At 27.5% G+C, this 57451-nt stretch overlaps 2 protein-coding genes and 1 long non-coding RNA gene across 3 annotated transcripts; 1 reads left to right on the forward strand and 2 right to left on the reverse strand.

Moving 5' to 3' along the window:
- Window positions 1–11379: 11379 nt before the first annotated feature.
- On the reverse strand, window positions 11380–12671 carry LOC105843860 (adenosine receptor A3). The gene has a single exon (XM_065789844.1). It carries the CDS (start codon window positions 12522–12524, stop codon window positions 11391–11393), a length of 1134 nt encoding a protein of 377 aa, XP_065645916.1. The 5' UTR covers window positions 12525–12671; the 3' UTR covers window positions 11380–11390.
- Window positions 12672–16444: 3773 nt separating this feature from the next.
- On the reverse strand, window positions 16445–44977 carry LOC100200344 (ATP-dependent DNA helicase Q1). Its single transcript, XM_065790583.1, has 10 exons — window positions 44346–44977; window positions 30495–30717; window positions 25646–25887; window positions 25321–25402; window positions 25048–25196; window positions 18542–18740; window positions 18138–18290; window positions 17161–17255; window positions 16733–16981; window positions 16445–16622 (listed from the first exon to the last, which is right to left on the reverse strand). The coding sequence occupies exons 1-10, from the start codon at window positions 44811–44813 to the stop codon at window positions 16488–16490; spliced, it is 1995 nt and encodes a 664-aa protein (XP_065646655.1). The 5' UTR covers window positions 44814–44977; the 3' UTR covers window positions 16445–16487.
- LOC136076880 (uncharacterized) lies at window positions 23595–23936 on the forward strand. The gene is made up of 2 exons (XR_010636646.1): window positions 23595–23695; window positions 23777–23936. It is a non-coding gene; the product is annotated as an uncharacterized LOC136076880 (long non-coding RNA).
- Window positions 44978–57451: the final 12474 nt, after the last annotated feature.

The raw sequence follows: 57451 nt of genomic DNA on the forward strand, positions 1-57451 counted from the left end.
TGCATGCAAACAATATTAAAATATATTAAATAGTTAAACAAGCTAATTAATTGAAATGATTATCTATTTAATCATTTCATTTAGTAATATTTCATTTTAATCATTTCATTTAGTATATTCAGCTTTGCAAATAGTTCTTTGGTATGTGTAAAACGACCTACAATAGATAATATTTTAACTGCATGCTTTTGTTTATTAAAGAGTTTTTAATTTTGTTTTGATTTTTGCTACACCAAGCAATGTTTGCGTAATTCAGATAACATTGAATAATGAAGAAATATAGCAATTTTAAACAAGTTTGATTTAATAAAGGCATTGCTTTATAAAGTAGGCCTAAATTTTTTGAAATTTTACCTTCAAGATAATGTATATGATCTGCCCAAGTTACGTTTTCGTCAAGAAGTACGCCTAGAAATTTTAATGAGTGTTTTTTTTTTTATAGCTTGTCTGCCAATAAAAAGTATTAAAAGTTTTTAGGGAGATTTTATCGCGTTTATGAAAGCGATGGAAAAAAGTATACTTTGTTTTAAATAAGCTAGTAAGTTTTAAGAGGACCATGTTAACTAAATTAAACAACATTTTTATATCATGATAAGCATGAAACAAATTTGTATCATCAGCATTCAAAATAACGTCTAGTAAATTACAAGATTTGGTTAAATCATTATTTTTTTTTTTTTTTTAGTTTACAATGTTAGTTGTGTTACATTATTCATAAGTCGTAATATATAAACATAAGTCGTAATACAATTACGTAAATGACACAATTCAGCGTACTAACAATATAAAGCTAGGTTTCCGAAAGAAGATCATAAGGATCTTATTATCGGAACCTTAAAAAGTTTGCCAATATTTTTGGAAATTTTGTGCTTACATGATCAATATGTTTTCTCCAAGTAATATTCTCATCAAGATAAACACCTTAGTATTTTATAATAGTATCTCTTTTTATTATCGTTTCATCAATATAAAATTGAGGCATAATACTTGGTAAAAAACGTTTTTTTTGCGCTGGAGTGAAAGATAATCCGTTTTGTTTTATTAATATTTAAACTTAATTTATTAGCTTTGAACCAATTAGAAATGTTATTGAGTTCTTTGTTTGTAGTTGAAAAGAGTTCATAAATGTTAGTATTGGATAAGAAAAGATTAGTATCATCAGCGAAAATTATACTTTTCAATTTGGAAGCTTTAAGTCATTTACATAGATTAAAAATAGTAGTGGTCCGAGAATAGAACCTTGTGGAACACCACAGGGTTTTTGATTTTTTAAATAGCTTTCAAACCATTTTAAGATTCTATTGTTTAAACCATAATGTTTAATTTTTTGGATTAAAATGTGATGATCAACCGTATCAAAACCTTTTGATAGATCAATAAAAGCCTATATTGAATTTTCCCAAAGAATCAGAGATGTTATGAATAAATAGAATAATGGCATATTCATTTGCACTCCCTTTTCTGAAACCATACTGATTGTTATGAAGTAAGTTGTTTAAATTAAAATAACTGTATACCCTGTTGAAGATAATTCTTTCTAAAATTTTAGAAAATATAGAAAGAACAGAGATGGGGCGGTATTACTGATATTGGATCTGTCACCTTCTTAATGGATAGGGGTAACCCTGGCGAGTTTTAAATGTTCAGGAAAAATACCTAGATGAATAGATGCTCTGAAAATTTTAAAAAGAATATTTTTCAATTGTTTGTAGCAATCTATAGCAATATTTCCGTTTATTTCATCTGCACCAGGTGCTTTATTCTTTTTTAAAGATTTGAAAGCTTTCTCAAACTCATCAAATGAAAGTTCGGCAGATAATTCTTCAGAGCAAATATCTTTATCAATAGGTTTTAAAAAAATCATAAAATGAGGTTTGGGTTTTTGGTGTTTTACTTGGCAGAGTTGATCCAATTTCAGTGAAATGTTTATTAAATTCATGAGCTGTTCTTTGTGGTTCGTACAAGCTTTTGTTATTTGTGGCAAAGAGCTTGAGCATGTTTTTTGTTTTCCAGTCATTTCTTTTAATATTTGCCAAGTGCTTTTTGAGTCATTTTTAACTTTATTAATTAATTTTGAATAGTAAGTTTTTTCGCTAGCTGGTGTTTTTGTTTTCAGATATTTTATGTATAGCTTTTGTTTAGCTTTGGATGATTTTTTTGAATCCTTTTGTAATCCAGGGATTATTAAAGTGTTTTGTTTTTAATGAAATAGTAACAATTGGGAAATTAGATTCGTAAACGGAAGTGAATGTTTCGAAGAACTTTTCATAAAGGTTGTTTGCGTTTTCATTAAAATTTAAGTGTTTCCAATGTAATAATGAGAGCTGATTTTTGAAAGACTCAATTTTTGATGGTTTAAAAAAACGTTTTCTTATAACTTTATTTAATTTTTTTTAAGGCGGTTGGTCAGTGTTCATGGTTTGAAAAATAGGAAAGTGGTCTGAAATATCTGTTTTTAAGATGCCCAATTTTATATCACTGTTGAACAAGTCTGTGTGATGACATAGGGCAATTTATCGTTCCTGTTTGTCTGTCCGTCCGCTTTTAAAAAAAGCGCGCTAAAAAATTTTTTGAATTTAAAAAAATAGTCTTTTAAAAAAAAGCTGATTCAGCATGTTCAATGACGCGTAAACAAAGATATAAATTTAAAAAATTTTTTTTACTTGTGTTATTAAATGGAAACAAAATAAACCGTTACAACAATTTGAAACAACAAAAAACGTTGCAGTGATAAAACCGTATAAACCAGACAAACCGAGAGATTACGGTGGAAATCACGATTTGCATGGAAATGTCCGTCCGCTTTTTTTAAAAGCGGACGGACAGACAAACAGGAACGATAAATTGCCTTATGTACATCACCATCTGTGGAAATAATATTATCCAGCAAAGTTGCTGAATTTTTTGTTATTCTTGTTGGCGATTTATTAAAGGAATTGCTCCAGATTCAAAAACTGCATCATAAAAATTTCTAACTTTGTTTTTGTCATTGCGATATTAAAATCACCAACTAGAAAGTTTTTTTCTTTTCGTCGTTACCTTTCGCAATAACTTTTCGCTGTAAAAACATGCTCAAGTTCTCGCTCACGCCGCACAGTGGGACGAAATCCTGATTTTGTGGCCTAAATTCCCAAATTACCTACATAAGGGTTTTCGAGGTCGCTGATTAGGAATCTGAGGTCAGATTTAAAAAATTCAAAATGGCGGCTCCAATATGGCGGCCAAAACTGTTCATACGTTGAAAATATGAAATCTCATGTAGTTTGGTTTTCAAGGTCATTGCTAATGATTCAGGAGTTAAATTAGAGCAAAAACATAGCAAAATTATTTTCAAATTTATACTATTAATAAAAAAACAGAAATTTGTAATTTTAATTTTTTTTTTTTTTTTTTTTTTTAATTGGTAAAAGATTAACTCACATATATGTAAAAAAATTGTTTCTTTAATCCTAGTAACAAAAATCACGTATGTCATATTTATCAATGTTCGAATCATTCGATTCGGAATCTGATGTTGAACCACTTGTATCTAAATTAAAATTGTTCCTTGTCTCTTGTCTGGTGACTTCAGGTTGTTTTAACAATTGCATAGCTTCTTGATGTAGAGATTTTACCGGTCTCTGGGGCAATTTCCTGATGCTCGAGAGAAATGGATCTGATGCTAATAAGAGCCTATTAAAAATGTCTCTCATATTCGATTCTCTTGAGCATTTTCTTGAATGATGTAATCTGAAGTTTTTAATGTCCTTATTGCGTGACTCTTGGGCATCTTCAGAAAGTTGTCCAATCGGTAAAAAGGCATACTTTACAATTTCTGCTCCATGGATCACTAATTTATGTACAGATCTAGGCATGTAATACCACGGATATAAAGCAACAAATAAATGGGCGGTATTTACACAATAGTCTTTGAATTTTTCATCATCTATATCAATGCCGCTCGAAATTACCTGCAAAATAACATGAAATCGGTGAATTAATTTTTCGTCGACTCCTGTTATTTCAGCAGGTATAGCAGCATTTTGAAAAAAGCGGCGCGCTGTATTTCCATCGTTTGAGCTTCCATATCCTGGCTTTGGTTGATCAACGATAAGCCCCAGTTTTATCCTAAATTGAGTCTGTATTTCTTCTATACGTACTTTCACATTCTTTTAATCTTCCTCTCGACGAGCTTGCCACTTTTCAGTTGTTAGCTTATACGACAGATGCAAACAGCATTCGAAAAAACGAATCCATGCATGCAATGTAGATATGCCAAATCTTAAATTATCTGTTGTAATGTCCATTTTTATAATGTTGTTGATGTCATTAAGTTCTTTAGAGGAAGCTTTGCACAGGAAGCAGCGTTGTGTAGAAGTGATACCAGCGGATATATATTTTGAGGCTCTTGTTGGGGTTGTTAATGTGACATCTTTAACAACTTGAGCAGCATGTACTTGACCAGAAGTCCTTAAACTCATTTGAGCAGCATATGCCAATTCTTCTGTAGAAAAAGTAGAACGTACTTCTTGAGTCTTTCGAGTCTACTCTTTGATCTTTCACTAGATGAAGCAAAGGATTGCGAAGGTCGCTCACATGTTCCTTTTTTATTATCACTCTTCACAATCTTTTCAGGTGTTGTGCATTCAGTATTGGATAATTTTGAAAACTGTACGGTGCTCTTCAACCATTCTTCATTTTTTTTAGAAAAAAATCTTCCCATCTTTCTGCTGCTCTCCATCTTGATCGAAAATTTGAAAATAACCGTGATAATGACATTTCATCCTCGCCTACTTGTATCACATGTTCCGTTTTTTTGAAAATTGCATCTGTCAAAACATCAATGATGAATTTATATTCATTTTTTAAACTGTCTTTCACCATAAAGAATATATCTTTTCTTGAAAATTCCATGTTGAAGAATTGGAAGACTCTGTACAAAAAAATACAGTAATAACTGCTGAAAGTTCTTTGAGGACTATTTTATAAAACTTTGAGATTATCATAAAACGGAATGAGAAGTAACTTTTAAAGCATATATTTAAAATAAAAAATTATTGCATTAAAATGTAATTAGTGCTATTAAATAATGTTAATTCACTAATTTCCAAGACCATTAATGCGTGGTGCGACATTAATCTATTAACATAGTTTAATGTCGCACCACGCATTCCTCATAAAAACTAGTCTCATTATTAAAATAGCACTCAATGGCAGCCAGTTTTTTAATATGTTATATTTAACACTATACACGATTAGTTCCTTATCAAAAGAAGGTGGATAACCGCGGTTAAATTTTTAAAACGACATTAGAAAATTGATTTCAGATAAAAAATTTACAATTTTTTATGTTTACTTGTTGCGCGATTTAAATATGAAAAAAATTAAAATTAGCAATAACAGTGCATAACCATATATTCTACATGCCTCTAGAAAGTGATTCCATTGTGCCGAATTCCAATTGAAACAGTTTCTTCAGTTTAACAGCACTTTAAAACAGGCAAGAATTTTTCGACGTGTCCACTTGTTTAGTGCGTACCGAACGGAGGCTAAATGTCAACTGACGCCCAGGCCACCCTAGAGCAGGTGTATACCTTCCCTGTTCGGAATTTTGTTCTAGGACTATCTGTAAACAAGATCTGAACGTAAAAAGACAAAAATATAAAACTCAACAATTTGACTTTTGGCCACGAAATCGGAATTTTGTCCCACTGTGGGACGGTTTTTTATAATTAAGTTTTTTTGTCAACGTTGATTTATCGTTGAAACAACGTTAAATAAACAACGTTTAAATCGTAACGTTGTTTAACGTTGAGACATAGTTGAACAACGCTGAAACAACGCTTCAACCAAATTTCAACGTTGAAACAACGTAGAGATGCCGGCTGGGAACGTATTTTAACGTATTTATATTCATCTCTGACGAACTTACTAATATTTTTGCAATTTTTTATTTACGGATTTGCAATATATTGCAAATTTTATTTTTTACTTATTTAGATTTCGCATCACCTATCTTGTTATGCATTTCTAAGCTCTAAATGACCGCAAAGTATTGCCTGTCTGATGATAGCCTTACTATTATGATAAATAACATTCATAAATTATAATATTCAGCCTTTTTATTTGTTCCGCTTGATTTTAATGCTGCATAGGAACTTAAGATATATATGAAAATTAACTTTAGTAACACAAACAGTTAAACATTATAATTCTTCTTAAATAAAAATGTTAATGTCTTTTATTACAATAACAGTATATTGTTATTGTAATAAAAGTTTATTGTTTATTGTTATTGTATTACAGAATTACAATAGTTGTAAATCACAAGTATTGTTATTGTTTCTAAATTAAGTTAATACAATAACAATAACTATTGTTACTGTTATTGTTTTCATTACAATTACAATAGTCCCTACGCTAGTTTTAAAGATATAAAACTAGTTAGAAAACTGGTTAACAATTTTAAGAATAATCCAAGCCTTTCACTAAGGGAACGCGCAACAATATATAGATTTTCTCATAGTTTTGTTGCAAAAGTTAGAAACAAACATGGTTTTCATTCTTTCAAAGCACAAACAGTACCCAACCGTTCGGAAACTCATCAAAAAAGTGCAAGAACCCCCTGCAGAAAGTTGTATGACAATTTTATTTCTAAAAATTTCTGTATTATTTAAGATGATTATATCAAGTACGATTATCAACAAATTCCTGGTGCTGTTTATTATATTGCCAAGTATAGAGGAAAAGCAGGTAAGAAATTTAAATCCACAAAACATGAAAAGTTCGCTAAAAAATCTTTGATTTTGCAAGCTATTTGCAGTTGTGGCAAAAATCAGCACCTTATATTTCTCAGTCCACACTTTTTGGTCAAATATATGTTAAAGAATGTTTACAAAAACGTCTTTTACCTCTCATTAAATCACACAATAATAGACCTGTGTTCTGGCCTGATTTAGCTTAAATTCATTATAGTAAATTAGCTATGGAATGGTATAAAAAGAATAATATGAAATTTGTGCCTAAAACAGAAAATCCTCCAAACTGTCCAGAATTGAGAGTTATTGAAAAGTACTGGGCTGTTATTAAACGAAAAATGAAAAAAACAAAAAAGCTGTGCAGAAACATTAAAAATATTAAAATATCATTTAAAAAAGCATCAAATAGTTTTGATTCTTATTCTGTGCGCAAGCTTATGGGTACCACTAAAGCAAAAGCTCAATATTTTATTATATTCCCACAGGAATATTTAATTTTTTTTTAATGTTTGATCTTCTTATATTATTGTATTAAAATTATTACTTGGTTCGAAATAAAATTTGAGGAGTACTTTTTTTTAGTTGTTTTTCTACTTTCACATTTATTTCGCGTACACGCTTTAGTGCCAACTTAGCACTTATTGAGATAAATTATTTTTTCTGATAAAAAATTATTTAAAACACACTAAAATTTTGCTAAATTTTAGTTGTTTCATTAGGTATTACATGTAAAATAAATTTTGCGCAATAATCTATGAAGTTAACATTCACATTTCCATAAACTGCAGTCTAAGATTGTTTCTACATACAATTATCACATCAGCACTACATATATAGCAACATTTTTTCTTATATAACGCCAACAATGACTTTATTGTATCATTTATACCTACTACCTAAACTTTGCAACGAATTTAGGTTTTTCAAACTAGTATATTTTCTGAACAAATCATGCTTTTGAAATAATTTTTTTTTTAATAAACTGGAAATTTATTTGGCTTTCAATAACAACTAACTGAAATTTATTTTGACAACATTGATTTTTGAGCAATGTCCACTGTTTAGCCCACTGTGCTATCATTATCTAATTTTTTTTTTGTTTTTTTGTTTTTTGTTTTTTATTACAATATTTATGATACAGGTACAAATAATATAAAATAAGAAAATTTAACAAGTTAAGATATCGTTAAGAAATAAAGAATAAAAATAAATATAAAGAACGCGGATACTCAAAGAAGACCATCAGGTCTTGTCCAAGACCATCAGGTCTTGTCACAGAGAAACCGCTATTGAAAAAATTAGAACTTTTTTTTTTTTTTTAATGCTTATTTCTTTTTGTTATGGTGTTTACGGCTTGCATCAATCAAATTACTGTGTCTTCCAAACAGCTGACTCATGCGAACAATAATTTCCATAATTTTCTAGATAAATCACTTGCGCACACTGAATCTAATTTGATTTTGAACACTTTTTCAAAAATGGCAAGCCTGGTAAAGAATAGTTTTATGCCTTTATGAAGTGATGGTCAAAAGAAATTTTAGCAAGAAAAGTGGATAACTTAGCATCTAAAAGAGTCGCTTCTTGTACGCCAGAAATAACTGATCGTAATTTTGAATGTGTCGCCAAGCACCTACTCCAACGACACACCAATTACCATCTTTCTCAACTACACCAGCTTCAAGTTTTGATAGGTATCAAGCATTTGTTGAGCATTGCAAAAAACAGTACCAAGATAGGTTTAAAGCAGTTTTTTCAAGCCAGAAACCAATCGCATGTTAAGAAATTGAAGCAGTACAACATATCAAAACTTGGCGGAAAATATATTACCAAACAAAAAATGTATGAAAATATATTATTAACAAAAAAAGAGCATAACAATGTTGACCTCAGCAAAACAATAATGAAGAACAAGTACCAGCAGCCAAACAATTAAAAGTTGCAAAATGTAAAAAGTGTAGAGTACAGTTATACATGTAAATGTTCCAATGCGAGAATTCGGTTTTGCAAAGAAGCATGTTTACCAAAAAAACATGTAGTTGGAACTAAATTTTTTTGTTGCAAAAAATGTAAAAACTTTAATATAGTTTCTTGAATATAAGTTGTGTTAAAAAAAATAATCAAAAAAAAGGTAATATTTAAAAAATTCAATGTTTTCTCAAGTGAGCAGTTTTATCAGAATGTCGCCTAAAACCGCACTTTTTTTTTCTTTACATTTAATATTTTCGATAATTTTATTATTATTATTTTCTAACATATGTTTATATTGTCTTATGTAGTTTTTTATTACCTATAACAGTATTTTTTAATCCTCTTTTAGAATCTGGTTTAAAAAAAATAACTGGAATTGAACTTTTTGAAAAGTTTTAATTTCAGTAAAATGACTTTTGTGGGGCATATCGCGACAACAAGTTATTTATATAGTTGATTATATTACTACCATTTTGTTTACAGTTTGATGTTTTTATTCTTAATCTAAGATATTATTTTCATTATTTAGAAAAGCCATATTAGTAATAAACTCAAAAGAAATTGTTATTTTATTAACTTAACTTCAATTATTAATAGTGTTTAATGTAAACAACGATGGTGAGAAATTATATACGAAAGATCAATCATTCAAAATAGGATGAAATATAGTTTTAGCTATGAATAAAAAAGAACTTAGAATTCCAAAAGCTGCTGGCACATATGGCATATTGACGTATGCTTTACATTAGCATATTGCTAATAAGCCAGCTCATTAAAAATGTTACCAAATAGTTTCAGGATATTTTTTGTGTGATTTATGATCCATAATACTTGTAGTTACTTATTTAATAATATATACTAGTTTTGCCCTACTTTAATTTTAGAACAATTACTAATATTTGTTTGTTTAAAAGTATTTTATAATAAAACACAAAAAAAAAAATTTATTATAGTTGTTATTTCTTTTTTGTGGTGTATGGATGTATGGGCGTGTAATTTGTATTGGTGTGTTACTTTTTTGAAATTTTAATATCTGAACATGTTTGAATGAAAAAATGCCTTCATTTTTTATCACTTTTAGAGCTTTGCAATTAGCGAATAACTGCTACTTTTTAACTGTCCCGCTTTGCCCCGCCTACTTTTTAACTGTCCCGCTTTGCCCCGCCTACTTTTTAACTGTCCCGCTTTGCCCCGCCTACTTTTTAACTGTCCCGCTTTGCCCCGCCCACTTGCAATATGTAGAAATTTTGCTAGTCTAGAGTTCCGTTACCTTGGTTGTCAAAACTTATTTTTATAATTTTTGTTTTTTTGTTTTTTCGTTATTTTATATCAATGAATAAAAAACATTGTTAACAATGATTAGTTTATGCTCAACTAGCATTTGTTTCTTAAGTGCCCCTAGGTGCCCCGCTCTACCCTAACTGTTAAAAGTTTGTATTTTCGGCTGGTTAATACAGAAAGTCGCACTTAATTGTTACGTGCAATGTAATCAACAAGGCTTTGTTGTTTTATTGAATAAATATGACAGTGAAAAAACAAACTTAATATTTAAAGTTAAATATTAAATAATTATTTTAGTATAAAACTAAAAATGTTTTTCATCAATTTATTATTTGTTAAACATATTGTGGGTAATTAAATGTTTAGTGTTATTTTTCAAAATAATTTTAGAAAATAAGCCGACAACAACTTTCAAGGCTGTACATTTTGTTGGGCCAGCGTTGAAACAACGCTGATATTAAAAAGTCTATATTCATAATAATAATAGACATCAAAAATTATGCTTTTGAAAAAAAAACGCATTAATCTTATGCAATATTTTGTTTACACATGCGAGTAAAAAAATAAAATGTCTTTTCTGATTTATTTAGGTTATTGGTTAGTCTTTTCTGATTTATTTAGATTAAATGTTGCGTGATAATGAAAAAATAGTAGATTTAAAAAAAAAAATTATATCAATAATAAACCATTAAAGTGCAAACCATATATATTTGATTAAAAAGGATTTGAGCCACTTATAAATTTGTCATTACGTATATTGTATATACATATATATTATACGTATATATATATATATATATATAAATATATATATATATATATTTATATATATATATATATATATATATATATATATATATATATATATATATATATATATATATATATATATATATATATATATATATATACATCTGGATCGGAGTCCCCCTCCCCCCAAGAAAAAAAAACAAAAAACCTACCATTAGAGTCCCTTGGTAATACAAGCAAACAAAAAAAATTCCTCAAATTTGAAAAAACCTCCTTAAATTTCCAAATGGGCCCCCTAATGTTGTTGAAATTGTGTGTGTTGGGGGAGGGGACCAGCAATTATAGGGGTTCGGGCGCCAATCAACGGCTTTGCATATATATATATATACATATATAAACACACACACACACACACACACACACACACACACACACATATATATATATATATATATTTGTATATATATCTTATATATATAATGTATATATATGTATATTATATATATATATATATATATATATATATATATATATATATATATATATATATATATATATAATGTATATATATGTATATATATATATATATATATATATATATATATATATATATATATATATATATATATATATAAATGAGCTGAGATTAGTTATTCAAAAAGGCTTATTTAAATTAACTGCCATTTCTGTAGTATTTTTCCCTTTGATGTGTTTAAAGAATATTTTGTTCAGGATAAGTTGTGCCGAGGTTCTGAATTTTTTATTGTGCATAACGTAAATAACAGGGTTTAATGCAGAATTCAGTGGTGGAAGTATTTCTCCTACAATAATAACCATAATTCGAAAAATCAATGGTTCCTTATTTTTAAATTGATATATTAAGTTTTCATTGTAAAACTTTAGAAATACGAAAACAAATGTTGGGAGCCAACATGAAACATAAACCAGAAAAACTATAAAGACAGAAGTAAATAATTTTTGTTGACGTAACTTGCGACGGCTAGTTCTTAAATTTAGCTCACCTATTTCACTTTGAGATATTTGATGAATATGCCGAAGTGTTGTTTTATAAACAAAATAATATATGTACCCCATTAAAATTGCTGGAAGACAAAAACAAACAACATAAACTGTAGTAAAATAAAATTGGTTATCTAGAATGCAAGAACCATTACGTGGGTCGTAAACAATACTTGAATAGTTAAAAATATATTTAATAATAGGAAATCTCGTTGATTTATTCCATTTAAAAATCCCAAGAAAAGACCAAAAAAATGCGTAAACCCAGACAGATAAGAGCCACTTGTAAATTGAAGCAGAAGATTCTGATAATGTAAATTGAAATGGAATCTTTAATGATAAATACCTTTCAATTGCTATTGAAAACAAATGCGTCATCGATGCAATTGACAGGAAGCATTCTATATACAAAACTGATATACATGCATACTTTGATAAACAAAATAACTTGTTATTGTAAACTCTTTTTGCGTTTATTGGTACAGTTATGCATCCCACCAAAAAATCAGCAAAAGCTAGAGAAAGAAGTACAAAATAAGTCGTATTTTTGCGAAGCTTTGGTGTAAAACCAATGACAATGACAACAAATGTATTCCCAAGGATCGTTATAGGAATCATAATCAACAAAATTACAAATACTGAAAAGTAAGTTTTCTCTGTTTTTCTGTGACAGACTTCGGTTACATAAAAAGACTTTACACTAACATTGCTACTACCAGCAAAAGCAAGAACTTTTATTAAGATGATTACCATTATTCTTTTTTCCATTTATAAATAAAACTTGAAAAAAGTTTTTATAGAAAAATAAAACTTGACAAAAACCATCAAACTGATAATGCAAAATTTATGCATGCATAATTAAAGGTAATGAATTGCGAAATTTTTAATAGATAAATCTTAAAGTTTGTTCTTATTTTTAAGTCATTAATAGTACAAAATCAGTTTAACATTAAGTAAACTAAAAATGATGAAAAATGTAAATAAATAATCGTTTAATTGCATTCCAGAACTTGTTTTGTTTTATTTTAGGTTGCTACGCATATAGAATTTTTATGTTTCAACATTAGTTGCTATGAGACAACTTTAAAAGTAGTTAGTACGACAGGTTTTGTATTATGTTGTTACAAGAAAAAGTGCTGGCGTTAAGTTTAAAGGCGTGTATGTTTCTTATTATTAGCAACTTAATGATCTTGATAATATATGAGCTTTGTGCGTTAATTCGTTCATAACGACATTTGAGTATTTATTTACTTTTTTGATTAGTTTTTCTGTTACGCAAAATTTTTCTTTAGCTTTTCATAATGCGTTTGTTAAATAAAATCTAGACACTAAGTAAATTAAAAAAATTTAATTTCATATTACTCTCATATTAAAAATACAAGTTTGTATACATTAGTTATTTTTAAAAATACAACAGGACCTGTGTCATACAAAAATTTTAACTAAATAAAAAATATACACACATGCCAATACGAAATTCCATGCCAAAAAACAAGGAGTTGCAACGTTGCAACATTTTGTTAAGAAATGATAAAACACCCTTGTTAATATAAAAATCATGGAGAATCTTTTGTATGACGAATAAATAAGAGAAAGTGCAGAATACTATTTTATTAGAGACTCGTTATAGAAATATTGTGTAACTAAAAGAAATATCATTCTTGAAAACAATAACTTTACTGTTAAACATTTTTGTTTTAAAGTGAACTGATAATAATGATAAATCGATAAATCAATAATAAGTGGACAAAATAAATATAAAACTAAATGTTTAATTATTTTTAACCTGATATACGGGATTATTTCGAAAAAAATTATAATATAGGGGAAAATGGGATAAGATAACGAATGGGCCAAGATGGCTTTTCATATGGCATACTCAACAAAAAAACTTAAAAATGGGTGCAAACGAAACTGTATTCACATCTTGTATTTTAAAACGCCAATTGGTTTTTTTTTAAATATTATTAACGCAATTTTATACGCATAAGGTTACTTTTTGCGCTCAAAAAATATACCTTTTTATAATGAGTGGTGTCCTTCGGGTGTATCTTTTTTAGAAATATTTTTTTGCAACGCTTGTTTATTTCTTTAGTTAAATTAGTTGGTAGTTTTTAGATTTTTATAAAATTGGAGTCAGAAATTGTATAATACGTCATCTTGCCCCGGTCACGTGACCAGATGACATATTAATGAACTTTTTATTTTAATATTTATTTCAATTTTTTTTTACTTGCAAACTAATAATTCATGCAGGCAATCAATCATTATGATAACATGAACATACTGACAAAGTATTACTGCTTCATGACTGATAGTTTTGCAATAACTTAGGGCTTCCAAAACGTTCGTCATCTTCCCCGCTCTCCCCTAATTTTAAAAAGACTTCAAGCATTTAAATATCTTTTCTTTTTTTTTACGCTTTATTTTAAAGATTTTGCTGTTATATGAAATTATTATTAAGATTTTTTGCTTATATTAATTTTTTCCTATTTAGTAAAAATCTCAATTTTTATTTGCCAGTAATAAAATTTTTTTAGTTTTTCAAGTTCATACGGAATTTTTACTCTTCACTTAAATATATATTTTGCGCACAGTCAATCAATACTAATGATAATTAAGTAGGGGTGTGGAGTCGTAAAAAAAAAGAACCGACTCCGACTTCGACTCCAATCGTTGAAATTTTCAGAGTACGACTCCAACTCCGACTCTAAATCCGACTCAGACTCCAACTCCGACTCCAACTTCAAAGCAAAATTTTTGAAAAATTCATTGAATTCTTTTTAAAATATTACGCGATAATTAAAAAAAAAATTTTTCCCAAATTTATGAAAAGTTCTTTGAAGTTTTAATATGAATATAAGGTTAATTGAATATCTTGTTTATGCACGTGCAATACCGAGAAGTTTTACTGTCGGAATCGCGATTTTATTTAACGACTCCGACTCGGCTAAAAATGTTGCGACTTCTCCGACTTCGACTCAACAATGCACAACAGTAATTGCAAATTAACATTGGCAATTACTATTGATAATTTTATTACTTATTATGATTTTTAATTTTTTGCCTAATAAATAAAACAAGATGTATTTTAAGTAAATATGTCTTTAAAAACACATTTTTTTAGTTTATAATAATATTTTTTCAAAATAATTATAAATGACCAATCATAAGATTACTATATAGTTTATCTAATCATAAGATTATTACATATTTAAATTTTTAGCGTGTCATTTACTTATTACTTTTTTTATATGTTAAGGTGTCATTTGCTTGTTATCATTTTTATTTTATATTTTAGAACCAATGATAAGGTTAATTTTTGATCGTTTCTAAATAAATAATATTATAATAAAAATCATACATAGTTTGAAGATTTTTTTTTGTTAATTATTTTTATTTTTTTAATCTTCTGTGTCAACTGTTAATAATATATTAAAGCATACATTTTTAAAATTGTTAAAAACTGCACTCACTTAAAAAAGGTTGTGACGTTTCAAGTTTTGGCTTTGTAGATTCATTTTTAACGGCTTCGTTATTTATGATACCTGGGTAGTTATTAGAAAACAATTGATGTAGACTGGGTCCCTAAAGTCTATCGGAAAATTTTTATGTATTTCAATGTCTATGCAACAACGAAGTTTACTGACCTTTGTAAATTTTCGATTAAGTTCTCGACGGAAATAATATTTTCAACTATGTCTATTTTTAATATATGTGTATAGCACCACATTTACACTGTATTGGGAGCAGGATTGCTTTTGAGAACTGATTTTAATTGTTTGTGCAGTGCAAGTCCTGAAGAATCCTGAACTTTTTTCAACGCTCTTTAAATTTTTTTTTCGCTTCAAAGATGTCTTTCGTTTCATGTCTTTACAACAGTGTCTATATGCGCAGCCTTTAATGAGTTTTCTAAATAAGAAAATCGCACCTTCTTTATTATCCTTTGGATTCAGACAGGCATGTTAGCTTTTATTCCTTCTCATCAACGTAAAGTCAAGCATCACTCTATCCCTTGGTTTTCTCCTTTATTTCTTTCATCTTTTTTACAAAAACAATCTGGAAAACAAACCTTGTTTTATTATTACAAGAAATCGATGAAAAACAATAATATATGACGTTAAGGTCCATTGTTTTCAGATTACTAAAACCCGTATTTTATCTCTGTTAATCAGGTTCTAGAAACCTTTGGAAAATTTTTAACAATGACATTAACAAAGGCAAGTTAAGCATTCCATATCTTATACATGGATTTGACTTTATTAGCTTTTTAAGCTTAAAAATTCTCTCCCAAGGATAAAGCACTACTGACAAATAACTTTTCCACAAATTTATCTCTAAAAATCTAATGCTTAGTTTCTCTAAATTGACACGAAGAGTGCTTCTTGCCATTCCAGTTAAACAGGTAAACCCATTGTTAGACATTCAAATTCCTACTTCATCCAAATCATCCACACACCAATCCAGGCTTCATATAATAAAATTTTTAAACCCTTCTACACGACCTACTTTATTAGTTTAAGTCAATATACTTATACTAACGAAAAGTAATTAATATAGAGATGTGATCAGTTTTACCATTTTTAGACAAGTCTAGACGAACCTACCCTACTTTTCTTACTTCTAACATACTTAGTGGTTGCTTGCAACCTTGCCAGAAGTAAATTTGTTAAAAATTAATACTTAAATGCAAACAGTTTTTTATAAACAAAAACAACAACAACAAAAATGTCAAGAAGACAGTTCGTTTTCTGAATCGTTTATTAAAACTAAACAATCACTACTTTCTGTCTCGGTTATTTTCGATTTCTTCGAAGATTTTTCGGGTTTTGCAATCGACTTTCTCTTACTCGTGTATGCTAACTTCTAATAAATTAACGTTATAAATTAATAGATAACATAAATAAACTTTACGCATATTTTAAAATTCAAGAAAAGAAATTGAAAGTGAAATTTAAAAAATTTAATTATCTTACATCTGATTGGATATCATTAGGTATCAGAATGTCGTGATGAATTGAGATTATATTTTGTATTAGATGTTCGGAATGTTGGCCAGGCACTAGGTATGTTATAGTGCTGTAAGGTGTAAAATGAAATTCCTCGCGCACAACACGTTCGAGTAGAAGTTTCGATAAAACAAACTCACATTCTTCACGCGAAAGTGTACAAACTGAAATCGGCCTTAAAGAACTTTTCCCCTTTCCGAGCCATATATCAATGAGCTAAACAAGATTGATTAAATTATACCAGATGCATATTTTATACCAGATCCATAAATTATACCAGATACTTAGCTATAAAATAAATTTTATCAGAGACTTTGCTATCAAAAAATTACAACATAAACTGCAAGACTAAAAAATAAAGAAACAACAAGCAAACCATATTTTTAAAAAATTACTTTAAGTGGAGTGAGCTTTTCATCCACTGCAGCCGCAGATTTCAGGATGGAAACCACTGTAATACCGTATTGCCTGATGTCACGTGTTTCAAGCCCTAAATATATTTAAAAATCTATATGTTAGTTATATAAAATATTAACTTTAATTGAAATTATGGCTAATTTATTATTTAAAAATATATATTATAAAAATATAATATATAGAATCATTGAATAATTTGACGATAGCTACAAAATGCGCCAAATCAAAAAAAAAAAAAGTTGATAACAGTATATTTAAAAGGAAGCACTGCAGAGGCCATCTTAGAATTTTAACGTAATGTCACAATAACAGAAAATATTTCAAATATGCACAATATGGTAAAAACGCAGTTCAAAAGATTTGTTGGGTTTTAAATTGGCTGTCATCTGATCAAAAATATTTTCAAATGCTTATATTTTGGGGCTTGTTAGGATCGCTTTAACCAAAATAAAATGGATTTTAAGAATGATTTCATCACTGTTAATGAAACATTCACCCCTAAGCACAAGAAGAAAAGCAATTAAAACAATGAGTTTTACTTATGTTGCGCTATTTATAATTTACATTATATTTAATTATTTATAATTTAATTATATGTAACTATTTCATATATAACACAATTACAACAGTTGACAACAAAACTTATTGAGCTTTAGATGTTTTTTAGTAGAACAAACAACTTTTTTTATTGACAGACTTGCCTTTTTAAATGACAAAAAAATGACTTTCCTTTTTTAATGACAAAAAAATCAGTTATTTTTTCATGACGTGATATATTTGTGACATACAGATTATGTATGCAGTTTTTTATTATGCGCCCTGGGTATGATACGTTCTATGACCTTACAAGTTACAACTTGGTCAATAGATATATTGTGTTATGGGTGGTGGGTGGAAAAGAAAAATATCTTCAACTTAAAAATAAAATTTTAAATAAAAAACAAAATTAATATACTTGATTTTTCAATAAAACAGTTATCACACATTTTACAAGAATCACTTGTTTTCCAAGCTTCTTCAAAGTCTAAACTTATAATTTTGCGCCGACACTGTTTTTTTTCAATGCAGTACCTTAACATTTGATACACCTTTTCTAATCCTGTTTTCTCTAACAAAAAAAAGATACAATGCTATTAAACATTTTTTTCGACAATCTATATTCATAAACAAAATTATTTATTATTTATCGATTATTATTAAATATACTATTATTATTAAATACTATTATTATTAAATATTATATAGTAAACTAGTTTTCTTAACAAAAGCAGGTTTTAACATTTTAAAGGAATCATATTTTAGAGTTAGACATCAAATTATTAGAATCAATTAAAAAAAATAATGCTAAAGTCTTTGTACCAGAAAAAACCATTGACATTTGGCGGAAAATATCTTGAAATCTGAAATAAAGAATGCAATATGCATTAAGACCATCTCTCCCTGCTCTTCCACTCTCCTGGTAGTAATTTTCAATAGATTTACTCAATGAATAATGAATCACAAATCGAACATTTGGTTTATCGATTCCCATTCCAAAAGCAATTGTTGCTACTATAACCTGTCGACAAATAAGTTAAATATTATTATGTCAAAAATAAATTAAATATTATTATATCTAATATATTACATATAATATTATTATCATATATAATTTTTGTTGAGGCACCATCATATTATTTTTTTAAAAGAGTTTTTAAATATTTCAATTTTTGCTGGCAAAGGTTTTAATTCTTCATAAAAATATCTTTAAGAAAATTTATAAAAGTTATCAAAGTGATACAGGAAAATGTAAAACCATTTTATGAAACTTTCATTTAATTTTTTTATTCATAGAAAATTTATATTGCAATAACAATATTACATTTAGAGATAGATCTACTTTTATTATATATATACTTTTTATGCTTGAAACAAAGCTGATTTAAGTGTAAAATGGAAATTAGTAGCATAGTAACAATGTTACTACGCTACTTCATGCAGTCCTAGTGTGTCAGCTGTACATGAAATGCAAAGTTGTTAAGCAAAATACAATGAATGTAATTATATATATATGAATAAATTGATAACAACATGAATAAAAACTAATAAAATAAAAATTAATTTTTTAATAAAATAATAAAATATTTTATTTTATTTGGTGTACTTTTATTAATATTTATAATAATTTTATTATTTGGCACAAAATTGATTGCACCCAATCAAGTTGCATTTTTAAGTAACATGATTTGAATGACATAATATGAAACCACCACGGTATAAAAAATATATATTATTATAGCAAAAGTTATGCATTAAAAAATGAAACCAGATAGAACATTTGAGAAATTTTACAGATAATCATCTAAATATTAATACGCTAATGAATAGTGCGCATAGTTATGCCTAATGTTCATGTTGTTAATGACGGTTCTGTATTCTGTAAAATACACCATTTCTTAGTTTTTAAGTAGTTCTGTAAAATATACCATTTCTTAGTTTTTAGTTTCTAGACTTTTGAATGCGTGGTTATATATTCCATGCGGTCTTTCGAGTAAGGTCAGCAAGCAAATTAGAGCTGATATATTATTATTTTCGAAAAGAATTGATGTTGTTCATTGTTTAAAATAGAAAATTTAAATTATCGTTTGTTTGTTGTTGGTTGTTTTTATTTTTCTAATTTTTATAGCCTGTTTTCATTTTTTAGAAGAAGTTAGAAATAAAATGTCTGGTAAAATAGTTTTTTTAGTACTATCTAAACATGAATGCTGTAATTTATCTAATCTTCTAAACATGAATACTGTAATTTATCTAATCTTCTAAACATGAATACTGTAATTTAATAGTGTTAGTGTCGTTTCACTTTCTTTTTTAATAAAGAACTTTCTAGGCTTTTCTAAAAGCAGTTCTTTACTCCACGCGGTCTTTCAAGCAAGGTCTTCCAGCCGATTAGAGCTGATAAATTTTTAGTTTCAAGAGGAACTGATGTTGTTCATTGTTTAAAAACTAAAATTTGTTTGTTGTTCGTTGTTTTTATTTTTCTGTTTTTTTTTTAGAAGAAGTTAAAACCAAAATGACTGGTAAAAAAATTTTTTTTAGTGCAATGTTTCTTTTTTAGTAAAGTGTTTCAGTTTTGTCTTCAGTCTTTTTAGATCAATTTAAGCAAGTATTTTTCATTTTTTAGAGCAGTTAAAAGGAGCTGAAGGCCTTTTTAGTAAGTATATAGTGTATAGTACTTTACTTATAGTTTATATTAGTAACATAGTTATATTAGTTTATTTATAGTTTATATTAGTTTATATAGTATATAGTAGTTTATTTATAGTTTATATTAGTTCAAGTTTATTTATCGTTTATATTAGTAAGTTTATTTATAGATTATAGATTAGGATTAATGAGAATACCAATTTTTTTTTAGACAAGCTAGCTGACAGCGACTTAAGTAAGTTTTATCATTTAGATTTTATTTTAGTACAAATGTAGCATTAGCAATTTTATTGTATATAATTTTATCTCAATTTTTATTTTTAGACAGACAGGTAGAACTCAGTAAGGACTTTGATTTTGTAGATTTAAAAACTTCTTTTGAATATTCTTTTAAAGCATTGAATATGTTTTAAATATTTTAATAAATTTTGTCATTTAGGTGTGGTAGCATCATCAGTTGGTGCAAATAGTAATGTCTTTTATTTTATTTTACATATTTATTTGATAATTTATTTTAGTTGCTTCTGGATCAACTTTAAATAATGGTAACTCATTAATTCATATTTTATTATAGATAAATGTATATAAAAAAATGTAAGTTGGAAATTTTTGTAGATTTAAAAGCAGTAAACTTTTTTCTAAAGGTTCTTTCTATTTTTGGATTAAATCCACTATCACTACATTTGTTCTATGTTTATATAATGTACTTTAATAATTTTTGTCATTTGAAAAAATATATCTATGTTAAATTGCGGCTGTGGCCCAGTGGTTAGCGGCCGTGGCGCAGTGGTTAGAACGCTTGCTTTAGAAGCAGGAGATCCAGGTTCGAAACGAGCTCTGGACATATTTTCGCGTCAAGGTAAGGAAGGAGGCGTGAACTTCCTGGTTAAATGCATTTTCGCGGTGCTCTGTGACAAGACCGTTAGGACTTCTTGGGGCACCTAAAATAAAAAATTAAAAAAAAAATTACACCAGGTAGTAGAAAAAAGTTATAGTTTAATGATAAGGTTGTAGACTGTTAGAGCAGATTATAGATCTTTGATCTATTTAATCTATTTAATAACCTACTACCAAAGGGAAAATTTACTATCAGTTGTTTGTTTGTTTTTCTGTTTAGTTGACAACAATGAAGAGAGAGGTAGTACGTTTAAAAGGATTTTAATTTTTTTATAAAGTAACTAAAATGTTTTTTAAAATATTGTTGTTGACTTAAAAGTAAAACAGTAGGTTTTTATAATTTTATACAATAAGCCCAAGAACTTAAATAATACTTAAAATTATATTGTCAATAATAGAGAAGAATTTAAAATTCTCAGTAAGACAGCTTCTTATTATTTTATATCAAGTTAGTTTAATTAAAATTTATTTTCTTTAGTTGATCAAGAGAGAGCTAATAAAGGTATTAGTTATATTAGTTTATTGAATTTATTTTTAAAAAGTTAAGTAGATATTTTAACGTCTATACATTTAAGTGGTTTTATTGTTTAGACACAGAATTGAAGACTGAAATAAGTCAGTGTTTTTGCTATTAGATAATTGTTAATAGGAATTTGTTTATTTGTACTGTAACTGGAATTTTAAAACTTCAAGTACTTAAGCTTTATTTTCTTTTTTCTTTTAGGAGAGTTGGAAAAAAAACTAAGTATAAATTATGTGATAGTTGAATAAAGCATTTATATCTGTACACTCAGTAGTCCAAGTTAGTTATCACATTTTAGAAATTGTCCAGGAGAGAGTAAATAGTAAAATAATTAGTCTTTATTGGCGATGGTTAAATTTATGTTTTATTTAATTTGTCTTATTTAATTTGTCTTGAGGCACATGAAATATAATTTTGACAAAAATAAAAAGTTAAATAAAAAAAGTGAAAAGTCATTTCTGAACTACAGACGTTTTTCCTTTGAACATTGTGGGGACACCAGACCCTTTATATTGACCAAAGTTTGTTTCACATTGTTGCAGGAAAACAGTCTTTATACCTATGTAGATACTGAAAAACTAAAAAGGTCTCATACATAACTCATTTTCACAAAAAACTGGATAACCAACCTTTGTCTTCTGAGGTACAGATATTAAAATTTAAAGTTTATTTTAGTTTTTTGGTTTAGTTTATAGTTAATTTTAGTTTAGTTTTTATTAGTTTTAGCTTCAGTTATCTTTTTTCTTACTTTAGACAACTTCATGGAAGAAATGAGGGGAATAGGTAAAAAAAATTATAGTTATATATTTATTTATATATAAATATAATTCTATCAATTATTATGAGGTATATTTTGTCTTTAGTGTCTGGTAGAAGCATAACTGGTAGGGCTGTGTTTTAAATTTTATATATTTTTTACGAAGAAATATGTGCAATAGGTGAAAGAATTATTTAATATAAATATGACATTTTTAAACTGTTTGCATTTTACTCATATTTTTATTAAAATTAAATTTCTCACAAGTTTAACTCTTTTTAATTTACTTTTTTTTAATTTATTTTTAGCATCCTCTTCATCTTGTGAAAATGGTGAGGTTATGCTTTATATTTTGATTAAAAAAAATTGTAAATATTTTTAAATTTTATTATATCCTTCTATTTGTAATTTTAGAGTCATTAACATTTGAGGAATACCAAAGATATTGCTCCCAACACCCAGGGCTCGGAGAGGTCCTTCAATAAGTGGCAAAGTAATGGCGGTATGGATGAGCCATCCTTCAAATGGAGGGCTCATCCATACCTGAGTGTTGGGAGACACCGAAGAAAAAACAGCAACCAAAAGGTTGTAAATGTCTTCTATCAGTGAAGATATTTATAACTTTTTTGTTGCCGTTTTTTCTTCGGTGACTTATTTTTATTTTTTTAATTTTGTAATTTTTTTTTTTTAATTTGTAATTTCTTTTTATAATATATTGTTGTATATTTGGTTTGTTTTTTTCTTTTTTAATTGAAATTTTATTTGTTTTTCACCAATTAAACTTAAATATAGTTAAATTGATTCACTACCCAATCATCATAATATGATGCTACATTCTATTTGTTAAAAATAATTAATTGGTAGTTTAATTTATTGAAAACACTGCTTTAAAATTTACTATAAGCCAAGACTATTTAGCTATATAAATGCAATTTATTTATATCTATTTGATTTTTTATTTTTAATGTTTTTAGTTTGGCTCTTTGAAGCATTTGTTTTTTTGCTTTTTAATTAAAATATTTTAAATCTATTGTTGTCTTTTAAATTTAACTAAAGTTTACTAAAAGCCAACGTGAAATAACGTCGTAAAACAACACCGACAAGTTGCATCATGACAGCAGTTTAAGTATGACAACAGGCTACCGAAAAGCAGGTAAATTGTAATCCAGTTGTTTTTTTTGTTTTGTTTTGTTTTTCTTTTATGTCTACTTATCTGTTACAATTTTTATTTTAGGTTTGTCATACGACGCATTAATGAAATATAAAAGATCAAAGTTTACATATTTTTTACAATTTGTTATACACATGTTTGATTGTAAATCAACTTTTTTTTGTTTGAAACGTATTTGTACTCAATTGCTTAGTTATTTATAATAAATTTATTTAGTTGTGTGCATTTATCATTTTAAAGACAATTTCCTTTTTTAAAGTAAAATGTATCAAGGGGATACCAAAAAATTAATAACTCATAAATAATTTACGTTCACTTCATATTAATCTTATTAATTAAAGTTCATGTTATAAAAAATATAACAAGATATTTAGCTTTAATCTTTCGTCAATTTAAGGCATGATGAAGTGTTATTATTTTGTGTCAGTAACTAAAAACGTATTGTGTTGAACTTAGTAATGTCTAGGAAAATGGTTCTGCTATACACTGATATGACCTATGTCAGTTGTAAATTACTCAAATAACATTAAATAATTGGTAAATTATTTTATTTTTATTTTACAGATGGTTTAATTTTTTAACTTGAAGGCATTTTTCTTACAGGGTATTAGTTAAGGTTTCGCAACTTTAAATTGTGGAAAACAGTCAATATAAATTAAGTAACAGACCGACCGTAACCCGTATTACGGGTTGCTTTCTGCTAGTATATTATTATTTATTGAAAACCAACCAACTTGGTCAGAGGTGGCCAGAGGTGGATCCAGCCTTAAATTACAAGGTAATTTGAAAAGAACTTTGTTCTCATTATCTACATTATAAACCATTCTTATTTACAACTTTTATGTTCTCAATTACATCTTACACTTTCTTATTCACAACACTCATTTTTTCAATTAAATTTTAATTACAATTTTTATATCATTTTTTTAACATTTTAACTTTCATGTTCTCAATTAGAAAATGTTCTTATGTTTTTGATATCTTTTTTTTTGTTTCTTAATTATATCTTTTGTGTTCTTAATAACATCTTGAAAAGACAAAATAACAAACAAAATAATATACTCTAAAGTAAAAGTTCAATAAAGTAAAAAAGTCATGAAAACTTATTTAAATTCATGTCCAAGAAGATCTTTTATAATAAACTATAATCGTATTCACAACTACAATTTTATGTATTCTCAATTACATATTATAATTTCTGAATTACATGATGTGTTTCTTAATTACATATTTCTAAATTACATGTTTCTAAATTACATGTTTCTCAATTAAAAGTGACGTTTTCTTAATTACAAATTTCTCAATTACAAAAGTGTAGTATTAAACATTTATACCTGAATATCACCCTTAATCCACAGTTGATGAACTTTAGTTTTGATATCTGAAGAAATGTCTGCATGATAGCAATGTGAATTTATACCATGTCTGTTGAGTAATGTTGAAACTTCTTCAGAATCTTTTCGTGAAAAGCAGTAAACAATACCTATGTTAATAATAATATAATATATTATAATGTAATACAAAACAAAATGTAAAAAGTCAATACAAAAAACTTTGTCTTGTTTTTTTTTTATAAAAAAAGACAATCAATACAAAACAAGACAAACCTGATTCTTCCTTAAATCGTGATTTTATACAAGTTGCAATTTCATTGACAAGTTCAGATGGAGAAAGTAAAGTATGTTTGACCTACATACATATTTAGAATAGTTTGATCATTTCCATTTGATTTGGTTCACATATCGAATCAAACACATTAAATTAGCACAATAAATAATGATAAAAAACAAAACAAATAAAACAGATTTTATGTTTAAAAACAATTTCATATAAACATAAAAAAGAAATAAACAAAAATTATTCAACAAGGTGAATCTTAACATCTTTAGTTTAAATTAACTAAAAAAAAATTGAATAAAAAATTTAAATAACCTCATAAAAAAGATTTGGTCTGTCAAACGATCCTCGAAACAATAGACAGTCACTCTTCAAATTCAAAATGTCTTTGATATCGTCCAATACTTTTTTAGAAGCTGTAGCGGTTAGCCCAAGTATTGGAAGTGATGGAAACTGTCTTTTTAAAATGCCTAAGTATTTGTAATCTGGGCGAAAATCATGTCCCCAATGACTTGCACAATGCACCTCATCAATTACAATTCTATTAATTGAACCCACTAAAATTAATTAGTGAAATTTTTACCAAAAAGGATTACAAATAGTAAACTAATATCAAATATTTGACAGATTAACAACCTTGCAAATCTTTTAGCAGAATAAAGCCAAAAAATCAAAAGTACCAGTACCAGACAGGTTTTGGAATGGAAGGGAGGGGGGGGGGGTGGCTTGGACCTAGTCTCCAAGCAGAGAAAAACCAGCATTAAAACGATTTACTTTGAAATAATGTATTTCATATTTGTGTATTTTCTGCTATTTAAATGTAAGTAAATAAATTTGTTCCACAAACCTGTATATAAGGATATTTTGTGTTATATGCAGAGCCATGGCTACACACACATCAATTGGAGGGGGCCCAGTAAATTTAGGGAACCCATTTGAAAAATTAGAGGCCTTTTTGCAAATGTAAGGAGCTTTTTTTTCGTTTTTTTAATAATACCTAATGAAAAATTTTTTTAAGATTTTAGGGCCCTTATGACAGGTTTTTTTTTTTGAGAAAGGAGGGGGAGGGAGGGGGATTGAAACTAGTAGCCACGGTACTGGTTATATGTTATGTATATCTATATAAGCCTATTATGGTAATTTTGCAATGTTTTTAGTAAAAAAGTTTGTGAATCTTTAAAGAATTTATAAACATATTCCAAAAGTTCATAAGGAACTTTGTTAAAGAGTTAAGAATATTGAAAATGACATTTATTAAGATATTATCTTTTATTAACATACATTAAGATAAACATTTATTAAGATATTAAAAACATTTAAGATATTATCAAGACATTTGTTTTATTTGCTAATTATTTTTATTTTTACTTGGTAATTATTTGATTTAATTGTACTTTAAGTATTGTCCTCAAATTTTAAAATACTTTCCATGTTTTACTTCCTAGTGCTTTTTTACAGAACTAATGAACTATTCAAAAATTATTTATTTTATTCTTTTAACCATAATTTTAATTATAGTCAATAGGATTTAAAAGATAACTATAACAATAATTGACTATAACAACATATAAAATTATAAAATTAAAATAAAATGTATGATTGAGCAAATATACAAATAGTTAAAACAATGGATTCTTTATTAAAATTTGCATTCATTTCACAATTATATAAAATTTACAAATTTTTAAGTTATAAATAAACATAGTTTATCAAAAAATAAAATAATTCAAGTTACAACAACAAATATTGTCAAACCACCTTTTTTTTTATTTGAAAATTTTTAACTTCCAAAATGTTGGCATAAACATAATAGTTAAACTTTTAATTTTCAATTTTAAAATTATTGAAAAAAATTATAAAACTTCAATACTATCAATTTAATTTAATTTCAGTTTATTCAATTTAATTAAATCATGATATAAGACTAGTTACTTTTAAAAATATTATAATAATCAATTTATCATATGAGGATAGTATTTTTCTTTTAATGTCACAATTATCACCTTAATCATCATATGAGGATAAGGGTACAATACAATTTTTTAATGTGTTCATAACTACTTTCCACACGCCTAAATTTTTAACCTTTAGACTCTGCTCAATTTTTTAGGCTTGACCACCCAGCGCGCAGTATTTTTAGCTAAAGTTGTAGGTATATTAAAAAATAAAATTTTGTTATGTTATTGTAATGTTTGAACCTTGAAGTAAAGTTTTTCTGAAACGCAAATGAGTATACTTACATAACTTATATACACCATACCTTTCATAAAATTTATACAGTGTTGGTCTAAAAAACTTTTTTTTTTTCAAGAAATATTTTACATAGCACTTTTTCAATAAATATACATTTTTTGAGAAAAAAAAAGGTAGAAACTTTCATGTAGGTAATAAAATTAAATTTTTTAACATCCCATAAGTTTATTTAAATAGAATATTTAAATAAACTTTAATTTTTAAGCATATTTAAAAAGAATAAATAAAATATATACTAATAGCACTTTTATTTCTTTCACATTAAAAAAAATTTGTAGTCATAGTAACTGTCCTAGTATTGGTAAAACTATGAGTAAACATTTAAGGTAACCAACAAACTGCCTAACAACTTTGCAATAAAAGAATGCTTTATACACCATGATGAACAATGAAGACAGACAATTTCTAACTAAGCAAAGAGATATCACCAGTTCAAGTATAGCTGGAGTATGCAATCTTGCATAGAAAAAAAAAGTATGCAATTTTGCGTAGAGAGTATGCAATCTTGCATAAAAAGAGAGTATGCAATCTTGCAGTAAAAGAGAATATGCAATCTTGCATAGAAAAAGAGTATGCAATCGTGCATTGAAAGAGAATATGCAATCTTGCATAGAAAGAGAGTAGGCAATCTTGCATTGAAAGAGGGGAAAAAGTTAGCTTGTATAGAAACTAATTAAAATCAAAGACTTAAACGAGCAGAAAAGTTGCACCAGATAGAAACATTTTTCCCTTCTTTGGTCTGAAGTGAAGAACTACCTCAAAGATGAAGGCTTAAGAGGTCTATTTTTATCATCTGCTCAAATTCCACTTCAAAGCCTGAACAACTGAAAATTGCGATAGCAACTCTAGAAGATGCAGGAGCTTTGAATCAAGTAAATTATTCTGATCATGAAAATATTTACGTTGTTTCATTAGTAGCAAGTTAGCCTTGGGTTATCCTTTTGACACTGGCACTGTCTAGGAGGATCATTAGGAGCACCATTAGTAGGTCTCAGATTGCTACTCGAAAACAATTAGCAGAAACAGAGACAAGTTCTTTTTCAACAGAATTGCCTTTTCTTCATTGGAATGAGAAACTGCTTCCGAATATAGCGCATGCAAAAGTAACTGTCAACCAAATTGCTGTGATTGCACAAGGAATGGAATTAAGAAGTTGTTGGCAGTCCCAAAAATTAGAAAATGAACTGGCAAAAAACAAACTGCTGCATACTTTAAAGTACTAGATGACTGGAATATACAAGAAATAATTCAAGGTCTAGTATTTGATACAACTTTCTCTAACACAGGCATCTATCTAGGAGCATGCATCCTTATTGAGGAAGCCATTAGCCATGAACACTGGAAGCCATCATTGTGTTTTGGAAGTTGTTCCAAGAACTGCCTTAGAGTCTTTACAGCTTCTTTTTTTTGGCAGGACATGTTTTTGAGAGGCTCCAGAAGAGATGGCCATACATCCACCCAACAAAGTACTCCCCAGCTAAAGAAAACATTTTTAATGAGGTTACAGAAACTCTTTAGAAGGAGACCTTCAACACCAGAGCCACAAGAAACATCAAGGGAGGATTACCTTGAGCTATTTTGGCTATGAATTGTCTTTTTTTAGTAAAAGTAGTTTTGAAATGGATCAGCTCTGAGTTCCAAGAACAATGCACCAGGCTTGATGGATGCTAAGACCATCTATTCTCTCAATATGGTGCTATTTGAATGCCAGTTGGAATTGACTGTCAAAAAAAAGGAAGGTCTAAAAAAACTAGCGCTATTTGTTTCTTTTATTTATGGACATTTTTAAAATGAGGCTCCATTGGCATCACACGCTCCCCAGAATGATGCAATGATAGTTGGGTTTCTTAAGAAATATCTAAATTGTACCGTTACTGATGTGGCCTCAGGAACTATTCTAGACCAACGGTTGACAGTGTCAACCATATTAGGACACCGCCAAAATTAAAAATTAAGGAACTTTTTTTATGTTTTTTTCGCGACAAAACACCGATATTCTGCAATATTTCTGCAAAATTTCTCTGGGACAGGGGTTACCCGCCCAAATTTTTTTCCTAGAAAAGCCCCTGGGCCTACACTGTATTTACTCAACATCTGTGGTTCATCTTAGAAAATTACATGAGCCTAGCTTTTATTTACAATTGAGTACCTCTAGATGTTAAAGAGGCCATAGGAGCTTAAGCTTCCAAAGACCCAGACAGCTCTGAAGAGAATAAGCATGTGTTAAGCAGACTTCAACAGTCTAGAAAAGTTTGTGACCCAAACATTCAAAGTGCTTAGTATTACCAAAAAAGATAAGGTTAAAAGTTTCTGTAGGAAAAATCTAGAGAAAATCTAGGGTGCCAGATGCTTGTTAACAAGATTTGCAGGATTGAGTTGACAAGATTAAGGTTGTCAATGATAGCGCAGAGCATGATATTAATCTAATCCAGAAATACGATAAAAACTCCACCAAAAGTGAGAATCAAAAACTCTTTCTACTTTGATTTTACCAGTGACATCACAAGATTTACTTATCGCCCTCTAAGGCAGTCATGATTGTGGTAGATGATCTTGTAAAAGAACTTAGCCAATTAGAATAAACTTTGTTTTATTTTCTTTGTACGTTTTACTTATGTCATACTTTTAAAATCATAGTTATAATTTAAATGGAAATTTAAAAAAATATCAAATAAAAGTTTTAGACTGTATACTTAAAATTTTTTATTGATGCTTAAATATTGTCCTATTTTCAAATTTTACAGAAACTCAATAACATCATATGAGAGCAGATAAGCCTTCTGGGGAATATAATGTAATTGGAAATAGAATTTCCAAACTTCAATTTTCAGACAACCTTAATGAGGCTAGTGATTTTTAAATAGTAAATGATATAACTATTAAAATCATTAAAAAACAAAACAAAAAAAACCTGAGTAAGCCTTTTCTAGTTTTGCCATAAAGCGTTTACTTTTGGCCAATCTTTCTGGTGTAACGTACAAAAGCTTTAACAACCCATTTTGCGTTATCATTTGATTTTGTATATTGGTAATATATGCTTTTGGAGATGATGCATCTAACATTGCAGCTTCTATTTTCAGTTCCCGTAGACCAATTAACTGGTCTTCCATTAATGACACCAAAGGAGAAATTACCTGGAAAAAAGTATGTATATATATATCAGGGGTTATTCTAGATCATTTTCGACAGTGTCAACCATATTTGGGCGCCGCCATAATTAATAGATAGGGACCTTTTTTTATACGTTTTTTATGACAAATTTGTTGTGTTTTTTTTGAGAAAAAATGCCTATATTCAGTAATATTTCATCTAAATTTCTCTTGGTTGGGAGTATTTCCGCCCAAATTTTTTCCTAGAATAGCCCCTCTATATATATACATATATATATATATATACACATATATATACATATATATATATATATATATATATATATATATATATATATATACACACACATATATACATATATATACACTCATATATACATATATACATATATATATATATATATATATGTATATATGTGTGTATATATATGTATATATGTGTGTGTGTGTGTGTGTGTGTGTGTGTATATATATATATATTATATATATATATATATATATATATATATATATATATATATATATATATATATATATACACACACACACACACACATATACATATATATACACACATATATACATATATACATATATATATATATATATATATATATATATATATATATATATATATATATATATATATATATATATATATATATATATATATATATATATATATATATATATATATATATATATGTAGAATACACTAACATAACTTAATTTAGATTTTAAAAACAACTTAATTTTGATTTAAAGAATATATTTAAGTTTATTAAAATTAAAGTTAATGCTTGGGTTTAACTTAACTGTCAAATTTATTTTAAAATATTACTAAACATTATTTAATATTGAAATTTTATTTATTCTTAAAAAAAATTAGCTCATTTTTATCTCAATTGTTTTTTCGGTTTTCCTTCCTATACATTTTTTTTTACTCAAAATTAAATTTTAAATAAACGGCTGCATCAAAAATTTGCACAAAACGTAAGTTAAACTTTTATTTTTATAATGCAAGTTAAATCGCAGCATTTTTTAATAAACAATATATACAGCAATATAATTTTAATAAACGATGTTTGGAAAAATAATCTTTGCTTTCACAACAAAATTGTTAATAAAATAAAAAACTTTTAATAAATAAATTAATGTAATTTTTTTATTTGTTACTCGCTAATTTTTTTTAAATAAAAAATCATTTGTAATTGCAAAACTGCAACTCTTGGGATTAGGAAAAATGAGGTCGGCAATAATTTGCAGACCTCAATCTTTTAGAGGTCGGCAGCAGGTTGGCAAAAAAAAATTTAATACAAAGGTCTTACCATAAAAGATAGAAACAAGGTCAGCAATTTTTTGCCAACCTCCAACACTTTTAGGTTAGCAGTTAGGTTGGCATTGCCGAATGCTGACCCTAATTTCGAGGGTTGTATATATATGGGCAAGTCTGCAGTAAAGAGGAAAAAAAATCAAAAACTTATGAAAACACATACTAAACTCCATAACTCTTTTTTTAACAATTTAAAAGTACTTTTAAGTATAAAAGTTATGAAAAAAAATCATTTTATCACACCATAACGCGGTTTTAAAGGTGTAAGGGTTGTAAAAACGTGTTTTGACATTTATTTACAGTCCTGTTGTGAAGTGTTAAAAATCATATCGAAAAAAACCATAACTGATGTTATAGTGCATTTTTAAACATAATTTACATTTATATTTGAATAATCATTTATACTTTTTTTCTTACATCATTGATTGGGTTGTTTTATTTGTTGTTTTTTAATATTAGATTTTTTGTTACAACCGTCACAACAACAACAAAAAAAATAATAAAAATGCTTGTAAATGCTTTCAATGCTTCATATAAAAGCATTGAAACTTAGCACATATAATATCAATATGTGTTAAATACACACACCAAATGATTTTTTTTACCATGCTGTTTGCTGCATTAAGTCTGACAAAGTTGTTTTGTTTAGAAGTGGCAAAAAGAAAATGCTACGACCGTCACGCTTCGTAGAGGAAGTAATTAAAAAGAATATTCAAAACTAAATTAAGGAAACCAAACAAATATAAATTCACCAACAATAATAAAAACTAAAAAACTAATAAAAAATAGCAATAAAAAAAAAAAACTAAACAAAAAACAAAAAAATAGTTGATTACAAAATTGTTATGAACTAAATCTATTACAATAGATCTGATTTAGTAAACATAAAAAACATAAAACTTCAACTAAAAAATATAAAAAATTTTTCTGCTGCTTGTTTTTTATTTGAAATTATCTTTTTTATAATTTTTTATTTATAATTATATTAAAACATGAAAAATAGTTTTTTTTTCTTAATTTATGTTCTTTTTCTTTTAATTTATTTTAACTTCTTTTCTTTATTGTTTTTTTGTTTTTTCTTTCGATATTTTTATATGTTATTTTTTTTATTATTTCTTTTTTCTTTTCCTTATATGAAACTCTTCTGATTGAAGCAATTTTCTTTTTAAGAACTGCTTTACATAACTTTTATGTAATTCAACAACAACAACACACTAACAACAAACTATTTATTTTCCTTAAATCATTTAACAATAGTTTTGATAATAATAAAAATAATAATAATAACAACAACAACAACAACAACAATAACAGTAATAACAATAATATATTATAATAATGTAAGATAAAAAAAATTAAAAAAAATTATAGTAATAATAAGTATGTTTACATTAATTACAATGAAAAAATAATAATAATAATAACTAATATTATAATGGTAGTTATGCGCATAAAATTATTTATAATAATAAGTTGATAATTAATTTAGGATGGTATCACTCTTACAGAAATCTGATCAAAGGAGTGACACCAATTTTTAAACTTAATATAAGTAATAATAAGCAAAGACATGAATTGAAACATATGGACCGTAAACACATAGATTAAAGCACATAGAACATGCGTTCCAAAAAAACATGTAGAAATCATAATATGTAGGTTATAATAATAATAAAAAAGAAAAAAATAAATAAAAAGTACTGATGATAATTATAGTAATAACAAAAATAAAATTAAAAGAATATTTTAATCGTAAGGATAATATGTCTAAAAGTTAGAATAAAAAGTTTTTCAGAATTTTTTTAAATTGATATTGTTTAAGATGGAGTAAAGGGTTTTAAAAGATGGTACATTTAGTTTTCCATTGTGTATATTTCTAGTATAGTAGGAATGTAATAGTCTACTTTCTGTGAACAAGTTTGTGATAGGAGATGGTAAGTTTTTATTTAAGGAGTCAAAAACAAAAAGAGTATTAGCATACTTAACTAGCGCTGGAAATGTTGAAATGAAAAGTTTTTTGAAGGACTTTGATGTATCTGATTTAATTGATTGAAAGCTTATTATCCTAATGGATTGATGCTGAAACGATAGCAACTTGTTAATGCAATAGTTTCCAACATGACCCCAAACTTGACAACAATATCTAAGATGAGATGAGAACAATGCTTAGTAAATATTCTTTAGTTTAACTTTATCGACATAATGACGAATTATTGAAAGCATACTGTTAGCTCGAGATTTCTAGCTTAGTTTATTAATATGAAAGTTCCATGAAAGATTGCAATCAATTAATGCACCTAGATATTTAATAACTCTTGAAGAATATAGCCATTTATTATTAATTTTGATTTTGATTTCAACATTTTTAAAGAAATAGTTTTTTCTCAGAGATGAAAAAAAATTAGTTCAGTTTTTTCGGTGTTGAGACATATTAGGTTAGCATTTAACCAGTGAACTATACCTTATAGATCCGAATTACCATTTTTACATAAAGAATGTTACGATTTGTTGATGTGCAAGAGATTTGTATCATCAGCAAACAGATGAACTGAAGAGAAGTGAACAGATTAGGTTGTTAATGTAGATTGAAAATAAAAGAACCTTGAGGAACACCACACAAAACTGATTTAATACTAGAATTGAAACCATTAATACTTACAAATTGTTTTCGATCTGAAAGATGAGATCGAAACTAGTCATTTACAGTACTGGGATTTCAATAATGATTTAATTTAGAAATCAAAATACTATGGTCAATGGTATCAAAAGCTTTTTATAAATCGATAAAAACACCACAAACGAAATGACCAGTATCAAGAGCTTTCCTAATTTTTTTCATTATACTTATTAATGCATGGCAATTAGAATGTTTGGATCGAAAACCAAATTGAAAACCATTTAAACAATTAAATAAGTTTATAAAAGAGTACACTCTAGAATACAATAAAGTTTCTCAAAAAGCTTTCTAATGTTAGATAAAAGAGAAATAGGTCTGTAGTTAGAGCATGAAAGTTTAGAGCCATTTTTAAATATTGGAATAATGCAAGATAATTTCAAAATATCAGGAAATGCTCCATTTATAAATGAGGTATTAAATAGTTTAGAAAGAATATTTGAAAACTCATAGTTAAAATCTATAAAAATATTTGTGGGAATGCTGTTTGGACCTAATGGTTTTTTCGAATTCAATTTAGATATAAAAGATGAAATTTCTGGAATATTTGAGATAATAACAACTATGTAAGTTTGGATGTTTAAGATATATTTGATAGTTAATGTAAGACGAATGAATATTAGATTTGAGTTTATGAACAACATTTGTAAAAAAAGTGTTAAATGATTCAGAGATTAGAGTTGGATCATTTGTATGTATTCATTTTCTTGCAAACAGTTGGGAGATGATTTATTAAATTTTTTACATTAATTAGAATGTTAATGTCTTTCCAAAGTTCGTGAAGATTTTTTACATTTTCTGAGAAAAAAAATTTTAAATGGGTTTTTTTAGTAAGTTTAATTAATGTAATTATCATATATTTATATCTTTTAAAAATACTTTCAATTTTTTTTATTAATAATCTGAATGTAAGGCAATATGCAACAGTGTAACGCAGAATGAATGTAAGGTAATACGCAACATGCCCATAACAGGGGAGGGGGGGGATCTTTAGATCTTATCTTTTTTTGTTGGAAAAGATTGCGCACTTGAATAGATTTTATAATTCTTTTTGTAATCCATGGTTTGAATCAACGTTTGAAGTTTTTGAGCGGGGCGTAGTGATCTAAAATCAATGTTGTTTCAGTAATAAACGTTTGGAAACTGAAATAAAATTGACTGGGACGATGGGATTGAAAATTGACTGGGACGATGTTCTAAAGTCCAATGATACTAACACATTTCCAAATGTGTTAGTATCATTGGACAATGTTCTAAATTCCAATGATACTAACACATTTGGAAATGTGTTAGTATCATTGGACTTTATAACATCACCCCAGTCAATTTTTGATAAATCAAATTTAAAATTTTCTTTATTAAAGTTTTTAAAACTCTTGCTTTATAAATTATGTCTGCGTGGTATAAATAGTTTATTGAAAATGGGACAAATACAAAATTGAGGTAAGTGATCAGAAACAGAAGTTGTCATATTTCCTGAAACAATTTCATTAGCTATTAAACTAAAGAAAATATTATCAATAATTGTCAATTGCAATTTCATTATTTGATTGCATCAGATCAATATTATAATCATTAAGTAAGAAAATAGATTTATTTTCAGCAGATATTTTTTGAAGTAAGACAGATATGATATTATTAACAATAATATTAGACTTTTTAGAAAAAATAACTTCAAAAAATATGGATTCTAAACAATTAGGTGTGTAAATCATTAAATCATCTCTTCGTTTGTAAATTAGTTTTTTTGATAAATATAATAATGTACCACCACAAGAGGATTCCGTTGGTGTGTGCTCAATGTTGTAACTATCAATGAGAATTCCTTTTTTTAATCTTGTTTCAGTAATACCAATAAAGGGAAAATCAAAATTAATAATAGTATTATACTTAAATCCTCAAAATGCTTTTGTAACGATGATACGTTTAGATAAAAAAAGGAGAAAGCGCTTATTTAATTAAAATTAAGTGTACATACCCATATGTCATAATATTTAAAAGTCTAATGAAGTAAAAATTTCTTCCTCAGAATCTAAAACACGAGATGTAACATAATTATTAATTTGATAAGGGACTTTAATTTGATAAGGGAATTTAAATGAAAAATAGGAAAAGGTTTGTAGACAGGTAAACCATCAGTTTTAAGAATATTATCAGAAGAAAATAGCAATTTAAATTCATTATCTTGTACATCTGTGAATGGAAAGACACTTTTAACACAGTTGACACAATTCCATAACGAGCAACTTAATTGTAGTAAACTGTACTTAGTATCATTAAGCCTGTTACATATTGTATAAGTCCAGAATAAATAAATATTACATTGAGATGAGCTGTGACTTTGGCTAATTAATTTTTTGCACAAATGACAGTTTAAAGCCATAGTGGAACCGCAATGTTAGAGGAATGTAAAAAACAATAAGTAGGAAGTAAATAGCTATGTTATTAATAATTGTTAAAATAAAATAATGCGTATGAATAGATTGTTAGGAACAACCGATTACAACATCAAAAAAACTAACAATTATAATAAATAATAATAAAAATGGTAGTTAAACAATAATGCAACAGCCAAACAAACAGTAAACTATAACAAAAATATTGAAGAAAGTTATAAAATCAAACTAAATAAGTAAAAAAAACTAATCAAAGTCAAGAGAAATGTAAATTAAAAATATAATAACAATAAAAATAAATATTTGATATTATATATGAAAATAAGTAATCTAATAATAAATTGTAGTAATATTAAAAAAAAATTAAAGTGTAATATTTAAAATATGATAAAAAAATAATAAATACAACAATAACAAAAATAAAAACCATAAAAATTATCTTCTCTTTTAATTAACTGATCTTCTCTTCTTATCTTCTTATTAATTTATCAACTTATCTCTTCTTTTTTTTTTTTTCTTTTTTCTTTTTCTTTTTTTGTTAAGTTAAAATCGATATTCGTCAAATTTTCTTTTATTTGTTTTTTTAAATATTAATTTTGAGTGTTTATTTGTTAAAAGTTTCTTTTTTTATATTATGTTTTTTTTTACTCTTCTTTTCTTTTGATATTTTTGAATTCTTTATTTGAAACAATTGATAATTAAATCAGTTTTTGATTTTCCTTTTTTTTCCTTTCTTTAATGGTTAAAAAAACACGACCGCGATGACCTTGCAAAGGTAATTCAAACATAAATATTAATTATGTTTGTTTTTAAAGAAATATAATTTTAAAACTAAATTTTATTTTGTGTATTTTTAGTCTATTAGTCTAAAATACTTTATTTGATGCTAATGTTAAATATAAAATAAAATATAAATTAAAACTAGTAATTTATAAATTTTAAAACCAGTAATGATATTACAAATTTTTCTCAAAAATGATTTTTTTAATACATAAAATATGTAATCGGAATATTTCCAAATTATTTAACGCCATTGGAACCACAGCCATTAAAACAAAAAAAAATTAAAGCCAAATAGTAAGTGACCAGGGCCCCGGCTAAAAGTGAGACTTTTTTCAAACCCCGCCCCTGGCTATCAACCCCGCTAAACTATAAGATTTAACAGGGGTTGATAGTCAGGGCTAGAAAAAAATTTATAATACTTTATATATAATAATTTTATGCTTACATTTACTATTTATTAAATACTGGCATATATTTATATATTTTCAAACTCTAACTTACTTCCAACAAGATTTCAAGCAACCACTATTAAGTTATGAGTTACTTTAAAATAGAGAATAAGTAAAAATACTAGGAAATAGTTGACTAAAGACTTGAAAAGTTGTAGGTAGTATATAAAAGAAAAAGATGGCTAATATTTATAAGGTTTTTTTGATGTTTAAGGAAAAAAAACTGGATTAATAAAAGTTTTTATAGCATGAAAGGACAGATACAGTAAAAGGATGCAACTTGATGAATAAGAAATAAGAAAGAATGAGTTTTGGTTTATCATAATAGAGATGATAGCTTGTTTGAGCATTGACCATGATTGTATTTGTAGAAAAAAAAAAAGAAATTCAACCTTACAACAATGGGAGAGTGGCTCAAGCTTGGCAGATGAAACAGATCTAATTTATTATTTTTTTTTTATGTTAACTCACCTCCCCAAGGCTGAAAGCGTCACTACAGACAAGGAGGCTACTTAATTGTGGTTATAACCCTCTCTCAACTATATAACTCCGAAACACAAACCTTGACAACTAAGGCCCCTGTGCAGAGAAACAAGTTGAGCGCGGTACTACCAAGGACGTGGTGGGGATCGAACTACCACTACACCATGACCGCAATACATTTACAATGTGCTTTTGGACTTTGTCTGAGAGTAAGAGGGTTGTTACTGTAAAAGTACCACAAGATATCTTGTGGTACCTTTACAGTTACTTGAAATAAAGAAAAGTGTAGGCCTTCAAGAATAACTTTATTACTGCAGTTTGTAAGAAATAACTTAATAATCTCAAAATGTTTATATAAAGAAACTAATAACAGAGTGAAGACTAATCGTAGAATAATTGGAGATGTCAAGATGTTTTCTAGAGTTTTGAAAAATTGGAACCACTTATTTAGCACTTTTTAAAAATTAAATGTTATTAAATATTATTTTATTAATAAGATTAAATGTTAAACTTACTTTAGTTAATGACATTGTTGAAGACTAACCAAAAGTCTCTAGAACCTAATATCTGATATAAGATACAAGATTTAGTAAACTGAGAATAACAAAGCTTAACATCAGATGAGACCTTTTTACATTGGCTTCTTGGAATAATAAAAGGACATTTGTTCTTAAGAGAGATGTTTTTGTAAAAAAGATGAAATAAATGATTAATAAAGCAACTGCTCAAGATTGTGAAAAAATATGGAGTAGAATGAGGTTTGACTTGAAGAGTAGGAGTAAAAGCTTCCAAACTTTTTGTCCAGAAGGAGTAAAAACTTCTGAAATTCGCTTTATGCATACATATTATGGATATAAACATATATGTTTACTATTTATTTAGATGCTGGCATACAATACCCTTTCATATTTATATAAACTTTAGTAGATGATGATAATGATGATTATGATGATCATGTTGATCATAATGTTTATATATGCATATATATACAAAATATAACATAAATTTTGAATTAAAAAAAAATACTTTAGGATGTATAAATGTTTATGCAGCACCGGTCACAAACCCAGCCCCAGCTATATTTTATCAAACCTTGCCCTGGCCCGGTCGTTTACTAGAGCCAAAGCCAAGAGTTCAAATAAAAATTGAGCCAGAGCTATTCATTTTATATACTGCTCCTTACCTTAACTGGCTCACATCAAAAAGAGAAGACCTTTTGTCAAAACAAAGGTATAAAGTTGAGTCATCAGTAAATAAAGCCACTTTAGATGTAAGGTTGTCAGAAAGATAATTAATGTAGATAAAAAACAAAACAGGACCAAGGATAGAACCTTGAGGTATCCCAGAAGTTACTGAAAAAAAAGAAAAGTGTTTTGTCTTCAAGGATGTCTTTAATAAAGCGATTCGAAATAAATGATTTGATAATCTTAAAGACAATAAGAAGCAAACTGATGGAGAAGCCTAACATGCCAAACTTTTCCTAAAGCATTAGATATGTTAAGAGCTTTGACATCTCAATCTAATGCATGATAAAATCACAATCAATTATCTTGCTCTATAGCAAGTCAACCATAAAATGAGATGATAGAAAATTGTATTGATTGTCTGACAGTAAGTTATTTGACTCAAGATGGGATGTTAGAAATTTGTTGATCAAAGACTCAAAGATTTTGGTGATAACAGAAAGAAGACAAATTGGATGATAAATGGAGGGGTCAGAATGTTCTCCTTAGATTTTAAAAAATGGAACAACTGATGCCATTTTCTAGCAGGAAGGAAAACAAGACTCAATCAAGTACTTATTGAATAGTTTAGAAAGAATTGAAGAGAGTTCTGGAAAACACTTTTATAAGACTATGACAGAAATGTTGTCAAGACCACAAGCCGTAGAAGTATTTAATTGAGATATGACTTAGGTATTGGAAGCTGGAGTGACTTGAATGTCTAACAATGGGTTAACCTATTTAATTGGAATGCAAGGAAGAGTATGGCCATAAGATGCAAGAGTCAAATTAGAAGAAAAGTTCTTGGAAAATAGTTCTGCCTTATTCATAGGAGAGGTAATATGATCTGTCCCATGAATGAGAAATGGAATGTTAGACCTACCTTTGTTATCATGCTGTTAAAGATTTTTCTCTAGAGATTTTTCAAAAAGTCTCTAGAGCCTAACTTCTGAGGTAAGAATAAAAATTAAGTGAACTGAGAATAATGGAACCTAGCATCAGACAGCACTTTTTTACATCAATTTTTTGCAATAAGAAATAGGCGTTTGTTCTCAAGGGAGTTGTTATTTTGAAAAAGATGAAAAAATGATTACGATTAGATATAGCAGCTGCACAAGGTGACAACCATGGAGTAGAATAAGATTCAACTTGGAACCGACAAGAAAGAATAAAAGCTTCTGTTTCTGCCAAGATCCAAGAGGTTACATAGGCGCATTTATCAATGGAGAGATAAAAAACATAAACCCAAGGACCATCATGAAGCAAATCAAGTAAAGAATTCCTGTCAGCTTTAAGGTAGTGTAAGTAAGTAGTGCAATGATAGAGGAAGTTCGAAAAAGAAATACAAGATAAAAGATTTATAAGATCATTGTATGGTCAGAACCACCTAGAAGAGAAAAAGGAGAAACTAAACACAAACTAAGATCAGAAACAAGACATAAATCAAAGAGTGAAAGTAAATGATTATGGTTTTCAAGAAAACGGGTCACAAAGTTAACTATCTGAGTAAGAGATTGAAAAATGCAGAAGTTATAGGCTTTAGTGCCAGCAGGGTTAGTGGCATAAGAGCCAAGCCATTCAGTGTGATGAGCAATAAAGTCACCAATAACAACAATATTGGCAGAGGAGTAAAGAGAGAGGGCATGGTCAATTTGATCAGAAATTACATCTAAAAACGTCCAGTCTTGGGAAGAAGTAGAATGATAAAGAACAAGAGCGAAGAGGTGCTAAGTGGAAGCGCACAAAAGAAATGGTCAAAGGATTTGAACCTGATTTCATGACAAATAGGTCAATTGATGCATATGTATACCCCCAAGCCAATTCATAGGTCATCCAGGTTGTATTTTAAAAATCCAGAAAATTGTTTGGGTAAAATATCCAGAAAAAATATATTTTCCTCTTAAATTTACTTTTAGCTAAGTTGTTTCAAATTTTTTTTCCAAACTTTTTATAATTTTTGTATGAGTGATGAGTGAAAAAGCTTAAAAAACAAATATATTACAAAAATATATAACTTAACTTTTATGTAAGGAAAATGTTTTGAATATCTGGAAAAACTAAAAGTTAAGAAAAGTATCTAGAATTCAGGAAATATCCGGAAAAAGATAATCCCTGTACTATTAGAGTCTTTGCAAATAAAAGGATAGTACCCATCAATACTAATATCTGAAGAAGAAACAGCTGAATTTAAATTAGTTTCACAAAGAGCAAGCAAGTTTGGTGAATTTTGCAAGAGGTAGATTCAACTGATGGAAGGTTACTTCAAAAAACACAAATATTTGTAAAACATATATTGAAACAGTTAGGTAGTTGGGATTTTCATGTTTAACGTTTAATATTATGTGCTTATATTTATGAGCTTTCATTTAGCAGCACTTCACTGGATCACCTTTCTAATAATTCTTAATTATTCTCCTTATTCCCAGGACCACATTCATTTTAATATATTCCTGATTTAATTGACAAAATCAATTTTCTATTATTAGTTACTTAAATGTTCATTTTACTAAATGGCTTGTTTCTAGTAGATCTGACCTTGTTGGCTTTAAAACTCAAAACTTACATCTTTCTCAATCTCTAACTCAAGCAGTTAACTGTTAAACTTATACTTGTTTTTTAGACAACCCAAAACACTTACCTTTGCTAAAGGCCAGTGTGAGTAGATGTCAAGGTAGTGGAGGAGGAGGAGGGGACTTACCAATGAAAAAAAAATATATTCTTAAACTCTCCAATTTGCCAACTAGAGATAACTTGTCTTATTTTGCCAACTGTATCTAAAAAAACTGTATCTGAAAGGTTCCAATTTGCAACAGAAGGTACAAAAAGGTCTAAATTTGCTGACTAATGCAGCAAATATTAACTAAATGGGGTGGGGGGTCACAGACCTCCTTTGTGCCAGCTTTTTTTTGCTTTGCTTCTTTATTTGTTTATTGTCTTTTTCTTGCACTGCTAAAAATCTCACCTCAGCTGAATTCAGGTAGGCATTAAAGCTTTTATTTTTCTCCTTGGTTTCAAGCCAAATCAAAAAATTTTGAAGTATTCTTCTTGATTTGCAGCTGCTACTTATATTCATAATCACTTTTTTACCAGAACAACTCTCTTAAGAATAATCATATTTTCCCATTGCATGAAATTTATGCAAAACCATATTTTCTGACACAAATATTTCAAGATGGTCCAAATAATCTCTGATTACTAAATTATGTATTTTATCTCATGTATGTATTTTATTCTCAAGACTATTGGTAAATCAGTATTGAACCATTCCTTTCTAATTGCAGCATTAAATTAGTATTTGATGGACAATACTATACTTTTTTTCCAGCAACTGTTGAGATACTATTAGGTTTCATCTTTAATCCTGTGTTGTTTCTCCTCTACACTAATAATCCTCATACTAAAGTGATTACTAACAGACTAAAGTGAATAAGAACAGTTTAGAATGCAATATCTTTTTTGAGGTTTGTAGTAGCTGGGGAATTTCAACCCAAACCAAACTCAATTGTTTACTGCTAAAAAATCATTGCAATGCTGTTGATATTTCTATGTGAATGACATGGCAACACTCTTACTTAGCCCTCTACTTTACATTTTCTTTTACAATTAATCTCTCATGGAAATGTATCCAATAAATTGCAAAATTAGCATCTGATAAAAATGTTTTTTTAGAAGTATGACTTAAATTTCTTAACTTTATAAATGAAGTTTATAACTTAATAATAACTTTTTTATAAATCTTGAATTTATAAAAACTTAGTTTTTTTTTAAAAAAAAAACTTAATTTAACATAAATTAATATTTGAAACATTAAAATTATTAAATCTTGAAAAATATATTGCTGTTACAAAGCACATTAACTAAGTTGGGTGCTGATGGAAATATAATTTTAAATCTTGTTTTTTAAGTTCCTTTCTATTAAAAATAATAAATTAAACTTCAGATGTATTGGAAAAAAGGTATACACTTTATGTTCAAATTCCAACTTCAAGCATAAAACAACAATTAAAACATTAGTAACGATCCCTCTTTAGATAGGTAACAATTTGTTAAATACTATGGATTTCAATTATTGGTTCAAGACTCTTAATAGAACTTTAAAAAATGCAACATAAAGTTCATATTTACATTATTATTTCATTAAATATAAACAATTATACTTAAATAATTTGAATTTTCAAATTATTTTGTTAGAATAATATAGTTAAATATAACTAAATGTAGGTGAACTTAATGTTTAAATTTATCTTAATAATTCAATACCAAAAAAAACCTGATATTAAACAACAATTCATTGATGAGAGTAATAATTACCAAAGTAAAACCATCTGATACTACTGCAGGTAGTTGAAAACATAAGCTTTTCCCACTGCCTGTTGGCATAACTAAAATACAATCTTTTTTAGCTAAAGTAGCATTTATTGTTTCCAGTTGCAGAGGACGAAAGGTATTAATTTTGAAAGTCTTTTGAAGACAATTAACTAAATTTTCAGACCAAGGAAAACTTTTAAGCCAATATATAGATGATTGTTTGTGGTCTTTATTCTGTGTTGATAAATTTATTTGCTTATGCAATGCTTCTTTTTTGATTATTAAAGCTTCTCGCTCTTTTAGTAATGCAGATATGTTTTTTTTAAGGTTTTCAATATTCAAATCTATTTTAGAAATTTGATCTTGAATTGCAGCTATATCATCTTGAGCCATTATTAATGATCTCTCGTGCTTTTTAATGTACAATGCAGAAAAAACACTTATTTTAAGTATGATCAACCTTTTTTTCATACGATTTCAAGTCTAAAAAACAAGTATGATTTAAAGATTCAAAAAAATCATAAAAAACAAAAAGAAATTATAAGAAACAATTTAAATGAATCATAAAACTAGGGATTGGAGCTGATTGATTTTTAACAACCAGCATAATCAGCTTATGAACAAAAACTTGTGACAATGTAACAGCGCCGTACTATCGCAAGTGCAACAAGTGCAATCCCACTGGGCCCCCTATTAAATAAATTAGAAAAACTTCTCCAATACCATAAATTACTACGAATTAAAAGAAAAAAAAATTTTTTTCAGTTTCTGCACAGGGCCCCCAAAAGTTACAGCACGGCGCTGCAATGTAAATTAAAAAATTATTTTCTGATTTTAAAATCTCTATATCATTAAATAGCTTAAGTTCGGTCAAGTTCGGTGTAACTTCGGTCATTTAAGGAAAAATATAAAAAAGAATGCAAGACTCAAATTTTAAAAACTTTTTTTTTTTGAATAATATTTTTTTTTTACTTCGTAAATATGAATCTATAAAAAAAATGTTTATTTGCAACCAGCTGAAATAATTCTTTAGCAAAACAACAATTCAAAAAAAGGCATACTATTAAATCTAAAATAATCATATTATTAAATTAAACGATCAAACTTAATCTTAGTATTATTAAGAATAACCAAATTAGTAATATTTACAAAAAAAATTATTAATTTTTGAATATTACGTTTTTTTTTGTTTTTTTTTTGAAAATTAGTGAAATTTTAAAATACTATAACTTCGAAGTTTATACTATAAACAACGAAGGACACAATTAGCAGGAATGTTGTGAAAACATAGATATCTGAAAAATATGACTTAGTATATGAATATAGTGTTGCAAATGTACGGTTTACCGGTAACTTTACCTGTTAATTTAGCAGTAAATTTTGACATTTTTATAATGGATTATAAAAAAAGTTTTATAATACTCACTATGGTATTTTATTTGAATAAAGAATTTCAAAACTAACCTGTTTTTAAATAAAATCTACTGGTAAATTTATATCAATGATATGAACTAATTACAAAACAATATATATTGCAACGCACTGAAATAGTACTTTGCAAGTTAATATAGCTATGTCATCTATAGATTTACGAAGGAAAGCTCAATTGGCTCGTGGTTTGAAGGCTGTGGACATGAGTATGAGGAAAGCATTTATAAAAAAGATCAATTTTTATTGACAGAAGTAACGGGAAGCATACTTAAAAAAATGGCCGAATTTTTTAAGTATACTTCCCGTTTAAATTTAAATAAGCCAACTAAATTGAGTGACAACATCGAGGACATTTTAGTAAAAATTTTAATATTTATGTGTGATTTAGTTTTAGTTTAGCATGACTTGAAATACTGTGTGTTGTTAATAACTACTTGGTTAAGTCAGATCAGATGTAGGTGAAGTTACACTTGCGTGATATTCTGCCTGGTAATCATTTGTTAGATGTCATTGTGATAAGCTATCGTTCAAAACTTCAAATAATATGCCGTCAAACCGTGCGATGTCGATATTTTTTTGAAATTTGTTTGTTCTTTAATTTTTACAAATTCGTAATATATAATAGAATCTTTACAGAGTAAGTAAACTTAAAAAAAAAAAAATCACAAAGTTAAGTTATATAAAAAATATATAAAATAAAACTGTAAAGTATTAGAAATTACTTCAAAGAACGGTCTTGTCATCAAGAAACCGCTATGCGTTACAAATATTTTTGGATACTTCATTTAAATTAAGTTTATATTAAAACAAAAAAATGTTATCAGTTTTCGGCAGAATGAAAATAAAAATCTAAAATGCAAAAAAACAAAGAATGCAGACAAAAAGAAGTTTTTAATTTTTTTAATTTTATTTCAATACACATATATATAAGTAGGTACACGATTTGCTAAATAGGAAATATATAGTCGTTCAAGTGTTGATAAGTAAGCCTAACATTTTTTTTTATTTTTGTTATTGCTGTTATTTTATAGTTATTTAGAGTTTTTAGAGCTATTAGAGTTTACATTGGTTTCGGAACAAAGTTAGTTTTAAACATAGTTTTAAATGCTTTGGGGTTAATAAAAGTTCATAAAGTTGTTAGTGTTTAAAATGATATCTTTTAATAACGTTTTCAGAGTATTTAAGTTATTCGATTTTTCCAGTTGAATATTTTTAGAAATTAATTTGTTATATAGGCGAGGACCACGATACGAAATGGAAAAGCGCGAGAGATTAGTTTTATTAAAAGGTACGTTGAAGTTTCCCGTTCCTCTGGTATGGTATCTATTTTTGCTATTTTAGAAGAAATTCTTTGAAAAGTAAGAAGGAACAAGTCCATGTTTATATTTGAGCATAAATAACAAATTTTCGAATATATTGATTTGATATACATTTAATGCTTTCAAATTTTTTAAAAGTGGCTCAGCACGCGAGAGTCTATCCTTATTAAAAACTATTCTTGCAGCATGTTTTTGTTTTCGATATAGTGTGGATAGTTTGGATTTTTGAGTACTCGCCCATGCAACATTAGCGTATATAAACGTATATAAAGTATATAATAGTATATAAATATATATATAACGTATATAAAGCTTTGTATAAACGAGAAGTATAGAAACTTTAAATTATTTTTTTTAGGAAAAATTTGCGCGCCGTTTAAAGATGGCGATCGTAATTTTGTAAAAAAAAATATAAACTTATATAAATCTTGTGTTATTGTATCAAGAAAATAGAGCACAAGGAAACTGAGCATGGCGATGGCAGCAGTAAAAGATTTGATTGAAAAAGTAAAGATTCTTGAAAATAAGCTAGATGAAAAAGACGAAATCATTAAAAACCTAATATATAGAATTGAACATTTAGAACTTTTAGAAAGACAGAACAAAAATGTACAAACTTTAGATAATTTTGTTGTTGAAAGCGAAAAAGCATGGAACATCGTAGCTGGAACGAACATTAAGAAGACTAAAGAGCAAATTAACATCATCAATACTATTGCAAATGAAACAGCAGAACGAATGAAAAAAGAAAATAACATACTAATTTACGGAATAACCCAATGTAATAATGATGATATTTTAGAGAAAAAAAAGTTTGACCAAAATGAAATAAACACAATTATGTCTAAAATTAATAAAGAGGATATAAAGATAAAAAAATTGACACGTTTAAGATCTAAAATAGAAGGTAAATCAGCACCAATAATTCTTGAATTAAAAAGTAAAGCCTGTAGAAATTTAATGTTGAAAAATGCATACAATAACAAGGACAAAATTAATGGTATTTATTTTAACTTTGATATGACTGAAGCAGAAAGGTACCTTATGTATCAACTAAGAAATCAAACTAAAAAACTAAATACTTCAATTACTAATGCATCGTCAATATATTATGGTATCAGAGATTACAAAATAGTGAAATTAAAACGTACACAAAATTAGCAATCAATGAGTTTAAATATTAGTTCATTCAAACCAATTTTGTCTAATAATAAATTCAATAAAAAAAACATTGCAACTAACACATTGACTAAATATGTTAAAAAATCTCAGACTCGTGATGTAATTAATTCAAAAAAACATAGTATAGATATAAATAATAATTGTCTAAGTTGTAGATACACAAATGCTACATCATTAAACAATAAATTTGACTTGTTTCTATTGGATATTGCATCTTTTAAACCTGATATCTATATGATCACAGAAACTTGGTTTAATGAAAACTCAGTTACACATGTAAATGGTTATCAAATAATCCATATTAATAGATCAAATAGTCGTTCAGTTAAAACACATGGAGGTGGTGTTGCTATCTATTTAAAAGAAAGTTTTTTAGTTTACTCACCCAATGATAGTTTCACTAAAAACAACAACATTGAACATACTTGTTGTATTTTAAGTATAAAAGATGAACAAATTTTACTTGGTTGTATTTATCGGCCACCTGATGCATCTGAAGAAATTAATAACTGTATCTGTAAAATAATAGAAGCGGCTAAGAATATATTTGATCATAACAGATACTCTGATTTACTTATTTCAGGAGATTTTAATTATCCAAATATAATATGGAAAAATAATAATTTTCAAAACATGAAAAAATATGATAAATACTCCACCAAATTTGTTGAATATAAAAATGACAACTACTTACATCAAGCAGTTATATCACCTACATATAATGCAAATTTAATTAATGGTAATATCTTAGATTTAATTTTAACAGAAACACCTGAATGTATAAATAAAACCCATCATAACCCAACTTTAGGCAACACTAGAAATGGACACCAAATACTTAGCTGGAAATATTTTGTAAAAAACACTACTAAAAATGAAATGTCAAATTTTGGGAAATCTGGGTTTAAGTATAAACTTGGTAATTACACAGTCATAAATAAAGCTGTTAATGAAAATGATTAGGAAAGTCTTTTTGGAAAAAATAGTATTAATGAGTGCTATGAAATATTCCTAAATATCTATATTGAATTATGCAACAAATACATTCCTAAAAAAAATATATACTTCAATAACAAATTACAGCCCAAACCTTAGATTGATAGAGAAGCAAAAAAAGCAATAAAAAACAAAACAAGTTTATGGCACAAACTATTATCTAATGGTTTTAAATGTGACAAGCTAAAAGTCCAATATTTTTTAATCAACAAAACAATAAAAAATCTGGTTAAATCAAAAAGAATAAATTATGAAAAAAAATAGCTGAGTCATCAAAAAAAAATCAAAAACTATTTTATGCATATGTTAATTCAAACAGAAAAATAAAATTAGGCATTAATATAATAACAGATAAAAATGGTTCTTTACAAACAAATCGTGATAATATTGCTAATATCCTTAATGAAAACTTTCATTCAGTATTTGTTATAGAAGATCCAACAAATTTTCCTAACATTACAGTAAAAAAAAGCAAGATTTTAGAATTAGATATAGACTCAGTAATAACTCAAGACGTCGTTTGAATTAAACTAAGTGAACTAAATGTCAATAAAGCATTAGGAGCAGATGGTGTAAGTTCATATGTGTTAAAATAATGTCAAAATAGTTTTTGCAAACCTCTAGAGTTACTATTCAAAAGATCCTTAAAAGAAGAACAAATTCCATTCATATGGAAAATGGCAAATATAACACCACTATACAAGAATGGAGATAAAAATGATCCTGCAAACTATAGACCAATTTCATTAACGTCAATACCATGCAAAATTCTTGAATCAATTTAGGTGATAAAATAATGGATTACATGTTAACAAACAATTTATTAACTAGTAACCAACATGGTTTTCGAAAGAACAAAAGCTGTACTAATCTACTAGAAACACAAGATATTTTATTTGATGCTATTAAGAATGGCTGGTGTGTTGATATGTTACATACAGATTTCTCAAAAGCTTTTGATAAAGTATCTCATATGCGATTGATGTTAAAGTTAAAATCATATGGTATTTATGGAGTAATTCTAAATTGGATAGAAGCCTATTTACATAATAGAAAGCAACGAGTTTTAGGGGATTGTGTATCAAAATGGCTAACAGTCGAGAGTAGAGTTCCACAAGGTTCTGTCCTCGGCCTCTTCTATTTCTTATTTATATAAAAGATCTGCCAGACACATTAAAAAATAATATCAAATTATATGCAGATGATAGCAAAATTATAAATATTTTTAAATCAGATGAAGATATTCGCATAAACAAATTACAACTAGATATTGATAATATTATGAAATGGTCGTCATTATGGTTAATGAAATTTAACTATGAAAAGTGTAAAATTATGCACATTGGCTTTAAAAATCCATGTATAACTTATTCAATGTTCGACGCTGAAATTCAACAGAATAATATCTTAGCAACATCAAAAGTAGAACGAGATTTAGGAGTAATGATGCAATCTAATTTAAAATGGACCAGTCATATTGATAAAGCTGTCAGAAAATCAAATCAAATGCTTGTTCTTATTAAACGAACTTTTAAATATTTTGACTCGAATATGGCAAAAAAATTATATACGACTTTTGTAAGACCCCATCTTGAGTTTGCAATCCAAGTATAGTGTCCTTATCTGAAGCAAGACATCTTAAAGTTAGAAAAAGTACAGAGAAGGGCAACAAAACTCGTACCAGCTTTTAAAAAAATGCCATATGAAAAAAGACTACAGTTATTGAAATTAACAACTCTAGAAGAACGTTGTTTAGGAGGAGATCTTATTTTTCAATATAAAATACAGAACGGTTATGAGGAAATAAATTGGATAAACGACTCAATATCTAAAGTTCAATTAAAACCTTTTTTTTTTTCGTAGTCATAACCAAAAGTTAACAAAGGCATACTGTGAGAGTAATGTGTAGAGTCGTAAATGCTTGGAATGGTTTACCGCCACATATTGTCGAATCAATAACAATTGACCAATTCAAAAATTAACTTGATAAATCAGATTATTGCAAAAATTATTTATTAAATACTAAATAATATTTATATACATTGAAAAGTAAACAATGCTATTTTTAAAACATTTATAGCTGTTATAGCACAGCATCTTCCGTTATTGTGCTCCACAATTGATTTCATCAATTCTCACAGTGTACATTATTATTATTATTATTATTATTATTATTATTATTATTATTATTATTATTATTATTATTGTTATTATTATTATTATTATCAGAAGACAGTATAGAACTAGCTTCGAAGAGGATACCAATGTTTTTTGATATTTTGGTATTTAATAATCTATATGTGATTTCCATGAGTTGTTCTCATCAATAAGTATCCCTAGAAATTTAGTTGCTTGGGTTCTCTCTATTTCTTTAGTATGTATATTTAGCGAAGGTAAATCGGGTGGTATATTTTTAAGGTTAGAATGAAAAAGAATGTATTTGGTTTTTCTGTGTTTAGCGATAATTTGTTAGATTTTAACCAACTGTTTATTTTTTCATGTTCAGTATTTGTAGTTTCATAAAGTTCTGTAATTGATGAGGATGCATAAAATAAATTGGTGTAGTCTGCAAACATTATGACATCTAATTTACTTAAAACTTTAGGAAGATCGTTTATGTATATTAAAAACAAAAGAGGTGCAAGAATGGAACCTTGGGGGACACCGCATTTTATTTTGAGTAATTTTGAAAATTTTTTTCCATGAGCAATAACGCATTGTTTTCTGTCTAGTAAAAAATTTTTGAACCAGGTTAGTGCAACACCTTTTATCCCATATTTTTCCATTTTCCTAATTAAGATAGCGTGATCTACCGTGTCAAATGCCTTAGATAAATCAACAAAGACTCCAAGGACGTATTTTTTGTTTTCAAAGAGTCATTTATATTATTTATAAGATCAAGAATTGCGTGTTTGGTTGAATGTTGCTTTTGGAAGCCAAACTGTTTTTCAATTAGGATTTTGTTATTTGTTAGATATTTATACAGTTTATTGTATATTACTCTCTCCAAAAGTTTTGAAAATACAGGAAGAACTGAGATAGATCTGTAGTTATTTAGTGTAAATGAATCTCCGGTTTTTAATATTGGTATTGGTATATTACCTTAGCTATTTTTAATTTATTCGGTACAGATCCTGTAATAATTGAAGATTTAAATATTTCATTGATTGGTTGTTTTATCACCGGAAACACATTTACAACTATATAGCTACAAATGTCGTCTATCCCAGGGGCCTTATTTGACTTAAGCGAATTTTTTGCAATTTCTAGTTCTTCATGGTTTAGTCCAGAGAAAATATTTAAACAGAAATGTTGGTTTGTGATATAGGTTTCGAAGGAAATATCAGGGCATTGAATTTTTGAAGCCATGTTAGGGCCTATGCTTGCAAAAAAACTATTGAAGTTTTCAGCGATAGTAATTTTGTCGATATATTCAGTTTCGTTAACAATAATTTTATTGGGTAAATTATTTCATTTTGTATGGTTTTTACCTATTATTTCTTTCAATATGTTCCAGGTTTTTTTAATATCACTTTTGCTTTTTTTTAGTTGTTTTGAGTAATATATTTTTTTTGAATTCTTTCTCATTTTTTCAAATAGATTTTTGTATTCCTTGTATGTAGTTTAGTTAGTTTCGTTTCTGTTTTTTAAATACTTAATATAGAGTTTTTGCTTTGTTTTTGATGATTTTTTAATCCCCTTAGTTATCCATGGGCAGTTTAAATATTTTTGCTTTATTTCTTTCTCTTCAACAGGGAAATGTTTATTGTAGTAATCTAGAAAAATATTTATAAATAAATTGTATGCGGAATTTGTGTTTCCAAGGTTACATTCTTGATACACTCCATCCCAATTTACTACCGATAGCGAGTCTTTAAAATTTTTAATAGAGAACTGATTGATTTTTCTTTTATAAATTTTAATTTTAGGATTGTTATAGGTTCTTAAATCTTGAGATAATGAAAAATAAATAGGAAAATTGTCTGATAAATCGGTTCTGATAATTCCTGCTTTTAAAGAAGTTTCTAGAAATGTATTTGTTAATATATTGTCTATAGCAGAGACGGAGGTTGGAGTTATCCGAATAAGTTTGTTGATGATTGGAAGTATACATATTTGAAACAGATTATCAAAAAAGAGTTTAGTAACTAAATTTTCTTTGTAGTTTTAGACTGTTGATATTTAAATCCCCTATAAAGAAAATATTTTTTCCCTTGTCAATTATTTTGAGAAAGATTTCATTTAAGAAATTTGAAAATTTAATTATATCGCCTTCTGGAGGTCTTTAGCAAATTGAAATTATAATATTTTTTGGTTTATTACCCGTTATCTCAATAGAAGATATCGCTATCAGTGTCAGAGATGAAGAGGTCTTACTTTTAACATTTGATTATCTCGGATATACCATGCGATCCCTCCTCCCGTTTTGTTTGTTTTTCTTTCAAAAGATATTAGTTTATAATTTGGAATTTGAAATTTTGTGTTTGTTTGAAATGATTCATCAGAACACCACGTTTCAGTTTTGCAAATCATACTAAATGAGTAATTGTAATCTATTAGAAAGTGTTTTAGTTTATCAAAATTTTTATTTATACTTCTTATATTTATGTGTATTGCAGAAAAATTATTTTTTAAAGTTTCGAGTTCAATTTTAAAAGTTTCTATTTCAAAGTATTTCGAATCAAAATTATTTCTGTGAAAAATTTGCGCATCAGAGTCGTAAATATCATTTGTTAAAATATTATTAGCTGTTTCTAAGACGTTGCAACCCAGCGTTTCAAAATTTTTTGTTTTGTTTGTGTTTTCGTTAGTACAAGTTTCTGATATGTACAACATACATGGATTCGCAACAAAGCCTTCCATATTTTTATTTGCTACGAATCTGGCCTTTAATGTGATCAATGCAAATTTAAGATAGTGTGTTGAAAAAGCTCAAATGGGCCTAAGGAACTTTGCAGTAGCAACAAACAAGCTTTAGTCAATAAACTTGTTTGCTGCGATATTTTTGGGGCATTTTCGCTTGATCATGTTTTACTCCGAGGGAAAAGATAATAATATTTATGATGAATTTGGGTATTTGTTTTAAAAAGCATTTAAAACAAATGTGCATAGAATCCGGAAAGCTCCGCATTTTACAAACTATTAATTAAATTATTAGAATTTAGATTGATGTCCAAATGGCTTTTAACTCAGGACGAGCCAAACGATGCTACCTATGGTGTCACGCATTCTGGCTGGATGGAAGAACCTGTTTTTGTTGGATGATTTGAAAAAATATATTTGTTTCACATTGCCGCAAGCTCTTTCTGGACGGCCATACCTAACATTTAACGCTGAAACTAATTCACTTAACAAAAGACGAGAGTAGTAGTATTTTTAAGCTACCGGCTCATACATCTCACATGCTGCAACCACTTGGTTCACAACTGCTTCTGAGCATTTTAAGAAATTAATTTTATATACTCTACATGCTGGCATACCCAAAGCTTCCGTATCAGAGCCAAAGTTAAATATTCCTAATAACAACACGCGCCTAATGAAAAGTTACAGTATGACTTCTGAAGAAGCTTTAATAGAACTTACAAACAAGCTAATAATGGAACATAATAAGAAGAAAGAAATAAAAGCCAGAAAGAGTTTGCATAAAAAACAAAACAGGAGGCTAATTCAAAAAAATGTCAAGCTTGTGACATTTTATTTAGAGATAAAATTACAGCTCAACAACAATTATGTATGCGTGCGAATCCTGTGACGATTGGTTGTGTGGATCTTGTTCTACTTTGGTCGACGGTATATGTAAGAATTGCCAATAAACACACAAAACTTATTTAAAGCAAAGTATCTTCTTTTTAAGTGACGTAGCGAAAGTAATAAAGGCCAAAGTAAAAAAATAGTTGAATAATTATAATTAATATAAACACAATTTATTCTTAAAAAGGCCTTGTTGTTTTCTATGGTGCTCCAAAAGACTTTTTTTTTTTTTGAGTCTATGGTGACGTCCTATTTGGTTATTGGTAATACATGATATTGGATCATCATTTTACAATAAAACAACATTTAAAAATTAGTTTTCATGAATTATGACGCTATGTTCGTGATATTATTAGGATTTAAATAGCGACCGAACTAATGAGATGGTATTGAAAGTTGGGTCAAATTAGCTATTCTTATTTGAAATAAAAAATTTAATGCTAGTTTTTTATTTTTATTATTTTATTTCTACAATATAAATTAATGATAAAATTGGCTGCATAATACAGAAAAAAATTGAAAAAACGTTTAGTTATGCCTGAGTTATGAATGTTTGAAATTTAAGTGACCGAACTTAAACGTCGTTAAAAGGTGTAAATGTTACAGAAATTAGAAAAGGTACCTTTTTGGCCTTGAGCTCATACCATCCTCCCTACGCTATACTATGCGTCATAAGCGGAAATAGGATCTTACTCACATTTCTTTAAGATTTTTCCAATTTTAACTTTTTAAATATTTTTTTACAAAATTAGGTTAGTAGGGGAAAGGCGCCTATGATGGCATAGCGCCTATGATGGCATACCGGTCATATTTCCATTAAAATTGGTTTTGGTAAAAAAATGATTAGACCTACATGACTATACTGACTTTACATTAGTTTTAGTGAAAAAACGTCCCTTGTGCACAAATATTGTTTTTATAATCAACAAAAATCGATTTTGGGATGTGCTGTTGTAGTTTTATTTCCTTCATATATTTAAGATTGTGATTTTACTATTAACTGCGCAGAAATGAAATTTTCACGCGTTTTATGTTCAAATTTTGTGCATTTAGTGGAAAAGTTACTTTAATTTTATCTTTTGAACAAAGCAGACACAGCTTGTTTTAATGAAAATGATGACTTTTACCCATGATGGCATACTGACGAGTTGGGGGTTTTGAAATATTGACGAGTTGGAAAAACCTTTTTTTTTTTATAAGAAAAACTTATTTTTAAGTAAAGTTAAAAGAAAGCGATGCTCCTACATTTTTTTTTGGTCAAAAAAATACGTAAAACGCAATATATCCTATGCGCATGCGCAAAATTTTAAAATGCTGGTGTGTAGCATGAAATGGTAAATTAGGATGATTTCGAGTAATTTCTGACTTTTCTGAGGGAAGACTCTAAGGTTAAATGAAATTATTAAGTTACCCTCGATCCTAACTAGCCCCATCCTCCCGTATGCCATCATAGGAGCAGTGGTTGCCTATGATGGCATACTTGTGCTTTTTTTTACAATAAGAATAACTAATAAAAAAATAAAACTGATGAAAACTCCCAGGGTAATTATTGTTATAGATGTAACAAGGAATGTATCCATATCAAAACTTTTATTATTGGTCTTCAGGATACTGAATAATGAAGCTTCAAAGTTAAGTATGCCATCATAGGCGCCTTTCCCCTAATTCTTAATTTAAAAATTATTTAAAGCGGGGGAATTTTAGGGTTAAAAAAACAAATGTTTTTGATATATTTTTGAGATTTGTAATGATAAAAACCAAACTTTGCATTATATACTTATATATTATCAACTTAGTGATTTATTAAATTAATTAAAACTCAAAAAAAAGTTTTTTCGTAATGTTTTTTTTTTTGTTTAATTCAGTTTGCAAAGATTAATGGATTGAATCATGTTACTATAGAGGTAGCCGATTTTTTATTTGATACAAATTTTATTCAACATATTTTTTATAAGTAAAAAACATGCTGGCTACCTCTGTAGTTAGGTACTTCAATTCATTTTTAATGGTGTGAACTGTATAGAGAAACGACACAATTATTCGACTAAAACCTAATTAATTTGTAACTATAAAAAACAAATTGATATAATAAATAAATGTGCTTTAATGGGCAGCCGATGCTAGAGCTGACTTTTTAATTTTAATATAGAACCAATTCATTAGAATTCCTGTTTCGACCAACTACTTCGTGTGAATAATTTGAAGCCAACTTCTACAGCATCAACTGTTAATTAAGACAAAGGATAGAACCAACTACGGCACAACCGACCATTTTAAAAGACTTCATTTACAGCCGACTAATCAATTATACACCTAAATTAAAAACTTAATCAATATTTTTTTGCAACTTATTAACCCTTTATTGTTCCAGGGACGATAAGTCATTTTTAAACAATTCAAGTCAGGGATACCATGACTTTAAATCAAAGA

Source organism: Hydra vulgaris, chromosome 02, assembly GCF_038396675.1.
Source record: "Hydra vulgaris chromosome 02, alternate assembly HydraT2T_AEP".
In the NCBI taxonomy this organism is placed as follows: Eukaryota; Metazoa; Cnidaria; class Hydrozoa; order Anthoathecata; family Hydridae; genus Hydra; species Hydra vulgaris.

Excerpts from the sequence above, each read along its gene's own strand:
- LOC105843860 (XM_065789844.1), bottom strand. The coding sequence starts at position 12,524 with ATGGAAAAAAGAATAATGGTAATCATCTTAATAAAAGTTCTTGCTTTT.
- LOC100200344 (XM_065790583.1), bottom strand. The coding sequence starts at position 44,813 with ATGAAAAAAAGGTTGATCATACTTAAAATAAGTGTTTTTTCTGCATTG. Across the intron at positions 25,403-25,645 it reads GACCAAATCTTTTTTATGAG|GTCAAACATACTTTACTTTC; the intron begins GTTATTTAAATT and ends ATATGTATGTAG. Across the intron at positions 25,197-25,320 it reads ACGATTTAAGGAAGAATCAG|GTATTGTTTACTGCTTTTCA; the intron begins GTTTGTCTTGTT and ends TTATTAACATAG.